The sequence below is a fragment of the Bufo bufo genome, chromosome 5 (genome assembly GCF_905171765.1).
Source record: "Bufo bufo chromosome 5, aBufBuf1.1, whole genome shotgun sequence".
In the NCBI taxonomy this organism is placed as follows: Eukaryota; Metazoa; Chordata; class Amphibia; order Anura; family Bufonidae; genus Bufo; species Bufo bufo.
The window spans coordinates 140142564-140214652 of NC_053393.1; positions in this window are offsets into that span (position 1 = coordinate 140142564).

Genomic DNA, 72089 nt, shown 5'->3' on the forward strand with positions numbered 1-72089 from the left:
GCCATTCTGTTGTTGATTTACTTCTATGCTTTGGGTCGTTGTCCTGTTGCAACACACATCTTCTGTTGAGCTTCAGCTGGTGGACAGATGGCCTTAAGTTCTCCTGCAAAATGTCTTGATAAACTTGGGAATTCATTTTTCCTTTGATGATAGCAATCCGTCCAGGCCCTGACGCAGCAAAGCAGCCCCAAACCATGATGCCCCCACCACCATACTTCACAGTTGGGATGAGGTTTTGATGTTGGTGTGCTGTGCCTCTTTTTCTCCACACATAGTGTTGTGTGTTTCTTCCAAACAACTCAACTTTGGTTTCATCTGTCCACAGAATATTTTGCCAGTACCACTGTGGACCATCCAGGTGCTCTTGTGCAAACTGTAAACGTCCAGCAATTTTGCTGGACTGTAAACGTCCAGCAAACTGTAAACGTCCAGCAAACGTCCAGCAATTTTTTTTGGACAGCAGTGGCTTCCTCTGTGGTATCCTCCCATGAAATCCATTCCTGTTTAGTGTTTTACGTATAGTAGATTCGCTAACAGGGATGTTAGCATATGCCAGAGACTTTTGTAAGTCTTTAGCTGACACTCTAGGATTCTTCTTCACCTCATTGAGCAGTCTGCGCTGTGCTCTTGCAGTCATCTTTACAGGATGGCCACTCCTAGGGAGAGTAGCAGCAGTGCTGAACTTTCTCCATTTATAGACAATTTGTCTTACCGTGGACTGATGAACAGCAAGGCTTTTGGAGATACTTTTATAACCCTTTCCAGCTTTATGCAAGTCAACAATTTTTAATCGTAGGTCTTCTGAGAGCTCTTTTGTGCGATGCATCATTCACATCAGGAAATGCTTCTTGTGAAAAGCAAACCCAGAACTGAATGTTTACATGGTGTGTTCAATAAAAACATGGTAACATTTAATTCTTTGTTTGTATTAGTTTAAGCAGACTGTGATTGTCTATTGTTGTGACTTAGATAAGGATCAGATCACATTTTATGACCAATTTGTGCAGAAATCCATATAATTCCAAAGGGTTCACATACTTTTTCTTGCAACTGTATATACAGTAATGTGCAAAACATTTAGGCAGGTGTTTTATATTTTTGAAAACATTCTTACTTTGAAACATTTTATGTGTTAATAGTTTATTTTTAGCAATTAACTCCTTGAGGACACTGCCATTTTCACCTTTATTACCAAGCCATTTTTTGCAAATGCATCACTTTATGTGGTAATAACGCTTTTACTTATCCAAGACATTCTGATATTGTTTTCTCGCGACACATTATACTTCATGACACTGGTACATTTGTGTATTTCACCTTTATGTATAAAAAGATCCAAAATTTCCAGAAAATTGGGAACAATTTGCAATTTTCAATATTTGAATTCCTCTGCTTTTAAAGCAAATAGTGATACCTCACAAAATAGTTATTGCTTTATATTTCCCATATGTATAAGGGGTTAAAAGTACAAAATGAATAAACAAAAGAGAAATCTAAATATCTCAATATTTTGCATGACCACATTTTGCTTTCAAAACAGCATACATTTTTCTAAGTACACTTGTACATGGTTTTTGAAGGAACTCAGTAGGAAGGTTGTTCCAAATACCTTGAAGAGCTAACCACAGATCTCATGTTGATGTAAGCTTGCTCAAATCCTCCTGTCTCTTCATTTTATCCCAGACAGATTCAATGATGTTGAGATCTGGGCTCTTTGGGGCTATATAATCCCTTCTAGGGCTCCTTGTCCTTCTATACGCTGATGATGTTTCTTAATGACATGTATGTTTGGAGTCATTGTCCTGCTGCAGAATAAATTTGGAGCCAATTAGTTGCCTCTCTGATGTAATTGCATGATGGATAAGTATCTGCTTGTATGTATCAGTATAGAGTACACTATTAATCCTCCTGATGTTGAGGACAGTAGGCACAAGGGAACTGTGCAACAGAAGAATGCACATCAGTCTTACATCCCTTCAGAAGATGTCCTGCAGTGTCATCAGCCCAGAACTGGCAGAAACCAATGGGACCAATGTACCCCCATCTACTGTTCAGTTAAGTCTGTCCAGAAGTCTTCATGGAAGAATTGTGTCTGAAATGCCATACCTTCTGAATGGAAACAAGGCCAAGAGACTCAAGAATGCACAAAAACATAAGAACTGGGATGCATGGTAGCTCAGTGGTTAGCACTAGTGCCTTGCAGTGGAGTTTGTATGTTCTCCTCGTGTTTGAGTGGGTTTCCTCCAGGTACTCCGGTTTCCTCCCATTCTCCAAAGACATACTGATAGGGAACTTAGAATGTGAGCCCCATTGGGGACAGCTTGATGGTAATGTCTGTAAAGCGCTGCAGAATATAGTAATGCTATATAAGTGCATAAAATAAATAAATAAAATGAAAAATATTTGGCTGGGAGCAGTACAATAGTGTCTGCAGACAACAGGGAAGCATGGTGGAGGTTCCTTGCAAGTTTGCGAGTTGCATTTTAGCAAATTGAGTTGAAGATTAGGTCATAATTAGTGATGATCGAGCACCAAAGTATTCAGGTGTTCGGCCAGAACACATTGCTATATTCGTGTGCTCGGCCGAGCACACGAGTATAATGGAAGTCATCGGGAGACAACCAGGCACCCCCTGCTCTGAAGAGGGGAGGGTGCCTGGTCCATTGGAAAAGGTCAGAAAGTGACAGAAACACCACTGAAATGGATCGGGAACACCATGGGGATGATGTCTGGATGCATCTTGGACTCCAAGGTCACTGCTGGGAACCATGTTGTCCGAGTTGTACGCCACTTTTACAGACTGACCAAAATACGCACAAAACCCCCCAAAAAATCTATTTTACATGAAAAATTGTTAGGAAACATTCTTTCCTGTATATTCAATTGTACAGTATATAAAGTGCAAGTGCTGCAAAAAATTACAAGTAAGAGGCACTCCGAAACAGCCTGTATATAAATAAAGGAGGGCCTCATTCACATTGTGGTACAATTGTTCAGGTAGTGGGACTCCTACACTCATAAAGCCTATGCACTAAGTGAAAGGGCTGCCAAAAATTACAAGGAACCGGCACTCCAAAACACCCTTTGTTACACCCTTTCATACACACTCTTGAAAATTATGATTGATGGCCTGCTGGTGACCATCTTAAACCTTAGGCATGCTGCCGCATTGGTGACTCTAGATAACCTCTGGGTGATTGCACGTCCCCGTGATGGCGACGATCCATTTGGATGTCTGCCCTATCAACTTTCGATGTTCTTTTCTGCGCCTACCATGGTGATCACGGGTAACGGGGAATCAGGGTTCGAAACCGGAGAGGGAGCTTGAGAAAGGGATACAACATCCAAGGGAGGTCAATGGCTGAAATCTGATTGGCTGTTGTTGTCTTGCCCCTTTTTTTCCTAATTGTGAACCACCCAGAAAGGGTGGGTCAAGTTATTAAAGCAGAAGCATCCAAGGAAGGCAGCAGGCGCACAGCAATTACCCACTCCCGACTCGGGGAGGTAGTGACGATAAATAACAATACAGCACTCCTAAGCGGCCTTGTTATTGGAATGAGTACACTTTCTATTGGAGGGCAAGTCTGGTGCCAGCAGCCAACTTTCTCCTGGCCTCCAGAACGTTCACCCAGTGTGCCATCATGGTGAGGATTGTGTCGACCAGACTCTTGGCTACTGAGACTGGACTTGTAGGTGAGGGCCTGCTGCCGCTTTGTTGACTCTAGATACCTTCTAGGTCAGGGGTGGGGAACCTCTGGCCCGAGGGCCGTATGCGGCCCACGGTATCATTTCATGTGGCCCCCGGCCCCCTGCCAGAACATAATGTGAAAATGCTTATGACCCCTTCCATTATGGAAGCGGTCATTAGCATACGGGAGGCACAGGAAGGTGAGAACAGCACTGCACTGGCTGTCCTCACCTTCCCTGGTCTTCTTTCAGCCCCATACTGTGTCCTGACACATCCAGCGTCAGGACGCAGTGCACGTAGACGTGCACTATGACCTGACGCTGTGCGGTGTGAGGTGACAATATAGTGCGGCAGGAAGAAGAACAGGGAGGGTAAGTGAATCTGCCAAGAGGCAGCGCCGTACGGAGCTGGAGAGGTAAGTTTATTTGTTTATCTTAAATACAGTATCTGATCTGATGTCTGATTGGGGCTGATCTGAGGCTAAAGGAGGGTGGGGAGGGTCTGATGGGGGTCTGATCTGAGGCTTGGGAGGGTCTGATCTGAGGCTGGGGGTGTCTTATCTGAGGCTGGGGTTTGATAGGGGTCTGATCTGAGACTAGGGGGGCTGATGGGGGCTGATCTGAGGCTGGGGAGGGTCTGATGGGGGCTGATCTGAGGCTAGGGAGGGTATTATGAAGGTCTGATCTGAGGCTGGGGGGTCTTATAGGGGCTGATCTGACCCTGGGGGGTCTGATGGGGGCTGATCTGAGGCTGGGCGTCTGATCCGGGTCTGGTCTGAGGCTGGGGGTCTGATGGGAGTCTGATCTGAAGCTAGGAAGGGTCTGATTGGGGTCTAATCTGAGGCTTAGAGGTCTGATGGGAGTCTGATCTGAGGCTGATGTAGGCCTGGGGGGTCTGATAGGAGGCTGATTTCAGGCTGATGGAGGTGGGGGCAGATATTTTGCTGAGAAAGGGACAAAGGCAGGGACAGTTGCGAAGAAAGAGGCAGGGAGAGTGAAAGCTGGGTGAACCCCTCTCTGGACCCCCTGGGTTTAGCTTCCTGCCATTAATGTCAAATAAGTAACATTCTGAACTTAAAAATTAGACTGCTATGTGTGGTCAATATGGCGCCTGTATTGTATGTAATATACTGTATATATATAGTGCAGGCGCTATTTTGTGCTGCAAAAATACAGCCCTCTAGATTATTTTAATTGAAGTGCAATTTCTGTAACTTATCCCTAAGTCAATTATATGTTTGACCAAATACAGCAGTAAAAATTTTTTATTGAGAATTTTGTATGGCCCCCGAATGATGTTACAAATATCCAAATGGCCCTTGGCAGCAAAATGGTTCCCCACCGCTGTTCTAGGTGATCGCACGTTCCCGTGACAGCAACGATCCATTTGGATGTCTGCCCTATCAACTTTGGAGAAAACTTTTCCCATCTTCAAAAACTTTTCCCTCCTTGTACCACTAGGCCGTGCTTCAGGGTGAGGTTGCTTGCGGAGTGTCATGAAAGTGTCCCATGCCTTGGAGAGTGTTGGAACTGCTGTGTGTTCCCCTTGTCTCCCATGAATATATTGCGATCACAATCTCCCTACATTATCTGTCCTTTCTTAAGCACAGCTCTCCCTGACTCGCAATGAGCCGAACCCTATTCATCAGGTGCTATATAGCACACAATGACGCGCTTCCGGCCAGCCAATCACTGTAATGCCAGTACTGGCATTACAGTTGTCAGGAATAAGGACCGCCTTATTCCTAGTTATAATGTTTGCTGTGATATTATATGTTTTATGGGTATATGTCGTAGTGTAACATAGTCCAGTGTGATTCACATTCATATACAGTATGTATTTGTATTGCCAGGCCAGCAGCCATTGATGAATTGGTTGAAGGCTGCATATAGTGCCGAGATATCTGCCTCATACCTGTGAAAACAGCAAACTGCTCCCCGAGGGGTTAGTTAGCACAGAGATGCTAACTAGGAGGGGACAGCAGACTCTCCGGCGCCATGTGTCAGCATGGGGGCTTCATACCAGAGAATGAACAATAAGTTGTAATCCTTCATAACTTGTTCAGGATGGGGCTGACATCTCCAAAACCCAGCTCATCATATCTGGTATGATGGGGGCATCGTATGGACACCAGACATGGCGTATCAACCCGCCTTCATCTTCTTAAAATAAGGATCTCATCTTCCGAGCGTCCTGGACGTGTCTCGTTTGATATGCTTGGACTCGGAACGATGAGATATAAATTATGAAGAAGGGCTGGGGTCTGTATCTTTACCAGGGCAACTGAGAAACTATCTTTTTAATATTCTCTTACTTGTTCCCTGGGCCGACTGCATGGGTAATGAAGCTCAGGCCAGAGGGGCTGAGTCAGAGGTGGGAGTGAGAATCCCTTCAGGCCTGCCCCGGGAGGAAAAGCATAAATATGCAATCCCTGGATATTCGGGTGTCACAAATTGGGAGATCCAATGGAAATGGTTTGTGCACCATTACTCTGCCCAAATCTCCTGGGAGGAAAGGACTTTTACCACACAAATGTTAAGTATTAGAACTTTCTTTGTTTTCTCCTTTTTATTTTACAGTTGTTTGCCATTTATGTATGACTCTTGTTAATCATTTCTTTTTTAACCAAGTACTGTCTATTTTTTATACATTAAACCTAAAAGTTTGATGGTTTGTCTTGTAATCTTAAGAACCTGTTATCTCCATGAAGAGTGTGTGTGCAGTCTGAGGCTGTATGTTGTTTTTTCATGAGGCTTCCTACCGTGTGTGTGTGTGTGTGTCTGCTTGCGAGTGGAACACTCAGGGGTGTCCTGTCGACCCTTATAACTGACGGGTGGTGTCAGTGAAAGTTTTGTGATATGCTCAAGTTACGGCCTGGCGTAGGGCGTAACAGCGTGTGAGGGCATGAGGTGAATCGGCCTGAAGGGCTTGGGCAACCCTTGTCACGTGACGCGATGGGCCGGGCCGGTCACCGGTACGTGACAACAGTGATGGCAGTACTTACCTGCACGTTTATTGGCTGCTAAGCAGCCGCGAAACATGCGGGAAGGAGACTCGAGCATGGCGCTCGAGCACATGGGGTACTCTGCTGAGCATGCTCGCTCATCACTAGTCATGATTAATAGTGTCCTTAATGCAGAGAACTACAGACACATACTTATCCATCATATACTATCAGGGAGGCATCTAATTGGATCCTAATTTATTCTGCATCAGGACATCAACCCCTAACATACAGCCAATGTCCTTAACAATGATCTTCAATGTAAAGAGGAAGAAGAAGTCCTGGAAATGATGATATCGTCCCCATAGAGCACTGATGTCAACATTATCGAGCCTGTCTGGGATTACATGAAGAGACAGAAGGATCTGAGCAAGCCTACATTCACAGAAGATCTGTGGTTAGTTCTCCATAATGTTTGGAACCTCACTGGCAATTTCCAAAACCGGTGTACAAGTGTACCTAGAAGAATTGCTGCTGTTTTAAAGGCAAAAAGGTGGTGACACCAAATACCGATTTGATTTAGATTTCTCTATTGTTTATGCTCTTTGATTTTGTAAACTGCTAAAACTAATTAACACTTCAGTTTTTTAAAGAATTCTTAGGGCTCATGCACATGACCGTATGCCCTCCGAGACATACGGTCCGTGAGCGGGCCATATGTCCCGGAGCGGCATACATCGTGCGCACAGGAGAGCACAGCATCATAGGTTTTATGATACTGTGCACATCATATGATCATATGAGTGCAGGACAGTGGTCCCGCAGGCGGCCCGATGCGCACAGTATCATAGTAACCTATGATGCTGTGTGCTCCCATGCGCACAATGTATGCCGCTCCAGGACATATGGCCCGCTCACGGACCGTATGTCTCGGAGGGCATACGGTCGTGTGCATGAGCCCTTATTTTGCAGCATTTTTCCACACCAGCCTAAAACATTTTGCACAGTGCTGTATATACACTCACCTAAAGAATTATTAGGAACACCTGTTGTATTTCTCATTAATGCAATTATCTAGTCAACCAATCACATGGCAGTTGCTTCAATGCATTTAGGGGGGTGGTCCTGGTCAAGACAATCTCCTGAACTCCAAACTGAATGTCAGAATGGGAAAGAAAGGTGATTTAAGCAATTTTGAGTGTGGCATGGTTGTTGGTGCCAGACGGGCCGGTCTGAGTATTTCACAATCTGCTCAGTTACTGGGATTTTCACGCACAACCATTTCTAGGGTTTACAAAGAATGGTGTGAAAAGGGAAAAACATCCAGTATGCGGCAGTCCTGTGGGCAAAAATGCCTTGTGGATGCTAGAGGTCAGAGGAGAATGGGTCGACTGATTCAAGCTGATAGAAGAGCAACGTTGACTGAAATAAACACTCGTTACAACCGAGGTATGCAGCAAAGCATCTGTGAAGCCACAACACGCACAACCTTGAGGCGGATGGGCTACAACAGCAGAAGATCCCACCGGGTACCACTCATCTCCACTACAAATAGGAAAAAGAGGCTACAATTTGCACAAGCTCACCAAAATTGGACTGTTGAAGACTGGAAAAATGTTGCCTCGTCTGATGAGTCTCGATTTCTGTTGAGACATTCAAATGGTAGAGTCCGAATTTGGCGTAAACAGAATGAGAACATGTATCCATCCTCTGATGGCTACTTCCAGCAGGAAAATGCACCATGTCACAAAGCTTGAATCATTTCAAATTGGTTTCTTGAACATGACAATGAGTTCACTGTACTAAAATGGCCCCCACAGTCACCAGATCTCAACCCAATAGAGCATCTTTGGGATGTGGTGGAACGGGAGCTTCGTGCCCTGGATGTGCATCCCTCAAATCTCCATCAACTGCAAGATGCTATCCTATCAATATGGACCAACATTTCTAAAGAATGCTATCAGCACCTTGTTGAATCAATGCCACGTAGAATTAAGGCAGTTCTGAAGGCAAAAGGGGGTCTAACACCGTATTAGTATGGTGTTCCTAATAATTCTTTAGGTGAGTGTATATATATATATATATATATATATATATATATATACACAGTACATATATACAATGAAACACGATGGCGGCACCGGACGAATGAAGATGGAGGGTGCTAGGTCCAAGGGTATAGCTGCTTACCCAATATTATAGACAGGAAACCGGACAGCACTCCAGATAAAAATAGTAGCTTATTCACACATGGGTGAATAAACTACTATTTTTATCTGGAGTTCTGTCCGGTTTCCTGTCTGTATATATATATATATATATATATATATATATATATATATATAATACATATACATATATATATACAGAGAGAGAGAGAGAGAGATCCTTCCATTTCAAAATCCACCAGTTACTTTGTTTCAGAAGAAGTATAACTTCCTCAGAGTCTTACCAAATGTAAACTGTGGGGTACAGGGGCTGTAACTATTTGTCTACATGGGGGCCAATTCATGTTGAAAGACATGAATCAATTCATATATAATTACATGCTGTTCTGTAGACGTGTGGGCAAAGAATCCTCAACATCAATGGAAAACATTTATTTCAAATTCTGAAACACATTAAGTTCTATTTCTTCTGGCAAAAGGTGATGAAACCAATCATTCCATATAAAATATGTGGGGTTCTGTCACACGAATGATTTAAATGGCATACACACTTACTCAGCGGATGCCAGGCACGACAGCTGTGGCACCCACCTATTGGTGGGTGGAAAGAACCCTAGTTTAGTTTGTTGCTATGAATCACCACTAGGAAGGACCTATTAGTTAGACTTTTTAGTTTAGTTACAAGTTCTTCTCTCCTCTTTGTATACCAGCAGTATAGCTGTTGTTTCAGGTAATTTTTCAGAGTAAGCTGCCATGTGTTTATCCATGAGTAACAACACTATTTCTAGCCATTATATGGCTTGAATCTGGTATTTTTAGCAGCTTTCCTTGTGCAGTCTGTATCTGTAATTCAGATTTTTATTTTTATGAGCTAGTTGGCCGAGACCAGCTGGTAATATGCCTTTCTATACACTACACATGGAAAACAGGGGGTGCCACTTCCTACCTCTCTGTAACACACTCTAAGAAGCCTCATCAGTAATGGAGGACATTACACTTGAGAACTAAGCAGTTTAGATGTGTATCCAGCAGTTAAATAAGACAGTAAATCACTTACAAACTGGCAGCAGTCTCTATGTCAGTCTCTCTGCTTGTGCCTGTCTATGTCAGGCCCTCCCTGCTCCATCCCTCTCCATAGACTGTTATGTAATCTGATACTTCAGTGAGCAGACAGCCCGTCTTCACTCAAGACAGACATGAGCAGAGAATTTATAGTTAGTGGAGGAGGAAACAAGAGAGGAGTCTGATAAAAGGAGGAGTTTCTATTTGTACTGTATTGAGCCTGACAAAGGGGCCTGTTAAGATCTAAAATGCATTGTTCTGCAATTAAAGAACATCATCATTATCAATCTATCTATCAGTGTTTTGGATTGCAGCAGTGCTGCTTCTTTCTGCATGTCATCCAGTCTCCTATTATTTCCAGCAGCCACCAGTTTCACAAACAACACAGTGGAAGGAGCTGGAAGCAGAAATCTCTATCTACTGTAAAGTGGTGGCCTGGCTTCATTTGAATGGGAGCTGAGCTTGGCATTTTTACTTCAGATTAACCCCTTTTACAGGGTTAATTTATTAAATGGAATGACAGGGATAGCCGGGACCTCATAGAAGAGAATTCTCTGGAAACCTCTGTACATTGAACAGCTCCTGCTCTGGACCTGTTCAACACCGTTTTTTAGTAAAACAACTGGGTCAATTCAAGTAAGTGACCTAGCACTTTCTAAGGATATTAGTCACCAGACAGGACAGCAGAAAACTGGTAAAACATTCTCTATAATTTTCCGGTTAGTCAATGCCGTGTTCCTGTCTGCTTTATGTACTTTCAATCAGCAAGACTTACAGTATATAGTTTGTGCTGTAAATGTCCTCCATAACTTTCATTGTGTAGAGCTGACCATCACACACTGCTATGGTGATTTAATGTGATCTGTGGTCTATTTTGTGACGTTTTGATGGGGATTATAATATATATGTGTGTCTGTGTGTGTGCATGTGATGTTATGAAATGGTTGTGTCAGTTCTCCTTCGGATAATGTGTATTATATGATATATAGACGGTATTATATATATAGATATATATATATATAGATATATATATATATATAGGTATATATAGATATAATATAGGTATTATCTATATAAATAGGTGTGTGACTGTTAATATTGTGCATTACCTATCTCCATCTTAAATAGGCTTTAGTTACATTCACAGTTCTACCGATACAGTCAAAAAGGTTGACAACAGATACAGTCAGGTCCATAAATATTGGACATCAACACAATTCTAACATTTTTGGCTCTATACACCACCCCAATGGATTTGAAATGAAACGAACAAGATGTTCTTTAACTGCAGACTGTCAGCTTTAATTTGAGGTATTTACATCCAAATCAGGTGAACGGTGTAGGAATTACAACAGTTTGCATATGTGACTCCCACTTGTTAAGGGACCAGAAGTAATGGGACAATTGGTTTCTTAGCTGTTCCATGGCCAGGTCTGTGTTATTCCTTCATTATCCCAATTACAATGAGCAGATAAAAGTTCCAGAGTTCATTTCAAGTGTGCTATTTGCATTTGGAATCTGTTGCTGTCAAATCTCAAGATGAGATCCAAAGAGCTGTCACTATCAGTGAAGCAAGGCATCATTAGGCTGAAAAAACAAAACAAACCCATCAGAGAGATAGCAAAAACATTAGGCGTGGCCAACTGTTTAGAACATTCTTAAAAAGAAGGAACGCATCGGTGAGCTCAGCAACAGACCCGGAAGACCACAGAAAACAACTGTGGTGGATCACAAAATAATTATTTTCCTGGTGAAGAAAACACCCTTCACAACAGTTGGCCAGATGAAGAACACTCTCCAGGAGGTAGGTGTATGTGTGTCAAAGTCAACAATCAAGAGAAGACTTCACCAGAGTGAATACAGAGGGTTCACCACAAGATGTAAACCATTGATGAGCCTCAAAAACAGGAAGGCCAGATTAGAGTTTGCCAAACGACATCTAAAAAAGCCTTCACAGTTCTGGAACAACATCTATAGACAGATGAGACCAAGATCAACTTGCACCAGAGTGATGGGAAGAGAAGAGTATAGAGAAGGAAAGTAACTGTTTATGATCCTAAGCATACCACCTCATCAGTGAAGCATGGTGGTGGTAGTGTCATGGAGTGGGCATGTATGGCTGCCAATGGAACTGGTTCTCTTGTATTTATTGATGATGTGACTGCTGACAAAAGCAGCAGGATGAATTCTGAAGTGTTTCAGGCAATATTATCTGCTCATATTCAGCCAAATGCTTCAGAACTCATTGGACGGTGCTTCAAAGTGCAGATGGACAATGACCCAAAGCATACTGCAAAAGCAACCAAAGAGTTTTTTAAGGGAAAGAAGTGGAATGTTATGCAATGGCCAAGTCAATCACCTGACTTGAATTGAGCATGAATTTCACTTGCTGAAGACAAAACTGAAGGGAAAATGCCCCAAGAACAAGCAGGAACTGAAGACAGCTGCAGTAGAGGCCTGGCAGAGCATCACCAGGGATGAAACTTAGCGTCTGGTGATGTCTATGCGTTCCAGACTTCAGGCTGTAATTGACTGCAAAGGATTTGCAACTAAGTATTAAGAAGCGAAAGTTTGATTTATGATTATTATTCTGTCCCATTACTTTTGGTCCCTTAACAAGTGGAAGGCACATATGCAAACTGTTGTAATTCCTACACCGTTCACCTGATTTGGATGTAAATACCCTCAAATTAAAGCTGCAGTTAAAGCACATCTTGTTCGTTTAATTTCAAATCCATTGTGGTGGTGTATAGAGCCAAAAATGTTAGAATTGTGTTGATGTCCCAATATTTATGGACCTGACTGTACATCAGATAGATACATTCAGCTAAAATGTGGAGCTAATGTTTTTTCATGAACAAAAACACACTGAAAAGGGATGGGAAAAAAAATATCTGCAAAAAAGGAATTGCTTCAACATTCTGCATTTTAAATAACACACTAAAAACTTACCTAATTGGAAAAAAAAAAACACCAGTAGGGAAAAACCACTTGTATGTCGTGCCTTTCATATTTCTCATAGATTTTTAGCTAATATCTGGAGCTGGCACTTTTTCACAAACAGCATGTGCAAAAAATGCCATCAAAACACAGACGTGCTGAAAAATGCTTAAAATTAAAAAAAACAACAAAAAACTATGTGTGAATCCATCCTCAAGCTATACTCTGCAGTGGAAAAATGGTGTTTTCCACTACATAATCATCATTCAAAATGTCATCAATTACTTCTAATTGACTTCATTATTTAAAAAAATTAAATATCAAAACTGCTTCAGAGAAGTCGCATATTATATTAGCTGCTGAAAAAACTCAACCTTGTGTATAAGGTCAAGATTCTTACGTTGACATATGCCCATTTTCTTCTGCTAAATCAGTGGCAGATTTTACTGATCTAAATATAACGAAGCAGATTTGATGGTGGTTTTCCATAGAAGTCAATGGGAAAGCAGAAAAACCTCCCACAAAAAAATCTTAAGTGCTTATAAAACCCCTCTAAAAATGCCACCAAATTACAAAATCACAAGCAAAAATGACCTATTTTCAGTTATTGATTCTACTACCGATCTTTCACTGATTTAATTGTTACAGAACCTAACCATAGGGTGGTTTCATACATGGCATAATTTTATGCCATTGACAAATCCACCCCTAAATCTTGCAGTCTCTGTATGCGGATTTGGATGTCTTGGATGTGACTAAGGGCTCATGCACAAACAGTGGGTCCGCAATATTCGGACACCTCACTTGAATGGGTCTACAATCCGCAAGATACGGAGCTGTGTGGAGTGTAAGCATGGAGCAGAAGCCCACGGAAGCACTATGAAGCTCTTCTGTGGGATCTCGGTCCATGCCTCCACACCGCAAAAAAATAGAACATGTTCTACTTTTTTGCGGTGTGGACTGAATCTTACGGATCGCGAACCCATTCAAGTGAATGGGTCCGCATCCGCAAACGGCAGGCACACAGCCGGTGCCTGTGCATTGTGAACTGCAATTTGCGGTCAGGTAGTACGGGCATGGGACACACAGATTCGTGTGCATGAGCCCTTCCTGTGGATTTTACCATTTGCATTGCAAATCTGCAACTCAGGGCTTATGCACATGACCGTATGTATTTTGCGGTCCGCAAAACACGGATCTGCAAAAAAAAGAACAAGGTCCGTGTCTGTGTTACATTGGCTTTTTTGGTGGATCCATTGTAACAATGCCTGTCCTTGTTACGGAATGCACGGAGCCATTTCCGTTTTTTCGCGGCCCCCATTGAAATGAACGGTTCCGCATACAGGCCGGACACGGACAAAAAAAAATGTTGATGTGCATGAGTCCGAAAGCACATCAAATTCCAAATATAGGGCAAACAAATTTTGCTGTGGATTTGCCAGTGGTGTGCAATTTCACCATGTGTGATGCATGCTAGCAGTGGTGGCGAACCTTTGGCATGGGTGCCAGAGGCGGCACTCAGAGCCCTTTCTGTGGGCATCTGTACCCTAGAAAAAAGTCTATGGTGTACCAATATGCTTTAGACTTTTCCTGCCGTTCATCAGCACAGGGCACACTATGAACAGCACAGGCAGCGCACTGAATGCAGGCAGACTATTATAGCTAAATGATAAAGTACATGGAATATATACTATAGTGGACTGTAGTATTCCGGTTAAATTGCAGTGTGGGCACTTTGTGATAAATAAGTGGGTTTTGGGTTGCAGTTTGGGCACTTGGTCTCTAACAGGTTCGCCATCACTGCACTATAGTTTTCATTTTGATGGGGGAATGGGGGTTTTCTCAATCCCTTCTGTTATTACTTTGGTTCCCAGCCTAACTACTCCAACTGTTGCTAATTTATGTGCTAAGAATTAATTTGCAGGTCATAAGCTTTTCTTTGGTTTGTTGGCACTTCTTGGAAAAGTGTGATTGATGAATAAGATTAAAATTTCACATCTTAATTATCAATCTGGAAATGAATTAAAAGGGATGAAGATGAAGGAGGTTGTTTGCAGTAACATAACAGTTGGATATTTATATGTCTATTGACATTGAAATATGTTCTTTTCTGTCAGTCACGTCTTCCATTTGAAACAGTTATGTGTTTTCTTTAGTCATTGGCGTTAATATTCACTACGCTGCAGTTCTGTGCAGTGCAGACCCATCAATCATTATCTTCATGTAAAATAAATGGAAGATTCCTTAGAACATTACTTTAAAGGTCTCCTTTCCCGAGTGACTGTACAGTGTGTTATCAATCTCCTCTCTTCTGATGGTAATATATTGTATTTTCCTTCCGCCATAATGTTACTAGGATTGCACATTATGCAATAGATAATAGAGTTAGGCGAAGAGTGCACTTAAAATGAATTAAATAGAATGGTATAAAACAATTACATATCCTGATATGTCACAACATGACTTTTATTAGCAATACTAACGGTGCTGGTTAAGATCATTTTATTGCCATCATTTTTAATTAGGTTTATACTAGAATCACTTAGGATCCCTAAACCACTTAGGTTTATACTACAATCCATACGTGCCAGTTCCTTGGTTAAAGGAGTTTTCCAGAAGTACAATATTGATGACCTATCCTCAGGATAGGTCATCAATATCTGATCAGTGGAGGTCCACCTCCGCTAATCAGCTGTTTGAAAAGGCCGCTACGCTCCGCCGAGTGCGGCAACCTCTTCCCATGGCCAGTGAAGTCCTGTTCATTGCTCACATGATAGAGATGGTCCATGACTAGAGAAAAGGGGTATGTCTTTTTTTCCAGAAACAGAGCTTTTCTTATTTATGGATTGTGTCCTATATTGCAGCTCATCCTTATTAATGTACAGTAAATATGGGCAGAGCTACAATACCAGGCAAACAGTCTGACCTTTTTTAATCCCAATCTCTTTTACCTTTGATTGCAGGTACTGTATATGAACAAACATCTTGGAGAACTCCCTTATACTATATCTGTATATTCCCACTAGAAATCCTTCTGCATCACGTTCAATAGCCATGTCCGTAGAGCACATGCTAAAACCAGTTTAGAACCTGCAGTACAGCCACCAGAAACACACCATTATTTCTCCGGAGCCCCCCTACTTGCCGCAGGAACTATTCTGTTAGTGAGCATGACATTTTCAGTAGAATTAGATCCACATTTGAATAGGTCCACATCCGCAAACGGCGGTCACACAGCCGGTGCCTGTGCATTGTGGACTGCAACTTGCATTGCAAATCTGCAACTAAGGGCTCATGCACATGGCCGTATGTATTTTGCTGTATGCAAAACACTGATCTGCAAAAAAAAGGACGACGTCCGTGTTACATCCGTTTTTTGGGTGGATCCATTGTAACAATGCCTGTCCTTGTTATGGAATGCACATGGAGTCATTTCCATTTTTTTTTCGGCCCCCATGGAAATAAATGGTTCTGCATACGGCCCGGACACAGACAAAAAATATGTTCCGCGTGCATGAGCCCTAAACCACATCAAAATCCAAGTATAAGGCAAAACGATTTTGCAGTGGATTTGCCATATTGGAATATCTGCATCCATCACCATCTTATAATTAGAGATGAGTTTCTTTGTAGAAAATTATTAGACATGAAAAACATAAAACTCTAGGATGCAAAAAAAAGCTCTACAGCTCAATGCCAGGGGAGCTATAATGTTGGTGGGAATTCAGCCATAAACGGGGATAACATTTGACAGCATTATAGGTGGTGAAGAACGTGACAGTGATTTCACAATGTCATATTATTTTATTGTTTTAGCTGTTTTGCATCCATTTTAGTCTATTTTTTTCTTCACTAGCAGCCTTTATCTATAAAAATATCTAAGAATAAAAGAGTAGAGCAACAGAATTGTATACAACGTGCGGGCTAGATGCATGAATGTGTATTACATCTGATCACTGTGGGATTTGCCCTGTTGCTAACATTTCTCTTTAACTGAATGAAATACAAAAATAAGCAATGTTTTGTCATTCTTTGGTCAATGTAATCATTTTCTGTGGTTTGGAAAGTGATGTTTGTTTTTATTGGAACATATGAGAGTACTATGCCTAACATTTTAGTTTCAGGTACAAACAAATTTTGTTTGACTAGTGTGATCAATGGACTTCAGGAAACATACGTAGACTATAGATGTCATTTATTTATTATACAGCATCATTTATTTAGCGCTCTTTAAAAATCTTTGTAAGAAACACATGGAAGTGGTCATGTTTCATACAAGTGACTCTTACTAAGGTCACCCATCATGGAATTAGATACTAACTGATTTTATATACTTCTATGTCACATAGATACAATATTTTTATTGCTTACATTTGGGAGGTATTTTGGCCAGATTTTTCTAAACATACTGAGTTACAAGATACATCCATTGTTATAGCTTTGCCTCTATAAATTCAATAGTTACTTGATATAATGAAAACGAAATGGTATACTTCATTCCTCCATCTCTAAGTTCCTGTGAGTCAGTCATCAGAACTTTATTCCCATAATACTGGACTGTAAATTTAATGTATATGCCAGGCAACGTAAGAGGAACATGGGTCCACCACCTTTAACTTTGTAAATGCTTTTATTCTGAAACAATACATATAGATTACAACAATAAAAAACTTTAAAAAAAATAACGTGTGACTCGAGTGGCCTTGTTAAAATCACACACGCTTACACACATATTGATCTTGAGGTTTACAAGGTTGAAAGGAAAGGTATCTACATCTTGCTTGAAAAGATGGTAAAAACGTGACACTGCATTGCAGCAGCACCAGGGGGAAATGTATTAAGTTTGTACAGCAGTTTTTTCGTATATGCAAAAATCACAAATTTTAGTGCAAGTGCATTATGCATGAAAATTTACCCCTTTTTGCCACTTTTGAAAAGTGGTTTAAAAATGGGAATGGTTAGGTAATTACTGTCCAGCCAGATTTATCATCGCAACTTAAAAGAAAAAGTCACAAAATCACTCCAGGTGGAGGGTGGTGTAGGAAAACTGGAGTATCGTTTCTAGACAGAAGTATAAGGTTTTAAGATGTGGCAAATTTAACAAACATTATGCAGTTTTTGATAAATTTGCCACAACTTTCGTCAGCTCAAAGGCAAAACAAAAGTGTTGTCAAAAAGTCCCGTAACAATATTTCAAGATATGAAAAGTAGATTGGAAATAGTTTTGATTCTCTACTTTAAGCTACATGCACACGACCGTTCTGTTTTTTGCGGACCCCAAACCGATGATCCGCAAAAAACGGAAGCCTTCCGTGTGCCTTCCGCAATTTGTAGAAATGCCTATTCTTGTCCGCAAAACAGAGAAGAATAGGACATGTTATATTTTTTTTGCGGGGCTACGGAACGGAGCAACGGATGCGGACAGCACAAGGAGTGCTGTCCGGATCTTTTACGGCCCCATTGAAAAGAATGGGTCTGCATCCGAGCCGCAAAAACTGCATCTCGAATGCGGACCAAAACAACGGTCGTGTGCATGAGGCCTTAATCTTATGTTGTCAGTGTGACTCTTACAATTGATTACTTGGTTCTATCAAAACCGGTGTCAAATTTTTATAAAGCATTGCTGAGAATACCCATTTTTTTAATTTATAAAATGGTTAGTGGAAAGAGGACTGGATTGATGAGAAAATAGAGTCAATTCTTTTCACCACCCAAATAAAAAACCTTTAATCTGTACTTTCTTCCTCCATGTCCCCGCGCCTCCCGAGACGCCTGCTATTTCCCCAGTGGCGTCGCCAAGGGGGGGCCAGAGGGGGCCATGTCTGTGCCCCCCCATGTGCCCCCCCAACTGAAATGTGCCCCCATTCATTTTGACCGTTCACAGGAGTGTACATTTCTTCTAAACTGTAATCGGTATCCTCTGACCTGGTCCTGCAGTAACTTTGACTTTAAATCAGCGCTCGCTCGGTAACAACTAACAGGCAGTGCGGGCAACGCACCTGCTCCTCCCACTAGGTGGCACAGGCACGTGACATCACTGCCCACACACTGCCTGTAAGCTGTAGCCTGGCCCTGTTACCGAAGCTAGCTGAGGAGTAGTGTAAGGTAATAGTAGAGATGAGCAGCCCCTTATTTAAAGTTAAAGTTACTGCAGGATATGGATTACAGTTTAGAAATATGACTGTCAAATGTACACTCCTGTGAGCGGGGGGGAGGGGGATCTGTGGATGACACTGTTATGGGGTGGGATCTGTGGATGACACTGTTATAAGGAGGGGGATCTGTGGATGACACTGTTATGGTGTGTGTGAGGGGATCTGTGGTTGACACTGTCATGGGGTGGATCTGTGGATGACACATATAGCATAAGATGCTATATACGGTATGTGTCATCCACAGATCCCCCTCCATAACAGTGTCATCCACAGATCCCCCCATAGCAGTGTCATCCACAGATCCCCCTCCATAACAGTGTCATCCACAGATTCCCCCCATAAGTGTCATCCACAGATCCTCCTCATAACAGTGTCATCCACAGATCCCCCTCCATAACAGTGTCATCTACAGATCCCCCTCCATAACAGTGTCATCCACAGATCCCCCCATAAGTGTCATCCACAGATCCCCCCCATAAGTGTCATCCACAGATCCCCCTCCATAACAGTGTCATCCACAGATCCCCCCATAAGTGTCATCCACAGATCCCCCTCCATAACAGTGTCATCCACAGATCCCCAGAATTCTTATGTACAGGATTCGTAGGATTCGAGATTCGAAAGATTCAATATATTCGAGAACCTTTTCGTGTTCGGATTCGGAAAAAATTGGATTCGTCACACCTCTAATTTTCAATAATGGCAGGAGTAGAATTGACTGGATTTAGCAGTAAATTGTATAATATGTTTGACTCATAATGTATCAGAATTGATGAATTCATTATGTCGTGCAAAACTGTTAAAAAGCAGCATACTCATACCACATGTTATACCTATTTTAGAAAACTATTATAATCAGATGATGGACCAAAACTGTAGTTTTTCACATTACATGGAAAGTTTTCAGAAAAAAATAATGAAAATGCATTTTTATCATTCGCTCTTTCTGTTAAGAAACACAAGTTCAATTCAGGTTTACATTCATATTATTGAGTGTTTTATATTCTACTATTGCCATGTACTTTAGATATCCATTGTATACTGTATATATTAATTTTATTCAGGTTTTTATTCCTTTGTTGTCTATAATATATTTTAATGTGCAGCACGTTGGCTCAGTGGTTGCCTGCAGTACTAGGTTCCTGGGTTCAAACCTCACCAAGGGCAACATCCGCCTGGAATATGTACAGTCTGCAATTATAGGAAGCGTTTGATTGCTGTAATAGCCAATAAAGGCTTTTCTATTGATTATTGAGAAGGATGTGAATAATTTTGGACTGGACACTTTTTGCTCAAATGTAAATAAAAGCTGAGAAATGTTTTTTTTCCACAATAATGCCTCTTGTACATCGTCTTATTATCTTTTGGGAGACACCTATGTCATTTCCCGTCAAAAAATTACTTGCTGGTTGAATAAAAGTAACTTTAAGTCAAAATTTGCCAGGGGTATGAATAATTATGGGCAGCACTGTATGTTCTCTCTATGTTTGCCTGAGTTTCCTCTGGGTACTTCAGTTTCCTCTCAGATGCCAAAAATATACAAAAAATGGTTTTCTATGAAATTAACCCTAGTGAGTGTTGTTGTCTGTTGGGGATGAGCACCTATGTGGTAGCCACCGACTCCCCAGGGAGTTACCCTAGCTACACATCTTAGAACTTTCAGTCCACTATGTGAGAAAAGTGCATTACAAATATTTGTCATTTAAGGGGTTATCCAACCCCTATAATGCCCCCCAAAATGCCCATGCCCCCCTTCCTGGTTATACTTACCCCGGGATCCACGTCGCTTCTGATGTCTGCATGGCCGCCGCTGCATCTCCCTGTCGCACGGATCAAAACATCTGGCGACAGGGGGGATGCAGCCAACAGCAGGCTGTGACGGGGACAAGCCTACCTAGCATCGAGGGTGACACTAGAAAGGCTCGTCCCTATCGTGGCCTGTTATTGGCTGCTCCCCCGGTCGTCGGATGTTTTGATCCGGTCCATTGTACAATGATCAGCAAGTACATACCGTACTTTTTTTGTGAATAATATCTAAATTGGCCTATTTAGTTCAGTAATATGTGAGCTCAACCATATTATTAGTAATATTAAGCTGAGTTGAGTTTTATCAATTATTTATGGGTGTGATATACATACAAACTAATCAAAAAGTAGGATCTTTTCCCAGTGGTGGGAATATGTTTGATGTACTCTCCATGTGTGTTGTCCATTTCAAAAAACGATTGACATTTCCTACACAAACTGGTGGGAAATAATCTGAAAGACTTTATATGAGGCAGATGTTAGTGGCCTGGATGTATTTAGTATGCTAATGAACAAACAAGTCTCATGGGAAGTATCCTATTTTACTCTCCTGGGACATTCCACAGTGGTTCACTGATTGTTTCACTGAAAAAGCATGTACTACTTAAGATGATTTTACCTTCACGGAAATATGAAGCTGCAATACTGTTCTTTCTCAAAAATATATTGCACATTGCCAAAGGTCATGTCTGTTCCTTATTCTCCGTACGAATGGAGCTATGGTTAATTAAGCGACAACAAGCAATGCTCCATCAGAAAATACATCTCTCACTGTAGTAGATGCACTTAGGTTATAGAGGCCAAATCTACAGTGCAAAGAGGTGACTGAAGAGGATTTGTTTATTACTCTCCAACGCCAATAAACCACTTTAGGAGAAGGCAAGCAATCAAAGAGGACATGTTCTACACTGGCAGCAAATGAAAAGTGTCATAGTATTCATTGTATTTTATCTAATTGAAGGTATTTTGTCAAATGTGGTATTCTGTGTACATTGGGGCAGAAATATATATATATATTAATATGGGTTTATATATATAATTAATATTATAATATATAAATATAGGTTTATTTTGCCCCAGAATATTTTACCTGTGATATTTTTATTTAGTGTCACCAGTATCTATTTGGATTGTTAATTAAGGCATAAAATGTAGTAAGAAGCAGTAAAAAAATTCCAAATGGGGTGGAATTGGAAAAAAAAACAATTCCTCCACCGTTTTACGGGTTTTGTTCCCACGGTGTTTTGTTTGCCGCAAAACTGACTCATGCGCTTCATTCTCTGTTTCAGTGCAATTACAACGATACCCCATATATAGAGATTTTTTTATGTCTAAATAGTGTAAAAATAAATTTTAACTTTGATTAAAAAAAATGTTTCCAGCACCATATTCTGACCCCCATAACTTTTTTATACTTATGTCTACTGAGCTGTTTAGGGGCTAATTTTTTGCGGGAAAATCCATAGATTTTATTGATACCAATTCGGAGTGTGCGTGATTTTTTTATCACATTTTATTACATTTTTTGGGGTAAGAGAAGCAATGAAAAAATTGGCAAATCAGCCATTTTGAACCTTTTTTCTGTTACGCCATTCGCCATATTGTAATTTTTTAAAAAATATTTTAATAGTATGGGTGTTTTTGGTCGCGGTGATACCCATGATGTTTATATTTACTGTTATTTAGGTATTTTTTTTATTATACAGAATTTTTTTATTTTGTTTTTAATATATTTTTTTACTTTTTTTTATTATTGTGAGGTTTTTGAAGCTCATATATGAGCCTATAAATTGTTTTTTCATTTTTCATTTTGTACTATCAGGGATTTGTAAAATGGTCTCGAACTTCCGGGTTTTTGCGTATTTACATGCCATGATCTCACTTGATCACGGCATCTAAAGCCTTTAATGAAACAGCACAGACTTGCCAGCCATGACTCCCACTGCACGTGCGAGCGGGCGCCATGTTCGCACATCTCTCCATCGTCGTACATGTACGGTGCTGGTAGTGAAGGGGTTCATTTTTTTTAGCATTGCTTATGTCAGAGTGACAGTGACATGAATTACTTTGTGGTTAACCGTGTTAACAAACAGCCTCTTTTAAAACACATTGCGCTGTCCAAAATATACCCTGCTGGTGACACAGTTAAATATGCTTATTTGTAGACATAGTAACTGTACAAAATTTTCGGAAGGTTTTTGGGGAAAAAAGGCATAATTGAACAACCAAAATATACACTGCTGTTGTAGTGGGCGGTCCCCCAGGGCGATCGAGTCCCAGTGTTTAGGAATGCCGATTGATACGTTGTGGCCCTAATAGTCTGTATCACAGTGCTCATACCTGGATATTGCCCATCCCTGGGTTTAGACTCCTTAGCAACAAGGCTGTAGTTGGTGGAAATAAGTAGATTCCAGACTTGGCGAAGCTTAAAGGGAAGCTGTCACCAGGATTTTTTGCATAGAGCTGAGGACATGGGTTGCTAGATGGCCGCTAGCACATCCGCAATACCCAGTCCCCATAGCTCTGTGTGCTTTTATTGTGTAAAAATAACGATTTGATACATATGCAAATTAACCTGAGATGAGTCCTGTCCCTGAGATGAGTCAGGGACAGGACTCATCTCAGGTTCCATTTAATGGTTTTACTTGAATAAACTTGCGATAAACTTGTGTCATCCAAACAATATTTGATCTTTCTCTTGGTTCCAGCAGGCTAAGGGTAAACTTGAATAATTTGCTTTCTCTCTCTCTCTCTCTCTGCTGTGCTAATATCTGAATGCAGTCTGGTTACTGGACTTTTTAGAGGTTCCTTTGGCCATTGACCCCCTCGTAATTCGGGGTGCTTTCCGAGCTGCTTCCCCTGCAAGTCTCCTGCTGCAGGAGGAGAGGACGCCCTCTCACTGCTCCATGTTGTCTGGTCTCCTTCCAACTCTCAACTAACTACAGCTTTCTGCAACCCCTCCTTTGGTAGAACTAGTCCACTTCTGCCCAAAAGGGGGAGAATAGAAAGGTAAGTTGCATTCTGACTTAAAGGGAATTTTTCACTGGGATTTTGTGTATAGAGCTGAGGACATGGGTTGCTAGATGGCCGCTAGCACATCTGCAATATTAAGTCCCCATAGCTCTGTGTGCTTTTATTGTGTAAAAAACCCGATTTGACACATATGCAAATTAACCTGAGGTGAGTCCTGTACGTGAGATGAGTCAGGGACAGGACTCATCTCAGGTAATTTGCATATGTATCAAATAGTTTTTTTTACACAATAAAAGCACACATTGCTATGGGGACTGGGTATTACGGATGTGCTAGCGGCCATCTAGCAACCCATGTCCTCAGCTCTATACACAAAATACTGGTGACAGGTTTCCTTTAAGATCTTCGCCAGGTACACTGTCACCTGCTGGACAACCAGACACATTACATGTAATAACAGACTTTGCATATAACAAAATGACACTTTGCTGGTGGTGGTACAGTTGATGGTGCAAACCAAAACAATGGTAGCAAACAGGCTAGAAATAGGGATGTAAGAGTGGTAGTGACCCTCTTGGCCACTACACTGTTGATGTACTAAAATATGCTTATTGCGCAGTTATTAACTGTAGAGAATTAGCAACAGGTTTTTGGAAAATAGGCTGGTTCCTGCATCTAAAAAAGAGTAGCTTATATCATGTGCCGTGCAGCACAGTCTGCATATAAACAGCTCCAGCCCTGGCTGTAACAGACACACTCTCTATTTGAGAGCTAACATTGCCTGATAGACCAGCCGATATTCTTCCTCTTCATTCGCTCAGGCTGACTGCAAGTCCTTGTGGGCAAGCACACCTGTCAGGGCCTCACCCAGGGTCATGTAATCCTCCATCTTCATCTTCCTTGCCCTGTTTTGCTCACTAGTTGTAATACCTGTAGGTAGGGACAGACACAGACACTAAGCCCTGACCTAGAACCCAGTCTGCTTACCCTCCCTACTTGCAGTACAAGCCCTAGGTAGCAAAACCGCCACTGGTCGACAGTTTCCAAACTACTAAGGTGCAGAGAAAGACAAACACCAAGAGACAAAACAACACACAAACAGGGTCGTACGTAAATGGGTCAGAACCAGACAGGCTATGTGGTACCAAACAAGAGATAGAGAGTGGTCAGAAGAGAAGCCAAGGTCCAAACCAGAGGGACAACGCAGTACCAATTGAGTGGCAGAGAGTGGTCAGAAGACAAGCCAGGGTCAGAGGAACGAGCAATCCAATAAGCACATCAGGAACACAGCTAGTGAGTCAGAGACTATCAATGCCACTGGTGTATGGCCAGAAAGGGGTTTAAATAGCGCACAGAGTTCTAGGATCAGATTCTGATAGCTCATGACTAGGGATGAGCGAACCCAAACTGCAAAGTTTGGGTTCATACTGGACTTTTTCACTGAAGTCCGGGTTCGTTGTTCGGGTCATTTTATTGTTTTCCGTTATAACATGGTTATAGCCGAAAATAATAGCAATCTTAAGACAGAATGCAAAAGAGTATGGCAATTTAAGGGTACAAAAAAAAATATAAAAAACTCACCTCATCCACTTGATCGCGCTGCCACAGTGTCTTCTATTTTCTTTCAGCAGGACCTGCAAAAAGACCTGCAGTGATGTCACCAAGTTCACCACGTGGTGAGCGCGTTGACGTAATCGCAGGTCCTTTTGCAGGTCCTGCTGAAAGAAGATAGAAGACACTGCGGCAGCGCGATCAAATGGATGAGGTGAGTTGTTTTTTTTAACCCCCTAAATTGCCTAAATAGAAATAGAGCAGCTGAGCAATGAGCCCACTGTTAATCTACTCCAGCACACGCCCGCTGTGGGGAGAAACAGAACATTGCATCTTGTTACTAAGAATGCTGGTTTTTACCAGGGGGCGTGGCTTAGTAGCTCGTCTCTCGCAGACACGCCAAAGCCAGAGATCGCGCCACTGGAGCCTGGACAGGTGAGTCTGTGACACTAGTTAACTGAATTTGAAATTGCATTTCATCCAAATCGAGTTGCCAAAACTTTGGATTAATTGGAAAGTAGAATTTTTGCGAAATTTGCAATGAATCTGATTCATTACAAATACTTTCAGTTAATACTTTCACTTCCACCTGGAGCTGATAAAGTTTTGACCACAAGATGTGACAAAACCTGTCTAAGACTGTGACAAAAGAAGACACAAAGTAGGACTAGACAGGGGGCACTATCATGGCTGCATCTGCGACCATTTAATCTCATAGGCTTCAGGTCACTAGGGCTGAAATAATGTCACCACGACATCCTGCATCGGGTCTCGCATGATCACGTCACTGCGCGAGACCTGACGCAGGAGCGTTGATGTCATGTGGATACAGGCAACCGATCTGAAGAAGTCTGGAGTGCAGATGACAGCGGTGGAATGGGAGTGAGGTGTTTTTTTTTTTTAAACACTTAGCGTGGCCCACTCGGGGCACCAATGCACTGGCACTGGGGGGAGCATTATATACTGTCACTGGGAGGAGCATTGAATACTGACACTGGGGGAGCATTAAATATTTGCATTGGGGAGTATTATATATTTGCATTGGGGAGCATTATATACTGGCACTGGGAGAGCATTATATACTGGCACTGGGGAAAACATTATATACTGGCACTGAGGGAAGCATTATATACTGGCACTGGGGAGCATTATATACTGGCATTGGGGGACTATTATATACTGGCACTGGGGGAGCATTATATACTGGCATTGGGGGAAGCATTATATACTGGTACTGGAGGGAGCATTCTATACTGGCTGTACAAGGGGCCATTATATACTGGCTGTACAGGGGGCCATTATATACTGGCTGTACAGCGAGGGGGCATTATATACTGGTTGTATGGGGGGAGCATTATATTCTGGAACTGCAGAAGGGATGGAGGAGCGTTATATACTTGTACCTAAAGGGGGACATTATATATACTGACACTATGGGGGACAGAGGAGCATTATATACTGGCACTAACTACAGGGGATGGGACATTGAAACATTATTTACTGAAACTATCAGGGGGAGCAATATACTCTAAATAAATGCCAATACTTATAAAAAGACCTTCCTATTACAAGCTTTATTTAATCCTTTTGGGTTCAGACTGTCCAAAGAAGGTACTGTATCTAAAACACTTCTCTTTGAAGTAACCTTGCTTTACACAGCTATCTGCACTCTTGGATTTTGGTTATTACTAGTGTTGATCGAGCATGCTCGGCACATGGCGGTATTCGGCCGAATACCGCATGTGCTCGAGCGCAATGCTCGAGTCTCCTCCCTGCACGTTTGTTGGCTGCTATGCAGCCAATAAACATGCAGGTAAGTACTGCCCTTCACTGTAATTCTGTAGCCATGTTGGTTATTGGCATTACAGTGATTGGTTGGCCGGAACGCGTCATCAGGTGCTGACACGTGTTCGGCTCAGTGTTAGTCAGGAAGAGCTGTGCTGAAGAAGGGAAAGATAGTGTAGGGAGTGAAATAGTTTTTTTGTAAGTTTAAAAACTTGTCAGAGACCCTAAAGTCCTTTTAAGGACTATTGTTGTGTGTTGCAGCAGCAATATATATTTTTAGCGCAACCTGCGCTAAATTGCTAAAACTTTATAGACCCAAAAGTCCTTTTAAGGACTGTTGTGTGTGGCAGCAGCAATATATATTTTTAGCGCATCCTGCTCTAAATAGCGTGCAATAGTTAGGCCGCTGCAGACAGAGACATTATCTGCGCTACAGCTCCTGCGTAACGTGTACGAATCCCAAAAATTTCTGTGACATCCAGTATACTTTTTCCATAGACGGTGTCCGCTGCGGACAGTGACATTAGCTGCGCTGCATCTCCTGTGTAACGTGTGCACATCCCAAAAATATCAGTGACATCCAGTGTACTTTTTCCGTAGACGGTGTCCGACAGTAACATTACCTGGGGTACTTCGCCTGTGTAATGTTTCCACATCCCAAAATACCTGTGACATTCCCTGTCATTTTTTATTAGCCACTGCTGACATCAGCGACATTATCTGCGGTGTTTCTACTGTGTAATGTTTACACATCCCAAATACCTGTGACATTCCCTGTAATTTTTTATTAGCCGCTGGTGACAGCATTGACATTATCTACGGTATATCTCCTGTGTGACATTTCCACATCCCAATTACCTGTGACATTCACTGTAATTTTTTATTAGCCACTGGTGACATCAGCGATATTATCTGTGGTATTTTTCCTGTGTGATGTTTCCACATCCCAAATACCTTTTTTACATTTTTTTGCGCATACACTTACAAATCCTACGCTACTGTACGTGTGACATACTTTCAAACATATATAACATCTAATATGAAGAAGACGAGCAGTAAGGGACAGGGAAGTGGCCGTGATGCTGATGGTGCACGCAGAGGCCGTGGCCCTGGGCGCGTTGAAACTGTGCCTGCTGCCACAGCACAAGAAAAACAATCATCCTTGATACCTAGTTTCATGTCACAGTTTGAAGGGCAGCGCAGGACAATGCTCTCAAAGTCAGACCAGTGCGACCAGGTGGTCGGTTGGATTGCAGCAGATAATGCTTCCAGTCAGTTAAGCACCACCCTGTCTTCCACCAAGTACAGACTCAGTAGCCAAGAGTCTGGTCAACACAATCCTCACCCTGATCCTCCCTCCTCCCACCATGGAGAGTCTTGCCAAACAAGTGATCCCACACTCGGATATTCAGAGGAGCTCTTTTCAGCGCCATTCCTTCATTTGGGCCTCTCGACAAGCCCTCTTGAAGAGGGACATGAGATCTTGTGCCCTGATTCCCAAACTCTTGAGCATCCACAGTCACAAGAAGATGACGGTGGGGAACGGCAATTAGTGTTTCACGAGGTGGATGATGATGATGACACACAGTTGCCAATAAGTCAATGGCAATTAGTGTCTCAAGAGGTTGATGATGAGGATGAGACACAATTGTCAATAACTGATGTTTTTGTTAGGTCAACAAGTCAGGAGGATGAGCAAAGTAAGGAAGTGGAAGAGGAGGTGGTGGACGATAAGTCACTGAGCCAACTGAGAAGGTGGCAAGCCGAGCGAGGACAGCAGAACAGAGGGGGAGGGATCCGCAGCACCGCAACCGGCTGGAGAAGGTGGGGCACACCAAATAGGCCCGCAACTGTTCCCTGGAGCACACCCTTGCCGAAATCTCCCTTGCCAAGGGGTAGGTGTTCCGCAGTCTGGCACTTTTTTGAGGAAAGTGCGGATGACAAAGGAATTGTAATTTGCAACCTGTGCCATACAAAAATGAGCAGAGGCGTGAACACTAGCAACCTCACCACCACTAGCATGATCCGCCACATGGCATCAAAGCACCGCAATAGGTGGGCCGAACGCCTGGGTCCACAATCTGTGTCTGCGGGTCAAACCACTGCCTACTCTTCCCCTGTGTTACTTGCCGACAATCCCCTGTCGAAGGCGCAGGCCCGGATGCCTCCCGCCCTGCACCTGGACCTTCGCAAGCACCATCAGCGACCACATCCACTTCCGTGTCCCAGCACAATGTAGAAATGCCCTTACCCCAGGCATTTGAACGCAAGCGCAAATACCCAGCCACCCACCCACAGGCCATAGCACTAAATGCACAACTTTCCAAATTACTGGCCCTGGAAATGTTGCCATTTAGGCTTGTGGATACTGAAGCCTTCCGCAGTCTGATGTCGGCGGCCGCCCCTCGTTTCGCAGTCCCCAGCCGCCACTATTTTTAACGGGTTGCCGTGCCCACCTTACGCCAGCATGTGTCCCGTAACATCACCAGTGCCCTGACCAATGCAGTTACTAGGAAGATCCACTTAACTACTGACACGTAGACAAGTGCTTTTGGCCAGGGACGCTACATTTCGTACCCTAGGGTGGCACAGGTGCTACCAACGCCAAGGATTGCGAGCCCTAATTCCATCAGGGTTTTTGCCACCACCTACGTTAGTGGCTGCAACCCCCCCTTCTCCTCCTCCACTTCCACCTCAGAATAATCCCCTTGCAGCACCAGTCAGCCATCAGTCGGTAGCTGGAAGCAGTGTAGCACTGCAGTGGGGAAGCGTCAAAAAGCCATACTTAAGCTGATCTGCTTAGGTGACAAACAGTACACCGCCGCAGAGCTGTGGCAGGGGATAAGAGACCAGACTGAGCTGTGGCTCTCGCCACTCAACCTAGAACCAGGCATGGTTGTGTCTGATAATGGCCGTAACTTGGTGGCGGCTTTGGAGCTCGGCAAGCTCATACACATCCCATCCCTAGCCCACGTCTTCAACTTAGTGGTTCAAAACCTACCCCAATTTGCCTAAGCTACTGGTGAAGGTGCGCCGCGTGTGTGCCCATTTCTGCAAGTCATCGACAGCTTCCGCCGGTGTGTCAACGCTGCAGCAGCGCTTACAATCGCCAGCTCACCGACTGTTGTGCGACGTGAGCACGCACTGGAACTCCACGTTCCACATGTTGGCCAGGCTTTGTGAGCTGCAGAGGGCAATAGTGGAATACCAGCTGCAACATGGTCATCGCCTTTCCAGTCAGCTTCCTTAAGCGAGGAGTGGGCATGGATGTCTGACCTCTGTGAGGTTTTAAGAAACTTTGAGGAATCAACACAGATGGTGAGCGGCGATAACGCTATTATCAGCGTCGCCATTCCACTTCTGTGTCTACTTAAAGAGGACCTTTCACCGATCCTGACATTGTGAACTAAGTATCATGACATATACAGCGGCGCCCAGGGATCTCACTGCACTTACTATTATCCCTGGGCACCGCTCCGTTCTCCCGTTATGTCCTCCGGTATGTTCGGGGACTTAGTTATAGTGGGCAGAGTCTGCCCTTGTTCTGCGGGCGTCTCCTTCTCCTAGGCTGTAGCGCTGGCCAGTATTTCATCTGTTCAGCATGGATGGGCAGAAGAGGAGGAAGAGGATGAGGAGATTGAGAGTCATCCTTCTGATGACAACAGCGAAGTCTTGCCTGTTGGGACTCTGGCACACATGGCGAACTTTATGTTAGGCTGCCTTTCCCGTGACCCATGCGTTTTACGCATTTTGGACAACACTGATTACTGGTTGTTCACCCTTCTCGACCTCGCTACAAAGAGTCCTCCTCCTTCTCCATCATATCAGCATGCTTATTAGTCTTCCCTCGCTCCTAATGTTGTAGAGGGTCAGCTAACCAGCAGGCCCTCACCTACAATCTTTTAGGGGGTCAGCTCACCAGCAGGCCCTCACCTACAATCTTTTAGAGGGTCAGCTCACCTGCACGCCATCACATATAATGTTTTAGAGGGTCAGCTCACCTGCAGGCCCTCACCTACAATGTTTTAGAGAGTCAGCTCACCTACAGGCCCTCGCATATGATGTTTTAGAGGGTCAGCTCACCAGCAGGCCCTCACCTACAATCTTTTAGAGGGTCAGCTCACCTGCAGGCCCTCGCGTATAATGTTTTTGAGGGTCAGTTCACCAGCAGGCCCTCAACCATAATGTTTTATAGGGTCAGCTCACCTACAGGCCCTCACCTACAATCTTTTAGAGGGTCAGCTCACCAGCAGGCCCTCGCATATAATGTTTTTGATGGTCAGCTCACCAGCAGGCCCTCAACCATAATGTTTTACAGGGTCAGCTCACCCGCAGGCCCTCACCTACAATCTTTTAGAGGGTTAGCTCACCAGTAGGCCCTCAACCATAGTGTTTTACATGGTCAGCTCACCAGCAGGCCCTCACCTACAATCTTTTAGAGGGTCAGCTCACCAGCAGGCCCTCACCTACAATCTTTTAGGGGGTCAGCTCACCAGCAGGCCCTCACCTACAATCTTTTAGAGGGTCAGCTCACCTGCACGCCATCACATATAATGTTTTAGAGGGTCAGCTCACCTGCAGGCCCTCACCTACAATGTTTTAGAGAGTCAGCTCACCTACAGGCCCTCGCATATGATGTTTTAGAGGGTCAGCTCACCAGCAGGCCCTCACCTACAATCTTTTAGAGGGTCAGCTCACCTGCAGGCCCTCGCGTATAATGTTTTTGAGGGTCAGCTCACCAGCAGGCCCTCAACCATAATGTTTTATAGGGTTAGCTCACCTACAGGCCCTCACCTACAATCTTTTAGAGGGTCAGCTCACCAGCAGGCCCTCGCATATAATGTTTTTGAGGGTCAGCTCACCAGCAGGCCCTCGCATATAATGTTTTTGAGGGTCAGCTCACCAGCAGGCTCTCACCTACAATCTTTTAGAGAGTCAGCTGACCAGCAGGCCCTCACATATAATGTTTTTGAGGGTCAGCTCACCAGCAGGCCCTCACCTACAATCTTTTAGAGGGTCAGCTCACCTGCAGGCCCTCGCGTATAATGTTTTTGAGGGTCAGCTCACCAGCAGGCCCTCAACCATAATGTTTTATAGGGTTAGCTCACCTACAGGCCCTCACCTACAATCTTTTAGAGGGTCAGCTCACCAGCAGGCCCTCGCATATAATGTTTTTGAGGGTCAGCTCACCAGCAGGCCCTCGCATATAATGTTTTTGAGGGTCAGCTCACCAGCAGGCTCTCACCTACAATCTTTTAGAGAGTCAGCTGACCAGCAGGCTCTCGCATATAATGTTTTTGAGGGTCAGCTCACAAGTAGGCCCTCAACCATAATGTTTTACAGGGTCAGCTCACCCGCAGGCCCTCACCTACAATCTTTTAGAGGGTTAGCTCACCAGTAGGCCCTCAACCATAGTGTTTTACATGGTCAGCTCACCAGCAGGCCCTCACCTACAATCTTTTAGAGGGTCAGCTCACCAGCAGGCCCTCGCCCATCATTTTTTCAATGGTTAGCTAAGCAGCAGGCACTCGCCCATCATTTTTTCAATGGTCAGCTCAGCAGCAGGCACTCGCTCATAATTTTGGAGTGCCGGTTCCTTGTAATTTTTGAAAGCCCTTTCTCTTAGTGCATAGGCTTTATGAGTGTAGGAGTCCCACTACCTGAACAATTGTACCACAATGTGAATGAGGCCCTCCATTATGTGATATACAGGTTGTATCGGAGTGCCTCTTCCTTGTAATTTTTGGCAGCACTTGCACTTTATATACAACTAAATATACAGGAAAGAATGTTTCCTAACAATTTTTACTCTAAAATCGATTTTATCTTCGGTTTGGGGAGTATTATTGTCAGTCTGTAAAAGTGGTGTAATACTCGGACAACATCGTTCCCAGCAGCGACCTGGGAGTCCAAGATGCATCCAGACATCCTCTCCATGCTGTTCCCGAACCATTTTGGTGGTGTTTCCATCCATTTCTGACCTTTTCCTATGAACCAGACAACCTCCCCTCTTCAGAGCAGGGGGTGCCTGGTTTAATGCTCAGGTCTTCCCATTCCCATTGACTTCGATTGTGCTCAGATGCTCGGTAGAGCACCCGAATATCCCGAGGTGTTTGACCCGAACACCCGAGCACTTTGGTGCTCGATCAACACTAGTTATTACCTTATAACAGTTTGTGCCAGACACAAATGTCTACATAACTGAGTGTCAGCCACAGATAACCCCGAAACAGTGTCTTCCAGCTGCACATGCCTATATAATAGTATGTATCAGATAACTGTGTTCCAGTGACAGATGCCCCCATATTAATGTGTGCCAGCCATAAATGGCCTAAAAGAGTTGCTGCTGGCCTGTAGATTTTTTTTATAAAAAATTATCAGGTGAATTAATTACAAAATCATTCATTGCCATAAAAAAATCCACTGCCACGAAATGACCTGCTAACATTTCAGTGATCTTCTCGATAGCTCAGGAGAAAGTATTAATGAGGGCAAGGCAGCTGATATCACTCTGTCATGCTGATTGACTGAGAAGAGCAGACTGGTTGCTTTAAAAGGGATAGTGGTGCTTGAAATCATTGTTGTCTTCTGTGAACCATGGTTACCTCCATGGAAACATGTGCAGTCATCATTGCTTTGCATAAAAAGGGCTTCAGAGACCTTGCTTTTATCGGATGGTCTAGAGCAGGCATGCTCAACCTGCGGCCCTCCAGCTGTTGCAAAACTACAACTCCCATCATTCCCTGACAGCCTACAGCTATCATCCTACAGAAGGGCATCGTGGGAGTTGTAGTTTTATAACAGATGGAGGGCCGCAGGTTGAGCGTCCCTGGTCTAGAGCTTCAAGGAGAGAAATTCAGGACACCCAAGAAAATCAAGCAAGTGCCAGAACTATCTCTTAAAGAGGAATCAACTACAGGATTGGGCCATCAGCAGTACAGAAGTGCTCAGAAGTGGCAGCAGGCAGGTTTGAGTGCATCTGCATAAATAGTGAGGCAAAGGCGTTTGGAGAATGACCTGGTCTACAGGAGGGCAACAAAGAAGCCACATCTCTCCAAGAAAAACATCAATGACGGACTGACATACCCCACGAAGTACAGGGATGGAATGCAGACTGGACTGGGGTAAAGTTATTTTTTATTTTCTATCAGACTGTTTGGGACATCTGAAAAAATGATGAGCGCTACCATGTGTCATTCCAGCAGCGAAGTCCTGTGGAGTTACTTCTTATCCAAGGGAGTGTGCTCACTCAAAATTTTTCTAACAACACTACCATGAATAAAGAATGGGACCAAAACATCTTCCAAGGACAACTTCTCTCAATGATCCAGGAGAAATTTTGTGATGAACAATGCTTTTTCCAGCATGATGGAGCAACATGTCAAAGGGCTACAGTGTTTGTTTTAGAACATTGTCAGATATCATAGTCAAGTATAAGAATAATACCAGTTTGAGGCAAATACTATCCCTGACAACTGACTCTGAAACCTGACTCTGACACCTGACATCTGAATCTAACACCTGACCCTGACTCTGACACCTGACTATGACATATGACTTTGACATCTGACTCCAACACATGAGTATGACATCTGACTGTGATGTCTAACTTTCTTCACAGGTCAGAGTCAAAGTGTGATTTCTTTAGCTATATGATTTAGTCAGGGGCATACATAGAAATGATGGGGCCCCATAGCAAAACTAATTTGCCACCCAAATAAGTGCATTAACCTAATAAGAACAGCATTGTTTTATGTGCATTATGTTTGTAATGTTTACACGCAGCATCTTAAGGGTTAAAATGGCAGAACTGGAGCTAGTTCCAGTCCTATCAGTTTCAGCAATGTATCAGCTATCGTATATACCTGACACCAAAAGGTGATCACTGTGCTAAACATCTACATAGCAGAGCAGGAAGCAGTTTAAAAAAGAAAACTGCTATAAAGTAAAACTGGCTTAGTTGCCCATAGCAACCAATCAGATTCCACCTTTCATTTTCCAAAGGAGCTGTGAAAAATAAAAGGTGGAATCTGATTGGTTTAGGCGACTAAGCCAGTTCTCCTTTACACCAGTTTGATAAATCTATATATATAGAGAGAAAGATCTCATTCTCTTTCTCTCTATATATATGTATAGATAGAGAGAGAGAGAGGGTTCAGTCCCTGTGTCTTATTGCCCTATTAGAAATACGCTATTCGTAATAGGGCAATGAGGGCTAAAGACTGAATTCCCTGAATTTCAAGCATGCGTCTGTGAGTGGCAGGAAGCATATGGAGGCTGCTGTGTAGTCAGTATATATATTATAATAAACACACGCCAGCGCTCCTACTAACCGCACCTTGTCCTTGCTCCTCATATATTACACACCTACACCTAGCCTCAGCCAGCAGACACATACTGTACAGCAGCCATGAACATTGTAGTGTAGATAGCTGGAAGAGTTAATTCCTAGCTCTGCAGGTCACTTGTGGTGAGGTCAGGAGGAGATCAGAGCAGTAAAGTTCTGCTGAACTTGCTGGCCCCCTCTCTCTAATGGAGCTCTGTTGCTGTAATGATGCTAGAGGCATCAGACAGTGAAGCAGCAGAGTGAAGACAGGTTACGTCATGGTGCCGAAAAGTCAGCTGGTCAATAAGCAGAGCAGGGAACACAGCATCTCCCTGCTTATTGACCAGCTCTGTGCCTAATAGAGGAATTAGGCAGATGGCAGCGGCTGCAGGGGCAAGGAGGAAGGGAGCTGTGCGTTTAGGTCTTAAAAGGGGGCGGGGCCATTCAGCTTGGCCAGGACCTTCACACTCATGGGCCCCATAGCAACTGCCTAGTCTGCCTATATGAGCAGTACGCCAGTGGAATTAGCATACAAATATACAGTGAACCTAAAACAAATTTTGACAAAAGTCAGATATCAAAGTCAAACATCATTTGCATATGTCTCCTAGGTAGGTTTAAAAAAATAATAATTTTAAGATTTCTTTTGGGTCTTGAACCCAAAAACCTACTGTTTGCAAGACAGAAGCCTTACCATTGAGCTATAGGCTCTGTAACAGCTCTTCCAAATAAGTAAAATTAACATTTTTCAATGTCAGGTGTCAGAGTAAGATGTCAAAGTCCAATGTCAGAATCAGATGTCAGAGTTAGGAGTCAGATGTCAGAGTCAAGTGTGAGAGTCAGGTGTCAGAGTCAGATGTCACTTGACTATGATATCTGACAATGTCCTAAAATGAACACTGTACAAGGCAAAAGTAATAACTTAATGGCTTAGTGAACAAAACATTGAAATTTTGGGTCCATCCTCAAAAAGCGGGTGGACAAACAAAAACTTGTGATAAACGTCAAGCACTAAATAGGAAAGAATGGGTTGTCATTGGTCAGAATCTGGCCTAGAAGCTGTTATCCAGCATGCTGGGGCGAATTACAGAAGTCTTAAAAAAGAAGAGTCAACACTGTAAAGATTGAGTCTTTGCATAAACTTGATCATCTGTCAATAAAAGTAAAAAAAAAAAAAAATTTAAGTATGAAATGCTCATAATTGTACTTCAGTATACCATAGAAATTTCTGACAAATATATCTAAAAACACTAAATCAGCAACTGTGAAAACTACAATTTGTGTCAGTCTCAAAACTATTGGCCATGACTGTATATGCCGGCTACAGGTGGTCCAGAACTGTGTTTTCCAGTTTCAGATGGCCTCCATTCCTGCTGCTACTAATGCCCTTCAGTTCCCCCTAGTCCCTCTGCTGTATGAAATTTATATAAAAATGAGTCCATTATGTCATTTGTCCAAATATTAGTGTATTGTGTTAGGTAAAAAATAACCTTTCCTATTTTAACAAAAACACTGTCTAAGCAGACAAGGTGTGATTTTTTTTAAAATTGGAAAAGAATTTCCCACATCTAAAAAAGCATACGGTACATATATGGTATTGTAGTAAATCTCCAAATATTATGATTGCAAGTGCATCCTCTTCTTAAGTCTTCTTTTCCTCACAATGCACTGAGGTCACCCTATTGTAATTATATTTTGGCAAGTAGTCAGCAGCTGTCACAGTGATAGTAGGAGTGTGCCTGGTGCCAGTCTCCGTAGTCACGACACGAGCAGTGGTGTAAGGAATAGAACCTGCAGGATGCAGGACAATACTGGGAAGGAAAAGGAGGGAATCCTCGACCTTGGGCTGTGTTCTTGCAGCAGCAGACCACTGAACCTAACGTCTCGACAACCAGGTTAGAGTCAAATTCTTGGAAGTTGGAGAAGCAGCAAGTGAAAACAAAAGATTCTATCATGAAGGAAATAGAAAAAAAACTGCTAGAATAATTGATTTGTTTTCAGAGATAAAATAAGCAAAAGGGAAGAAGAACACTACCTTCTACACAATATCGACATGTGTAAATAATAAACTCATAGCCGGCAAAGCTTTATAAAACCAACAAACTATACATTCTCTTCACAGCTGTTCTGCACAGTATTTTTAGCCACAATACACCTTAGATACAGAACTTCAGATATGAGCCTATAGATAGCCATTGTGTATATTTAACACAGGTTTGTTATTAGGGTGTACTGTACATGTGTTTTTTCTTTCCATCATATGTACTGATCTGTTCGCTACTTATTTTGGAAAACCTATAGATATTACTACAATTTTCTATTGCATAATTATAAAAACTGTTTCGGTTATGGGGTTATAAACTTATCTGAAAAGGTTTCACAGAGTGTGAATATTGGAGGTGGGAGAATCAATTTTCCAGGTTTGAAATTTACAGCAAATGAATTCAATGGAGAAATTATTGGTGTCTGTTAATGGGGCCGTCCAAAATTAGCAAAAACTGGGACATAGGATGGGCAGGAGCGGGTATAAACTAACAAAATAAACATTATTGCACATTGCTCCAGTCCTTTCCGCCAGTGTTTACATTGCTTGCTGCCGGTGACATTACATCGATAACATGCGATGGCTGCATCTAATTACTGGCCACAAAATTTCACTAGGACAGAGATTGGCTGCAGCAGTCGTGTACGTAGGATGTTACTGCAGTGTTATTTATATTTAGAGGTACAGCGTCCTGTACGGTCCACACAGTGTATAGTAAAAATAAAAATGGAACATCTTGATCACATGTACCACCGGAGTTCAGGTAGAAAGCAGTAGATGTTGCCATTTGTACATGTAGTACAAGTATACAGGTAGAGAGCAGTACAGTAGATATAGTACAGGTGTACAGATAGAAGGCAGTACAGTACATGTAGTCAGGGCCAGTAAGACAGGTAGTTGGGGCTAGGCTCCCGCCTAGGGTGCCACTTTGCTACCCATAAGAGGGGGCACTGTCATGGCCGCATCTGAGGCCATTCAATCTCATAGGTTTCAGACCGATAGAACCGCAATGATGTCACCTCAATGACATCACTGCAACTGCACTGGGTCTCACGTGATCTTTATGGCGGTGATGTAGTGCGGACCATCTGCGCCAGATGCATCAACACAGGCCATCAATCGGAAGAGGTCTGTGGCCTGCAGTGCAGACGTCGGCGGGGTGGCCTACAGGGGGCATTAAGGCACTGTCAGGAGCATTATATACTGGCACTGGGGGCACCAATGCACTAGCACTGGGGGTGCATTATATACTGGCATTGGGGGAGCATTATATACTGGCACTGGGGGAGCATTGTATATTGGCTGTACAGGGGGGCATTATATACTGGCTGTACAGGGGGGCATTATATACTGGCTGTACAGGGGGGAGGAAGCATTATATACTGGTACTACATGGGGACATTATGTATATACTGGCACTATGGGGGACAGAGGAGTATTATATCCTGGCTGGAGAGATGAGCGAATTTATGAAAAGTTTGATTCAGCTGATTCGCTGAATTTTACTAAAACATTTGCTTTGTGACGAATAACTATGTCACGAAGCGCATTTTTTTCTAAGTAGAAGGTGTAATGACAGGGAGCAGCGATAGCGCCGCGCCCGTCATTGTACCCCTCAGATGCCACGTTCGTACATGATCGAGTGTAAAAACTGTGTGAAAAATCATACTTACCGCCTCCATTCGCTCGCGACGGGCCAGCCGCCTCCATCTTGCTTGAAGATCTGGAGTGAAATCTTGCGCGGCGCGAGATTACATCATCATGGCGGACGTCATACGTCACCGCGCACGGGATTTCGGCCGAGATCTTCAATCAAGATGGAGGCTGGTGGCCCATCGCAAAAGCAAATGGAGGAGGTAAGTATGATTTTTTTTTGTTTTTTACACTTTTTTAGGTTAAATCAATTCGCTGACACGAAGAACGAGGAAATTCGACTTTGAGGCGAATCAAATTTATCCTGAAATTCGGATTGAATTCCATTTTGTGGGATTCGATTCGCTCATCTCTAACTGACAGTAATTACAGTGGATGGGGGCAGAGGAGCATTATATACTGAAACTATCAGGGGGAGCAATATACTGTAGCATTATACTACAGGGGGCACTGCAGGGGAAGTTATAACTGCAAGGGGGCATTAGAGCTACAGGGGGCACTACAGGAGGCGCATTATAAGTATTGGGGCACTGGTGGCATTATTACTACTGGGGGTTCTGTAGGGCCAATGCCCTGCATAATGTGACCATTATTATTGTTGGTCACATTATGGAGGGCATTGGCAATCGGGGAACTCTTGAGGAGTATTATCACTATTGGGGGCACTATTACTAATCAGGACAATCTAGAAGCACTATTACAATGGGGGAATCGGCATGGCACTATTATTTCCGACAGTATAGTGTTTGTGGGAGCACAGCAGGTGCAGTATTGGGAGTAGCAGCTGGATAACAGTGGCCTGTATAAAATGGTGGGCTTATCTGTGGTCTGCATAAATTTGGGTGCTGATTTGCAAAATCTGTAATAGTCCTCCATCTACCATGTGCCATATAATAATCAAGGGCAGGCATACTGCCGGTTCAGCTGCACAGGGGCCCAGCATGGGAGGGGGCCCATTCCATTATAGAAGCACTCACTAGTCTACAAGAGGCAGGGGAGTAAAGCGATGTGAATGCTGTACTCACCCCTTCTCCATGGTCTCCTCTGGGCCGTGCTGCACTGTCCTAACTGCGTACGCATGACTAGATGCTGCACGCAGTCAGGTGACAGTGCAGCGCTGGTGGAGATGACCAGCAATCGGGGACTGCAGGAGAGGACACCGGACATGGAGAGCAGCAGCAGAGGAAAGGTAAGTTTATTTATTTATATTGAACCTGATCAGAAGTCTGATGGGGGTCTGAGCAACTGATGTTGGGGTCAGAGCAACTGATGTTTGGGTTTGAGCATCTGATATGGGTGTCTGAGCATTGATATGGGGGCCTGAGCATCTGATATGGGAGTCTGATATGGAGTTTGAGCATTGATATGGGGGCCTGAGCATCTGATATGGGGGTCCTATATGGGAGCCTGAGCATCTGATATGGGGGGCTGAGCATCTGATATTAGGATCTGATAAGGGGGTCTAAAGATCTGATATGGGAGTCTGATCTGAAAGGAATGGGGGGTATTTTTGTATTGTTACACATTATAGGGGGTATTTTTTGTATTGTTACACATTATAAGGGGACATTTTTCTACTGGCACACATTGTAAGAAGAATGATTAATACTGGGGGACTACGGGTAACATAATTACTAGTATGGGCACTACGGGGGCATTATTACTATTGGGGGCACTGTTAACACTGAGTGCACTCTGGCAGAAAATTATTTCTATTGGTGGGACTTTGGGGAGCACCATTACTGTGAGGGGGCAGCCTGGCACAGTATCAGCTTAGCGCAATTCTTTTGGAGGACATTATGGATACACTATTAGTGTCAGAAACACTATTTCCTGGATGCAGTTATTTTTATTTTGTTAGTTATTATTATTTTATTTATTTATCATCTTTTTAGTAAAGTCTGCGGAGACAAGAGATGGTTGAAAGAAGTCATCATAGTGGTTTGGTCTGAATGGAGAAGATGAGGAAAGAGAATGTGCACATCAGAGAAGACGTCATTGGATGTAAGAGGTATGTGTGCTGGATTCTGCTGTATGTTTGTAGCGCTGTATGTAGTGGTTTCCAAATATGTCTTTAACAGGAGGGATGGGGTTAGGTTGAGAATTTGGCATGGGGGAGTGCCATTTCAATTTTTGCCTCTGACAGCAGAAAGGCTAGGTGCACTCCTGCCCCTTGCCAAAAAGCACTGAGGGAAGGGGGGTCCAAGGCACATTCTTTGCACAGGGGTCCTCTGGTGTCTGTGTCCGCCGCTGATAGTAATACTGGTGTCTTCTTACTCTTATGTGGCAGAGGGAGCTGTACCCACGTGACCAAAGACTCCTGCCTTTTGGTCTGGACCAAATGGAAAAGAAAAGGAAAGTGAAGAACTCAAATCCATGGCTCTGGCCTCTACATAAGTTCGGCGCATCCAACTCCTGTCTAAATTTAAGTCAGATCCCTGGCAGGCTTAAATTTTGACCATCTTCTACACCTAAAACAGGCATCGTCCCCCCCGTTCCCCCCCCCCCCCCCCCCCCCCCCCCACACACACACCCACCTTTTTTAAGGCCTAGGCTGTGTGAAGATTGTGGAACCAGGCACAGTTTTAAAATTATCTTATTCTGAAGAACCAATCTGACTACATAGATAAAGTTACAGAACAAGTTTACTACATAGATACAGAACCAGAACATAGTTTACTGCACCGAAATACAGAGCAAATGTACGCAGCATTTACTGAAGGAAACGTTATAATATCTTATATATCTTGAATTCTCAACCTGTGGTCAAAAGCAACAGATCCTGCTTTATTTCTCTACATGCAGCACTTCCATGGATAACAAATTACACATTATGTAGATCCCGGATCAATGGATAAATGCCATCTAAACAAACCAAATGAATCAAATTCAAGTACTAATGATATATTGAAAAATTCATAGAGTGTATTCTGTTCGCAGTTCACAAAACCCTATTCGTATAGAGTTGTCCTGGAATTCACCTGTTACATGCTTTGGTATATGGTACAACTCACTGGGAGAAAGTCAAGACCCCTTTGTCTTAAAGGGGTTGTCTGGCCTTATTGACTTGTGCCCCATTAGAAAAAACACTCACCTGCCCTGCTGTGCCCACCCCGCTGCCCCGTTCACACCACTTTCCCAGCATTTTGCTCTCACCACTTAATGCTGTCCTTAGAAAGGGAAGCATAAAACTGTTGACAAATTCCCTTTAAAAGAGGCAGTTAAATGTAATACATCTCATGAGCCCACTACAATAAATGTTTGATTAAATCCAATACCTACTACCATTATTTCCCAACTGTAGGATTAAAAGAAATGTAGAGTAAGAGGAAAACGGTGTGCCTTTATATACACCTCTAAATGCAATGTCTCCATTGTCTGTAGCAGTAATTGATTGTGATTTATAGCCTAAGACAGTTCATTGCAATGCTCCCTATGTTTCTTATTAAACGGTGTCATGTAAATTAAACTGGATGAGAAAAATAATCTGTAGGTCTGTGGGACTGGACTATCAGCAAAGAATGCACAAGATATTTCATCCAGCTTTTTCCACCATTCCTGTGGCCTGTGTAAGAATCATATCACCATGATCTCATCTTTGTGGCTAATATGCTTCCCTAGCAGCATTCTTCCAGCAACCAATATCTGTATTTTAGCTAAAGTCCATTAAACATAAAACAAAAGCTTTTTAAAATAACACAAAGAAGATTTTACTGTACATATGGCACCTTGTACCTTCAAACTGTTGATTCTAGTAGTGGACAACAGTATGTGTAGCAATGTCGTGTCTTCCTGGATAACCAGCCAATAGCCACATGTATTGTACCAGCACCTCCGCTCATAGGAACTCTCGTTAGAGATTATCTGGCTGTGTAACTATGCCGCCGATTACCCGATGAAAGAGTAAAATGTTTGTTTGTCCGGTAATTGGATCATTTGTGCAGGCACCTAAATCGTCATTTGCTGGCAGCAGATCATGCTGTGTAAACAGCCTCTGATGCCAGCAAACAACAAATCTGTATGGGGAAGAGCGATGACATTAGCGATCGCTCCTCCCTATACTGTGGAGGAGATTGCTGCATTTAAATGCAGATGTCTCCTTCATTGACAAGCAGGCGCTTGCTCTGAAGGAACGCTTCCTTCCTGACATCACCTACAAAATTGTCCAATGTAAAGGGGCCATTAGGATACAGCCACATGGTCAGGTTTTTTTAATGCAGTTTTAGACACCAAAATCAGGAGAAGATCACTAAAGGAGAGAAAGTATAAAAGACGGATGCAACTCCTCACTTCTGAATTTACTGCTGGATTTGGATTCCAAAACTACACCATGAAACTTGTCCATGTGGTCACAGCCTTAGGGAGCTATTGCATGCTAAATGTGGGTATGTATCCAATCAATACATGATCCAATATTTAGCCATTTTTACTACATATCATAACTTCTGCAAAAACTCTGAAACACAAATAAGTTATTCTATATGTTAGGCCAGTGTCTCTCAACCTTTCCAAGTAAAGTACCCCTAGTCACAAGAAGTTTCCACCAAATACTGCCATGGAAGTGATGAATTAAAGGTTAACAAAATAAATTAAGAATGGTTGTCATTGTTTTAAAATCAAAAACTGTGTACCCACCAAAAGCCCAACGCTCCAGCATACAGGCTCTCACAGTGCAACTAGCTCCCCAAGCCCTGCTCTCTCATCCTCCACATCTTCAATATTTGGTGTAAGCAGGTATATTGCACCCCTGAATCTGTATTTTGTGGAAGCAGGTATATAGAACCCCTTAATCAATATTTGGTGGAAGCAGGTATATCGCACCCCTCAATCAGTATTTTGTTGAAGCAGGTATATTAATTCCCATTATTCAGTATTTTGTGGAAGCAGGTGTATCGCAGGCCTCAATCAACATTTGGTGGAAGCAGGTATATCAATCCCCTTAATCAGTATTTTGTGAAAGCAGGTATATCGCACCCCTCAATCAGTATTTTGTGGAAGCAGGTATATCACTCCCCTTAATCGGTATTTTGTGGAAGCAGTTATATAGAACCCCTTAATCAGTATTTTGTGGAAGCAGGTATATAGAACCCCTTAATCAATATTTGGTGGAAGCAGGTATATCGCACCCCTCAATCAGTATTTTGTTGAAGCAGGTATATTAATTCCCATTATTCAGTATTTTGTGGAAGCAGGTGTATCGCAGGCTTCAATCAATATTTGGTGGAAGCAGGTATATCAATCCCCTTAATAATATTTTTGTGGAAGCAGGTATATAGAACCCCTTAATCAATATTTGGTGGAAGCAGGTATATCGCACCCTTCAATCTGTATTTTGTGGAAGCAGGTATATCAAACCCCTTAATCAGTATTTTGCGGAAGCAGGTATATAGAAACCCTTAATCAATATTTGGTGGAAACAGGTATATTGTACCCCTGAATCTGTATTTTGTGGAAGCAGGTATATTGCACCCCTCAATCAGTATTTTGTGGAAGCAGGTATATAGAAACCCTTAATCAATATTTGGTGGAAACAGGTATATTGTACCCCTGAATCTGTATTTTGTGAAAGCAGGTATATTGCACCCCTCAATCAGTATTTTGTGGAAGCAGGTATATTGCACCCCTCAATCTGTATTTTGTGGAAGCAGGCATATCAAACCCCTTAATCAGTATTTTGTGGAAGCAGGTGTATCGCAGGCCTCAATCAATATTTGGCGGATGCAGGTATATCAATCCCCTTAATCAGTATTTTGTGGAAGCAGGTATATCACATCCCTCAATCAGTATTTTGTGGAAGCAGGTATATTAATCCCCTTAATCAGTATTTTGTGGAAGCAGTTATATAGAACTCCTTAATCAATATTTTGTGGAAGCAGGTATATAGTAACTCTTAATCAATATTTGGTGGAAGCAGGTATATTGCACCCCTGAATCTGTATTTTGTGGAAGCAGGTATATAGAACCCCTTAATCAATATTTGGTGGAAGCAGGTATGTGGCACCCCTCAATCAGTATTTTGTTGAAGCAGGTATATTAATTCCCATTATTCAGTATTTTGTGGAAGCAGGTGTATCGCAGGCCTCAATCAATATTTGGTGTGGTGAAAATGCGGGAGCTACATGGTCCTGATCCGGTAACAGCTTACCCCAGCTGAGATTAGGGAAACTGTTACCTTGTAGTGATAGGCCGGAGCCTGCTTCAAATTTGACTATAACAAGCAATTAGTAGATTGCCATTTGTATTCTTTAATGGTGTTTTATCTATTACAGAATACACAATTCAGTATATTCCAATGCAGAGCTTCAGGCCTGTATTCAAATATACCAGTCATCAGAGCCTCAAGCAGGCTCCGGCCTATCACTACAAGGTAACAGTTTCCCAAATCTCAGCTGGGGTAAGCTGTTACCAGATCAGGACCATGCAGCTCCCGCATTTTCACCACTCTAATTCTGTGGTCACATTTGACCACGGCATCTGAGGCATTAAATGTTCATGATTGGCGTTATTGTTGATCACAGACATTAGCCCCAGGAGTCTGCTGTGGCAAACAGCAAGCACCCAGCGGCTAAGGCGCTCGGTCTGCAGTGGCATCCATCTTTAAAGACTTGACTGTGCTATTATAGCGGATGTTAGGAAAGGATTAAGCTAGATTCATGCCATGTTTTCAATTGTATACATCAGTGAGTTTAAATAAACAAATCATTTGCAAAATCATTATAATAACTTTTACTTCCATAAATGCAAATGCACTGAAAATACTAGACATTCAATTCCAAATCAAAACAATAACAAAATTTATGTTTATGTTAATCCTTTACAGAAAGTAAAGAAAAAGGAATATTACGAACATGAAATCACCCATAATGCTATGCCACAAGTCAATCCGCAGGTAGTAATGCTCTGTGATGTCACAGCCCTATAAAAGCCTCATCCCGCGCGGTCTCTGCCATTGTCCTGTGAGCTGATCATAGGGAGAGACGTGGCAAGCGCTCATGCGCTAGGGACAGTGTTGCTGCAATAATCCAGCAGCCATGTTTGATCCATCCACCATGTTCTGCCATCTTGTCTTAACTCTAATAATTTTAAAAGCAAAATACCACTAGGTTCATAGTAAGGAGGGATCCTGGACCTTATGGAGGGATCCACATGGGATTATTGTCATCCCTGTTGTGGATTCCCCTCCCAGGAACCATCAGAGTGGATTCCATCTCTGGTACCATCACACAGGAGGACAGGGCTGCTGCATACACCCTCCGGCTCCCCTGATCTTCGGCGGGTGGAGCCAGAACATGCCCAGATGACACGGCATGTGAAGGGTTAAAAGTCTGCGACCAGCATTACCGCTGGTAGTGGACATTAGTGCCGAGTGTCTGCTCTATAAAACACGAAAATTTACTGTCTGCGGTCAGGAAAGGGTTAACTTCCAAGCCTTCACACTGAGATTTGCCACCAAGTGGAAAAAATATATGATTAGGCAAAGTGGCCTGGGTATACCGGATTTATTGCAATCAGTGACAAATTAATTCGTAATGAATCAAATTGCTTGGCGAACTTCATTGAAGCTGCCAAATTGATTCCAATTGAATCTATTTACAGCAGAACCAGTCACCTCCCCATTCACCACAGAAGAGAATATCACAATTCATTAAAATCAGCACTGTGGTGTGGGATGGAATTACAGCGCAGCACCACCAAAGGTCTACTCCAAAACCTCAACATTATTTCACAACCAACATTTAGAGGCTCCATGGGCTGTTCTCAACTGTTGCTGTTGATGGTATGCTGCAACTTTTTTGTGTTGGATCATTATTATTATGTCCTTGAGATCAGATAAGTAGTATTATTTTTGCATATATACAGTAGCAGGTGTGGGCGGTGCGGGCGGCAGAGCGTCGTGTGATGATTGGTCGGTGCGCCGTGCGCGCTGGTGTGGGCGGCCCGGTTTTGTGTGGAGCGGCAGTGATTGGGTGGCGCACTAGTGTGGGCGTCATGTGTTGACTGGACGGCGCTCCGCACGTGCGCAGTTCAATTATCAACACGCAGCTCCGAGCACGCACATAGGGCTTTTATTATAGTAGATATAAATCCTAAATAAAAATCCCTGTGTGCGTGTGCGACCGTGCCTGTGTGCCGATTAGTTAAGTGCGCATGCGCGTCAGTCAATCAACACACGGCGCTCCGCACGCACCGCCCACCCCTGCGCATCGGCCTGCTGCTGTGCCGAGCTCCACCGTGCCTCCTCCTCCACCTCCGGCTTCCTCTGCAGCCGACTGACACCCCGGGATCCGGGCCCTGCAACAGCCGCCTGCCACAACGTATACTTCACCGGACACCCTTACGCACTGCCCACACCTGTGCGCCGGGCAGAGAGTGGCCCTGTACCTGCTGCAGCATCGCATCATGGAGTTCATAGAACTCCCAAAGAGCCTGGGAGGACAAAGCTAGGAGCACTGGGGACCTCTGATTCTGGACCCCGGGTATCTATCAGCACAAGGGGCACATGTTAGTCCCTGCAGCGGCCACATCTGCCTTGCTCCTATTTCACCCTTACCCCGCCCACCAAAGTCAGGAAATGGCCGCACAGTAGCAAGTGAGGGAAGCTATCACAGGCAAAGAGCATTATGTATGTATTACACTCCAACCCCCATCATTGTACACATATTACACTCCAACCCCCATCATTACACAACAGCCCTCATTGGAGTGTAATGATGGGGATTGGAGTGTAATACAGTATGTGTATAATGATGGGAGTTGGAATGTAATATGTGTATAATGATGGGGATCCTGGGGTGTGAGGCGGCTGCAGAGGAAGCTGGAGGGGGAGGAGGAGGCACGGCGGAGCTGGGCACAGCAGCGGGCCGGCGTGCAGGTGCAGGTGGCGTGTGGAGAGCTGTGCACTGATAGGTCGGGCCAGTGCGCAGGCGCGGTGATCGGATGGATGTTCTCAGCTAGACACTGGCCGACACTTCGCATGCGCTAGGAGCCTCACCAGGGAAGGGAGAAAGCACTGGCCTGTAATTTTTCTCTTCCCTAACAGCTGGTGAGGCTCCCAGCGCATGCGCTGTGTCGGCCTGTGTCCAGCTGAGAACATGCATCCGATCACCGTGCCTGCGCACTGGCCTGTAATTTTTCCCTACCCTAACCGCTGGTGAGGCTCCCTGCGCATGCGCAGTGTCGGCCAGTGTCCAGCTAACTCTGCTGTGAAACTTCCCTACCCCGCCGTTGTGCGCCTGAACGGTGTGCCACACCTCCGGCACACCTCCTCACTTCATGACCGGTGCGGCCGCGTCACAGCAGGAAGTGACGAGGGTAGGGAAATCTCACGGGTAGGGAAATATAACGGAACACCGGCCCTGTGCGCTGGGGAGATCTCGCACCGTTCAGTATTTGGCGCAGGCGTAGTGAGGAAGCTGGCAGCTGGCGAGCGCCCTTCACTCACTGCACCTGCGCCGTATACTGAACGGGACGGCGCAGGCGCGAGATTTACACTGCAGACAGGGCCGGAGGTAGGAGACCAACACTTCCTGGCCCTGTCAATCTAGTGTAGCAGGACATGGCCAGAGGTGGGAGAACGGAGCCTCTAGGACCAGGGGCAACGCCCCCCCTACTCCTAGCGGCTAATTAGGATATTATAAAAGTTTGCTTTTCTCAATAACTGCTGCAGTCAGTGAGATGTTATTAATATAGTTATGTTCAGCTGACATTAGCACATCGCTAATGTCAGACAGCTTAATACCCATTTTTCAGGTGACAGAAACCCTTTAATGCTTATGAAAATGTGTAGAAATCTGAGTCTCACTTCCTTCTAGGATTCGCATCCCCACCTAACCCTTGGTTGAACTTGATGGACTTATGTATTTTTTCAACCGTATTAACTATGTAACTATGTAACAACACAGGCCTAACTTCATCTTCATGGATGGCAATGCACAGGCTTAATGAGGTCGCATCATTAGAGAACGGCTGCTGGCGATGGGGTTCCTCAAATGGAGTGGCCAGCACTTTCTCCAGACCTGAATCCCATGGAAAACCTAAGGGATCAGCTGAGTCGCCGTGTAGAGGCTTGTAACTCTGTACCCCAGAATATCAATGACCTGAGGGCCGCCCTTCAAGAAGAGTGGGATGTCATGCCTCAGCAGACAATAAGTAAGCTTGTAAACAGCATGAGATGTCATTGTCAAGCTGTAATTGATGCTCAAGGCTACATGATAAATTTTTGAGGCATTGCCATTAGTGTGGGGGTATACCCACCACTGTTGGCTTTTTTCAATAAATTTTTTGAGATGAGGAAATCACCATTGCATGCTTCTACTTAAGTTCATGATGTCACTGTAGTGTGAATTTTTTTTACGTTTTCTATAAATTTCACCCGAAAGCCAAATATCCCTAACTTTTTTTGAGTAGTGTTTGCTAATATTGAAATTGCAATACCAACAAGGAAAAGTTATGGAATTATGTAAATCACAGGTTCAATAGGCATGTTAATCAGGGTTGTGGAGTCGGAGTCGAGGAGTCGGAGGCAATTTTGGGTACCTAGAGTCGGAGTCGGCAAAAAATGAACTGACTCCGACTCTGACTCCTACTAGATTTAAATTGGAATAAAATAAAAAAAAGCAAGTTTAAATGTCCCAATTCACAAAAAGTTATAATTAATTACTGTATTTTTCGCCCTATAAGACGCACCTGCCCATAAGACGCACCTAGGTTTTTGAGGAGGAAAATAAGAAAAAAAACATTTTTAACCAAAAGGTGTGCTTTTGGTGGGTTTTGAACTAATGGTAGCCTGTGGCTGACACTATTATGGGGGATCTGTGGATGACACTATTATGGGGTATCTGTGGATGACACTATTATGGGGGATCTGTGGATGACACTATTATGGGGGATCTGTGGATGGCACTGTTATGGGGGATCTGTGGATGGCACTGTTATGGGGATCTGTGGATGACACTATTATGGGGGATCTGTGGATGACACTATTATGGGGGCATCTGTGGATGGCACTGTTATGGGGGATCTGTGGATGGCACTGTTATGGGGGCATCTGTGGGTGGCACTGTTACGGGGGCATCTGTGGGTGGCACTGTTATGGGGGCATCTGTGGGTGGCACTGTTACGGGGGCATCTGTGGGTGGCACTGTTATGGGGGCATCTGTGGGTGGCACTGTTATGGGGGCATCTGTGGGTGGCACTGTTATGGGGGCATCTGTGGGTGGCACTGTTATGGGGGATCATTGTGGGGGCATCTGTGGATGACACATATATAGCATCTTATCTTATGTGTCATCCACAGATCCCCCCCATAACAGTGTCCCTGTGTAGTGAATGGGGGTCGGCATCTGTTTCTGTAATGGCAGCGGGGCCCGGTGCCTGCTTCATTCATAAAGTGGGCGGAGCAGGCGCGTGACGTAGTGACCCACGCTACGAGCGCCCACCCGGCCTCCTGACTTCCAAGAAGTTAGTAGTAAGTAGTACAGCGCTAGATTTAAGATGATTGGAATACTTTAACAAAACCCACAAGTTAGATATGATTACAGTATACTACAGTGAGCAGGGCCCGTTGTAGTAGAATACAGTGACTGCACCGGGCCCCGCTGCCATTACAGAAACAGATGCCGGCCCCCAGCCCCTCCTCCCTCTCAGCCTATTCACCTTACGGTCGCAGCATTCGCCCCCCATAAGACGCACTGCTATTTTTCCCCCACTTTTGCAAAAAATACGGTACTTCTCTACTGTAAGAATAAAGGCCAATGCATGCAGTGCGTCACGTTACCGCAAAATGAACACGTTAAGTGACCATGAAGAAGCATGCTTTATGGCACGTGACGCACAGTTAAGGAGCGGCAATACTTATACTTTCCATTGTGTTGTGTTCCGCTGTTACAGGGAACGCAACGCCCATGGTTAACCTAGCCTCTCACTGATAACTGATTAAGTAAATATGTTTTTTGCAGGACTAGACACTTGTATAAGTGAAGGGAATGGATAGTCAATAGTTCAAGACTGAAGCTGTAAACCATTTGAAAAACTGCTGTCATTCAGCTAAGGCTATAAAAACTTGTAAACTCAGATTGTTAGCTTAAACTTTAAACATGACTATGGGATTCTACTAGGGAAATCATGTTTTAAAATAAATGCCCCTTCCCCTGCCCCTTCCTGGATCCTCCCACTGCCCTATCTTCAGCAGAAGATCAGCACACAAAGGAGAAGGCAGCAGCTTCCTAGCCAGTACTTCTGTGGTAATGACATGTATGTTGCCTTTCTTTCCTTCAAGGAATGTATAAAATACATTCGCATATTAAATACAGAGGAGTCGGAGTCGGGGAGTCGGAGTCGGAAGTACCAAAAACTGAGGAGTCGGAGTCGGACCATTCATCTACCGACTCCACAGCCCTGATGTTAATGATATGCAAATGATAAAAAATGGAAACAAAATATTCAAAACATCTCAATTTATTTATCATGAAGTATAAGCTACACACACAGAAATGCAAGAACGTACACACCTTGGCATGGTATCAATGAGGTTGTTCTGCCACACTGAATGCATCTGGGCACGCAAATCATCAAGGTCCACTGCTGGCAGTTCTCTTTGCAATTGCCGACCAATGACTTCCCAGATTTGTTCGATGAGAGACAAGTCCAGAGATGCTGCAGGCCATGGTAACACGTTATGGCCATGCAGGCTGCTCACAGTAGCACAAGCAACATTCGGCCTTGTGTTATCCTGTTGAAAATATGCTCCTGGGAGACTTTGGAGAAATGGCCATACCACTGGTTTCACGCCTAAATCAATGTAATCCTGACTTGTTAGTGTACCTAAAATGAAGACTAAAGAGATCTGGCTACCCTACATTACGTAACCTCACACCATAATGCCCGGGAGTAGGACCGATGTGAGGTTCCCTTGTAAAAGGCCTCTTCATGGCATTGCTCTCATAGTCTTCAGACCAATCTACAGCTATAAATGAAGAAACGGATATGCTGGCTCACCCCACAATAACAAGGAAGGTGCTACAAATTCCTATTGATCCACCACATCAACAATGAAAATTATATCAGTGTTAACAGTTTGCCTCTGTGAACCTCTTGCTATCATTCTATTTTGTTGTTGTCCTCACAACCACTGGGATAAGCAATATTGAACAGTGCTGACATCTTGTTCTAGGCACTGGAGTTCAAGGATTCTGTCCCTCTCAGTTTGCGACAAGTGGTAAAACTGGCACAACGACAAACAGGAGGCATCGCACAATCATCCCACATAACCGTATTTTTGAAGTTTCATGTGACTAAAAAACCTTGCTTTCAATTTAGCTTGTATGCCTTTCCCACAGATTGAAGCTACACTGCCTGTCCAAAAAAAAAAGTCACCACCAAAAAAAAAAAAAGATTCTCAATGGGGTTAAGGTCTGGACTCTGTGGTGGCAAATCCATGTGTGAAAATGATGTCTCATGCTCCCTGAACCACTCTTTCACAATTTGAGCCCGATGAATCCTGGCATTGTCATCTTGGAATAAGCCCATGCCATCAGGGAAGAGAAAATCCATTGATGGAATAACCTGGTCATTCAGTATGTTCAGGTAGTCAGCTGACCTCATTCTTGGAGCACATACTGTTGCTGAACCTAGACTTGACCAACTGACCAACCCCAGATCATAGCACTGCCCCCACAGGCTTGTAAAGTAGGCACTAGGAATGATGGGTACATCACTTCATCTGCCTCTCCTCTTAACCTGATGCGCCCATCACTCTGGAACAGGGTAAATCTTGACTCATCAGACCACATGACCTTCATCCATTGCTCCAGAGTCCAATCTTTATGCTCCCTAGCAAATTGAAGCCTTTTTATCTGGTTTGCTTCCCTGATTAGTGGTTTTCTTATGGCTACACAGCTGTCCAGTCCCAATCCCTTGAGTTCCCTTCACATTGTGCATGTGGAAAGGCTCTTACTTTCACTATTAAACATAGCCCTGAGTTCTACTGTTGTTTTTCTTCGATTTGATTTCACCAAACGTCTACGTCATTGGCGATTATGATCATTCAGTATGTTTTTCCAGACACATTTCTTCCTCGAATATGATGGGTCCCCACTATCCTTCCAGTTTTTAATAAGGTGTTGCACAGTTCTTAACCAAATTTTAGTAGTTTCTGCAATATCCTTAGATCTTTTCTCTGCCTGATGCATGCCAATGATTTGACCCTTTTCAAACAGACTAACATCTTTTCCACAACCACTAGATGTGTGTTTCAACATGGTTGTTTAAGAAATGAGAAGCAAATTATTGCACCAGTTGGGGTTAAATAACTTGTTGCCAGCTGAAAGATAATCGCCCATTGCAGTAATTATCCAATAGGAGGCTCATACCTATTTGCTTAGTTAAATCCAGGTGGTGACTTTTTTTTTGAACAGGCAGTGTAGATGCTTGAAAATGTAATCATCTGTGATTCTGCAGATCTTAGCGACACCTGCTACTTCCTTGATTCGCATAACCTTATGGCTTGTCCTTCTTGGTGTTGTAATTTCAGAGTTCAGGAGTGTATATTTTTGGACTTGTTTACTTTGGAAAAATTGGTCTGTTCATCCCTGCTAGAATTTCATAGCAACGATTAGATCGACTGCATTGCCACCACAGGCAGAAAATGTATACCTGGGGTAAATTACTGTTGCATGTTAATAAATCAAGGGCAAATTTTTTTAATAAAAACAATAGATTTCCCAAATGTATTTCCCACTGGAAAAAAAATCTTATCAGATGTCACAGGTCTATATATAAGTCTTGTGTTCACGGACTGCAGAGTTTCCAACTTAACAGAAAGCTTAACGTAGCTATAAAAACAATTTCAGCTACTTTAAAAGCTTCATAAACCGCTTGTAGATGGGATACATTTTTCCAAGGAATGTAGAGCCTTAAGATACATCATGGGAAGTGTTCCTGGAAAAGCCACACGAGTTGTAATCATATATTAAGCAACTTTATGAGAATCATTTTCAGGTTGGCTGGGAACTTTTTGATTTGAGCCAGCAGTCTTGTGGTCATTTTGTGTAAGTCATTGTACAGTTCTTTTTTTATTTCTGTCCGGTTTCTCCTGGCCATATCTTGGAGGGATAACCTTTGGATTTTTAGACTATGAGAAATAGATATTAGTAACACTGACTATTGTAGATGAAATGAGAATCATATTTTCACATCTTAAGGCTACTTTCACACTAGCGTTAATGTTTTCCGGTATTGAGATCCGTCATAGGGTCTCAATACCGGAAAAAAACACTTCCTTTTTGTCCCTATTGATTGTCAATGGGGACAAAACGTAACTGAACAGAACAGAATTCTCCAAAATGCATTCCGTTCCGTTCTCATACCGGAGAGCAAACTGCGGCATGCTGCGGTTTGCTTTCCGTCCTCAGATGCGGAGCAAGACGGATCCGTCATGACCCACAATGCAAGTCAATGGGAACAGATCGATTTTCTCTGACACAATCTGACAGAATCGAAAACGTGAAAGTAGCCTTAGGTGGTTAATCATGTTATAAGGGAAAATAATAATGATCGGGTCTCCATCCCGATCGTCTCCTAGCAACCGTGCGTGAAAATCGCACCGCATCCGCACTTGATTGCGGATGCTTGCGATTTTCACGCAACCCCATTCATTTCTATGGGGCCTGCGTTGCGTGAAAAATGCAGAATATAGAGCATGCTGCGATTTTCACGCAACGCACAAGTGATGCGTGAAAATCACCGCTCATGTGAACAGCCCCATAGAAATAAATGGGTCGGTATTCAGTGCGGGTGCAATGCGTTCACCTCCTGCATCGCATCTGCGCGGAATACTCGCGTGTGTGAAAGGGGCCTTAGGGCTCATGCACGCGACAGTATTTTGCGTTCAGTATACTAGCCGTTTTTTTAGTTCAGTATGCAGTAGATATACTGAACCATTCATTTCAGTGGTTCAGCAAAAAAAAACTGAAGTGTCTCCACGTGCATTCCGTTTCCGGATTTCCGTACCGTGAAAAGATAGAACAGTATACTGTATATGCCATACGAAAAAACGGAACGGAAAAACGGAACAGAAACGGAAACACAACGGAAACAAAAACAGAACAACGGATCCGTGAAAAACAGACCGCAAGACACTGAAAAAGCCATACGGTCGTGTGCAAGAGGCCTTAGACTAAAGTACCTTGGGGTAACAGATTATGTGTTTCTGAAGACCTGCCCTACAACTGTACAGAACGTGTGTGTATAACCTACAGAGGCTGCTGAAGGAAGGAACCTGAGTAGGTTGATAAGGCCACATGCACACGACCATATTTTTGCTATGTAACCGATCCACATTTATTTATTTATTATTATGGGTCAGCAAAAACAACGGACAGCACATGGATGTCATTTATGTGCTGTCTGCATCCATACGGCCGGGATGCAAATGATAGAACCTGTCCTATTTTTATCTGTTTTATGGACAAGAATAGGCCTTTTTGCAGTGGGTGTCACGAAAATTACTGGATGCACATGGACCGCAAAAGTAAATTGCAGAATCGGACAGCAAAACCGATACAGTCTTGTGCAGGAGGCCTAAAGCAGCTAGATGCTGATGTAGGGAATTTAACCAGCGGAGTATTTTATGTAATTAAGTAGCCTAGATAGCTGAGGGGCAGTGTCTATTTATAAGTGGGCATTGCGCTACTGCAAATCATAGGTTTGTGGCGCCCTCTTATCGTGTACATACACGTAGCACAATATGGTTGCCTAGATTGGCCATCTATACTTCTGCCCACTCTGAGCAGCACTTAGATACATGCCTTTCACTACCTCAAAGCTACAGGTTCATCACTAGCGGTTATCTATATGGTGTGAACAGTGCACCTATAACTGACTGATAACATAATGAAGTGTCTTCGTGTGGTCATTATTATTATTATGAGCGGTGGAAAGGTGTCCGTGAAGGCCAAAAGCAAAGCAACATAAGGCTAAGTCTGCTAGGGGCCTAAGTGTCCTTGAAAGAGACAAATGTATGCAGAGCAGATGGAAAGATAGAATCACAGTCTGCAACACACAGGAATCTCACAGGAATAGTGTGGCACGGGAGGAGACGGCCGCAACCAAAGCAGTGCTGCAGACCACTGGTCAGCCTCACACCTGAGGTCTCTGGAGAGACAACAGTCAATGTGAGTGCAGCGTCTTCTCAGAACCCAAGTGGAGCGTGTGCCAGAAATAGCCAGCACTGTGGACAAGCGAACCTGGTGTACTGAACTGCTAAGTAAAGAGATTTTCTGCAGAAATGTATTGAGAGTCTTTTTTGGAAAACACCCTCTCTCTCCCCCCCCCCCCCCCCTACACACACATACACACACATACACACCTCCGCAACCATTAAAGGAAATTAAATACACTAAATTAGTAGCATCGAATCGAAAACGTAACAATTTTATGGAGAAAATAATGCATAGCTAATGCTTAAAGGGGTAGTCTCAATCTGGGACATTTATGACATATCAATAGGATATGCCATATATGACCGACAGGTGAGAGTCCCACCTCTGAGGGGTCCTCTCCTATCTCAAAGTAAATGGAGAACAAGTCTGACTTCTGAAAATAGCTGAATGCTGGCTATTTTCTGAAGTCACACAACAGTAAATGGAGAGGACACCATGCATGCAAAGTGTGCTATTTACTCTTTGCAGGGCTTTTTTTCTCAGAGAAAAGGTGGTGGAATTCACCCCCCCCCTCCCCTGGCCACGCCCCTACCCACCCCTAGGACCGCCCCTTAAATCGCCCCTTTAGAGAACAGGGATACACTGTGCCACACAATACTGTATATTGTGTGGCACAGTGTAGCGGTATACTGTATATTGTGTGGCACAGTGTAGCGGTATACTGTATATTGTGTGGCACAGTGTAGCGGTATACTGTATATTGTGAGGCACAGTGTAGGCTATATGTCTATAACATAAACATATTTCACATGAAAACTTACAATTACTTGGCTTGGCCCTTGGGGATCTCGGACGCCACTTCAACACTTTGGCCGGGGGCTCGGCGGAGCTGATGTTGTGTTTTATCCTAATGAGAGAGATTTCATAATAAGGATTTGGAGAAGGGGCTGAGGGGTCACAGAGCAGGGAGAGGCTGGTGCTGCTACTAGGGGGGGTTATACCATGTGGGAGTAATAAAGCCCACCATAATGCCCCCCAGTAGAAATAATTCTCCTTATAATGTGACAATGCAAAAAATACCCCCTTATGCCCCCAGTTGAGCTAATGTCCCCCATAATGTGCCAGTATAAAATACCCCTATATAGTGCCCCCAGTAAATGCCCCCATAGTGCTCCTCTCCCCTTCCTCCTAGTGCCCCCCATAATGTACCAGTATAAAATGCCCCATATATCGTGCCCCAGTAGATGCCCTCAGTGTCCCCCATAATTTGCAAGTATAAAATACCCCTTCTTAGTGCCCCCCATAGATGACTCCATAGTACTCCTCTCCCCCCTTCCCCATAGTACCCACCATGTGTCCCAGTATAAAATGCTACTGTACAGAGCCCCCCATATAAAATTCCCCTTCTTTGTGACCTCAGTAGATGCCCCTATAGTGCCCACCAATAATGTGGCAGTAATAAGTGCCCTCAATCACATGCCACTGCCAGTAATAAGTGCCCCCCATCACGTGCCAATAACAAGAGCCCCCCATTACGTGCCAGTAATAAGCCCCCCCATTACGTGCCGGTGCCAGTAATAAGCCCCCCCCATTATGTGCCAGTAATAAGGCACCCCCCATTACGTGCCAGTAATAAGCCCCCCCATCATGTGCCAGTAATAAGCCCCCCCCATCATGTGCCAGTATTAAGCCCCCCATCATGTGACAGTATTAAGCCCCCCCCATCATGTGCCAGTATTAGGCCCCCCCATCATGTGCCATTAAGCCCCCCCACCCCCATCATGTGCCAGTATTGTGATAAGCCCCCAATGTGCCAGTAACACTATTGTAAAAAAAAAACAAAAAAAGTATACTTACCTCAGTGTCAGCGATGCGATGCAGGCCTCTTCCGGCCTGTGTCCCGCGCTGTATGGCTCAGGCGGCGCGATGATGTCATCGCGCCGCCTACGCCGGCCTCTGATAGGCTGCCGGGCTAGTGCCTGCAGCCTATCAGAGGAAGGGGAAGGGACACGCCTCTCCCTCCCCTGAACCGCCGTAGCACAGGCAGATTACTATGGAGATGACTGCAATGGAAGTGCTCATCTCTCTGTGCCCGGCGGCGGCTCACTAACTACGGCCCAGTAACTAAAGGGGGGGCGGGGCGGGGGAAAATAGGTGGCGGAACGCCGTTCCGGGGCGTTTGGCCAGAAAAAAAGCCCTGACTCTTTGTGACCATAGCTTTTTATGTACAGATGGGTCTTTCAAGATAGCGTCATTAAAAAGCAGATACAGGTGGCTAATGTCTGCGATCAGCGAGAACACCAATTGCAGACATTAACATTTTAATTGTAAACAAAGTATCTTAGGCAGCTTTCCCTGTGGCACTGAGTTCCCATGGCCTTAAGGCCTCTTTCACACGGGCGAGTTTTCCACGCGGGTGCAATGCGTAAAGTGAACACATTGCACCCGTACTGAATCCGGACCCATTCATTTCTATAGGGCTGTGCACATGAGCAGTGATTTTCACGCATCACTTGTGTGTTGCGTGAAAATCGCAGCATGCTCTATATTGTTTTTCACGCAATGCAGGCCCCATAGAAGTGAATGGGGCTGTGTGAAAATCGCAAGCATCCGCAAGCAAGTGCGGATGCGGTGCGATTTTCATGCATGGTTGCTAGGTGACGATCGGGATGGGGACCCGATCTTTATTATTTTTCCTTATAACTTGGTTATAAGGGAAAATAATAGCATTCTTATTACAGAATGCTTAGTAAAATAGGGATGGAGGGGGGAGGGGTTAAAAAATAAAATAAAAAATTAAACTCACCTCATCCACTTGTTCGCGCAGCCCGGCTTCTCTTCTTTCTTCTTCTTTGATGACCTGGGAGGAAAAGGACCCATGGTCCAGCACCATTTAAAGGGTTTCTACCACCTCATTTTGACCTAATTAGCTCTCAGACACTAGCGATCTGCTAGTGTCTGATCTACCTAACAATGCTATTCTCAGACCTGTGTGTGGATCCGTTTCACAAAAAAACTAACTTTTATCAATATGCTAATGAGCCTCTAGGTGCTATGGGGGCGTCTTTTCAGCACCTAGAGGCTCGGTCTACTCACATTGTATGCCGCCCCGCTCTCCTTTTGAATGCCATCCTCCATCTGAGCCAGCGGACGAATTCTCGCGCCTGTCTGTATTCGGCGCAGGCGCAGTGAATGTCTGACCACTGCCTGCACAGACATCTCGGTCATCGGCGCAGGCGCAGTGGAGATGTCTGTGCAGGGAGCGATCAGACATTCACTGCGCCTGCGCCGAATACAGATGCGCACGGCGCAGGCGCGAGAATTCGTCCGCTGGCTCAGATGGAGGATGGCATTCAAGAGGAGATGGGCGGGCTTAACGGACGAGCGGGGCGGCATACAATGTGAGTAGACCGAGCCTCTAGGTGCTGAAAAGACGCCCCCATAGCACCTAGAGGCTCGTTAGCATATTAATAAAAGTTCGTTTTTTAGTGAAACGGATCCACACACAGGTCTGAGAATAGCATTGTTAGGTAGAGCAGACACTAGCAGATCGCTAGTGTCTGAGAGTAATTAGGTCAAAATGAGGTGGTAGAAACCCTTTAAGTGGTGCCATTAGAAAGTACAACTTATTACGCAAAAAATAAACCCACTTACAGCTACCGTATGTGAATGGAAAACTAATATAGTTATGGCTCCAGAAGGCAGGGAGTGTAAAACAAAATACCGGAAAATCACCTGGGCTGAAGAGGTTAAGATACAGTAGTAGTGATAGCATACCAGGCTCACTATATAAAAATAGCACCATAACCAAGCTCATTACATGAATACACCACCAGAACCAAGCTCATAATATAAATACAGCACCTGAGCCAAGCTCACTGCATAAATACCGCACCAAAACCAAGCTCCCTACATATATACAGCAACAGAACCAAGCTCAGTACATAAACACAGCACCAGAACCAAGTTCATTACGTAAATGCAGCACTAGAACCAAGCTGTTTGCATAAATACAGCACCAGAACCAAGGGTGATGCAATGTGAAATTACAGCTGCCAGTATATCCTTAACAGATATAAAGGTATGCTTGGAGTTATTTCATGAAAATGAATGTTACCACCCATCATCATCTTGTACACCATACGAGTGACTGCAGCACTGATCAGAGAAGCAGAATAAACACATTTAGTGACTTATAGGTGACATCTCCTCTAGAGCTCTCCTCTTTCCTTGTCTTTCCATTTGGTCCAATCCACCATAGTTGACTTCAGTAGGCAGTATATAGTGTAACACCTCACAGTATGTAGTATATAGTATAACACTCCACAGTATATAGTATAACACCACACAGTATATAGTGTAACACCCCACAGTAGGCAGATCTAGAGAGATAGGTATAAGTAGACTATACGAGTGATTGCAGCACTGATCAGAGCATCAGAATAAACACATTTAGTGACTTACAGATAACATCTCCTCTAGAGTTCTTCTCTTTCCTTTTCTTTCCATTCGGTCCAGACCACTATAGCTGACTTCAGTAGGCAGTATATAGTGTAACACCCCACAGTATGCAGTATATAGTATAACACCCCCAGTATGTAGTATAATACTTCACAGTATATACACTCACCTAAAGAATTATTAGGGACACCTGTTCTATTTCTCAATAATGCAATTATCTAGTCAACCAATCTCATGGCAGTTGCTTCAATGCATTTAGGGGGGTGCTCCTGGTCAAGACAATCTCCTGAACTCCAAACTAAATGTCAGAATGGGAAAGAAAGGTGATTTAAGCAATTTTGAGCGTGGCATGGTTGTTGGTGCCAGAAGGGCCGGTCTGAGTATTTCACAATCTGCTCAGTTACTGGGATTTTCACGCACAACCATTTCTAGGGTTTACAAAGAATGGTGTGAAAAGGGAAAAACATCCAGTATGCGGCAGTCCTGTGGGCAAAAATGCCTTGTGGATGCTAGAGGTCAGAGGAGAATGGGCCGACTGATTCAAGCTGATAGAAGAGCAACGTTGACCTAAATAACCACTCGTTACAACCGAGGTATGCAGCAAAGCATTTGTGAAGCCACAACACGTACAACCTTGAGGCGGATGGGCTACAACAGCAGAAGACCCCACCGGGTACCACTCTTCTCCACTACAAATAGGAAAAAGAGGCTACAATTTGCACGAGCTCACCAAAATTGGACTGTTGAAGACTGAAAAAATGTTGCCTGGTCTGATGAGTCTCGATTTCTGTTGAGACATTCAAATGGTAGAGTCCGAATTTGGCGTAAACAGAATGAGAACATGTATCCATCCTCTGATGGCTACTTCCAGCAGGATAATGCACCATGTCACAAAGCTCGAATCATTTCAAATTGGTTTCTTGAACATGACAATGAGTTCACTGTACTTAAATGGCCCCCACAGTCACCAGATCTCAACCCAATAGAGCATCTTTGGGATGTGGTGGAACGGGAGCTTCGTGCCCTGGATGTGCATCCCTCAAATCTCCATCAACTGCAAGATGCTATCCTATCAATATGGGCCAACATTTCTAAAGAATGCTATCAGCACCTTGTTGAATCAATGCCACGTAGAATTAAGGCAGTTCTGAAGGCAAAAGGGGGTCCAACACCGTATTAGTATGGTGTTCCTAATAATTCTTTAGGTGAGTGTAGTATAATACCTGTAGGAAGAAGCAAGGGACCGTCGTTGACGGAAGGTATGTGTCACCGAGGTTCCTGGCCTCGGTGGAGTAAAAGCCAGTTTTCATGTGTCAGCAGCAGTTGCTGTTTGACACCTTGCTGTTTAGTATAGCTGTAATAGCTGATCCGGGATGGCTTTTACTGGGAGTAGTCAAAGTGCTGGGTGGGTGACTACTCCCCACGATACTGGCTGGGTCTTATATAAAAAAAACAGCCAGCGGTGTCAGGTGGTCGTAATTACCTCTCTCTCTCTCTGACAGAGGAGCTCTGGCAATCGCTTGATTGAGATCTGAGCCGTGTGCTAGGCTGGAGGCCTGAGTTTGGTAGGTCTGCTCTGTCCTGAGCAATGCCGATCGGGTGTGAACTAACACCTAGGATAACAGGTGACTGTTTTGCTGTATCAACTGTCTAGGTGTGAACGAACACCAAAACTGCAAATGGAATATCGTACTGTTTTTTTGCCATAAGTGTGAATAAAACACTGACATTTTTGAGTTACAAACTGGTCGTTGCCTCTATACTGCATCCGCTTGCCCTGTCTACCAGAGTGAATCCCCACAATTGGTGGAGTATGTGTGCAAGAGCAGTGAGCCTGGCGTGAACGCCAAAATATTTTTTGGTTTGCATTTTTGGGCACGGTTGTATGTCATACATCAAACCAGCAGTATTACAGCCCAAAATGGAGGCTGTTGTGAAGGCCCTCATGAAGGCTAATCTGCAGCAGCGAGAGACAAACCTGCAACAACGGGAGGCTAACAAGCATCAGCAAGAGACCAACCAGTTGCTGCTACAACACGTGATGGCTTTGCAGACAGCAGGAGCAACCCTGAGCGTCCACCATACCCTGAAGGCAGTCCGTGCGGTGATTCCTAAGATGACACCCGCAGACGACATCAAAACTTACCTGGCGATGTACGAGAAAGTGGCCACAAGGTAGAAGCTACCCTAAGACCAGTGGGCTGAGGTTGTCGCTCAGTTTCTGGCATCCGATTCCCAGCGGGTGTATTTCGACTTGCCGGATGATCAAGCGGCCGACTACCACAAAGTAAAGAGTGAGATTTTGGCAAGACTGGGGGTGAATGTGTTGGTCCGGGCCCAGCGGGTACATCAGTGGGTATTTAAGCCGGCTGAGCCAGCGAGACCCCAGTATTATGACTTACTCCACCTTTTGCAAAAGTGGCTACAGCCTGATGTGCTGAGTCCCATGGCTATGCTGGACAGAATATTGGCTGATATTGGCTCTCCAGCAATGGATCGGCCAGGTCTCTCCAGGTAATGCCTTTAAGATGGTCAACCTGGTGGAACGTTATGAGGCTACCCGGAATATACAGGGGGGTTCTTTTGGGAGGGGGCAGTCAAATCCCGCAAATCTCCAGCTCAGACCCAGCGACTTGTTCCAACCAAACCCACCCGGGATGTACCCCCTGTGGACCCGAAAGTCTGCTTGCAGTGTCAGGAGCCTGGCCATGTACGAGCTGACTGTACACATCAGGTGGAACCCATGGACAGGAACTATGGCTTCCGTCAGTCGTTATATGCCAGGAAGGTGTGTGCAGCGGGTACCCCAGAAACTCAAAATCACTTTTGCCAAGTGAAAGTGGGAGACACTCCAGAGGAGGCCCTGCTGGACCCAGGGAGTCTGGTGTCCCTAATAAGTGCTCCCTTGGTACGGTCCGCTGAGTATACTGGATGGAGATTCGGGGTCATGTGCATTCATGGGGACTTAAAAGACTATCCCACCGCCCTGGTGTCTCTAACCACGGGGGCCGGCAGGTTGACTCACAAAGTGGCAGTTGCCACAGACTTACACTATGAACTTATAATCGGGAGAGACTTCCCGGGTTTCCCGGCACTGTGGTCTGCTACGAAAGTGACTGATACCCATGAGACAGGGGTAACCCTAGCAGAGTGGCCTTGCTCCGGGGGGAGGCCAGAACCCTGGGTACCTGAGGCCGAAGGGCCAGCAGTAGGGGTCGACCGCCACTTCAGTGATAGATGGGGAGACAACCCCACTGAGTGTAATGGTGGGACACGTGGAGGACTTGCATCCGGAGCCTGAGCTGGCAGACCTCCAGGGATAATTTTGGTACTGCACAACACCGGGACCCAACCCTATCCTGAGCCTAGGAAAATGTATTAATAGTAGATGGTGAACCACAACAAGCTGGGGCAGAGTCAGTGCTCCCCCGTTTTGTGGTTCATCAGGATATGTTGTATTGGGTAAACCAGCTGCTGGGTGAACCCATTGAACAGTTGGTGGTGTCCCAGGCTTATCGCAAATTCGTGTTAGAGTTAGTCCACCAACATGTTCTCGGGGGTCATCCGGGAATGCAGAAAACACAGGACCGGATACTACAATGATTTTACTGGCCCAGTGTGTTTAGGGAGGTGGACGAATTCTTTAAGTCTTGCCCGACCTGCCAGACAACTATCCCCAAGCACCTTTTACGCAGTCCCCTGGTACCTCTCCCGATCATCAAGATACCGTTTGATCGAATCGCTATAGACCTCGTAGGCCCAGTACCGAAGTCCGCTAGAGAAGCCCAACACATCTTGGTAGTGCTAGACTTTGCCACTCGGTAACCGGAGGCAGTGCCACTGCGACATATATCGGCTAAACTTATAGCTAAGGAGCTAATGGAGATGTTCTCCCGAGTGGGGCTACCAAAACAGGTTCTGACTGACCAGGGGACCCCTTTTATGTCCAAGGTCATGAGGGAACTCTGTAAGTTGCTGCATAATACAGTTACGGACATCTGTGCACATCAGCATTCGCCCGGTTGGTTAAAAGGTTTAACAAAACACTAAAAACCATGTTAAAAAGGGTGGTGTCTAAAGATGAGAAGGACTGGGACCTTCTTCTGCCCTATCTCATGTTTGCTGTGCGAGAGGTACCCCAGGCCTCTACTGGGTTCTCGCCCTTCAAATTGCTATATGGCAGACATCCTCGTGGTTTGTTGGACGTAGCCAAAGAGGCGTGGGAACAACAGCCCTCTCCGCATAAAAGTGACCTTGAGTATATTACCAAGATGCAACAGCGGATAGAGACCGCTTTGCCTCTTGTCAGGGAGCATATGGAGGCCGCTCAGCGAGCCCAGAGTCAGATCTATAATCGTCAGGCTCGGTTCTGGATCTTAACCCGGGTGATCAGGTTTTGGTTCTGGTGCCGACCGTGGACAGTAAGTTCCTGGCCAGGTGGCAGGGTCCCTATGAGGTACTTGAAAAAATTGGAGAGCTAAATTGCAAGGTACACCAGCCAGGGAGGCGAAAGCCGGAGCAGGTGTACCATGTAAATCTACTAAACCGTGGAAAGATAGGGAAACCTGTACTAAAGACAGCCCGTGGCCAGGTTTTCTAGGGGAAGCGGTTTCAGACCCTCGGTCTGAAGCAAGGGAAGAAGCTGCCACAGTAAGAATTGCTGACATACTCTCCTCTAAGCAGGCTCAGGAGGCCAGGGAGTTTATTAGCTGGAACACGGATGTGTTTTCGGATCTCCCTGGACGCAATTCCATAATTCGGCATGACATTGTTACTGAGCCTCAGACGAAAGTCCGGCTAAAACCATACCGGGTACCTAAGACTCTGCAACAAGCCGTCTCAGAGGAAGTGCAGATGATGCTGAGGCTAGACGCCATTGAGGAGTCTAAAAGTGAGTGGGCTAGTCCTATAGTGCTAATACCCAAGCCGGACGGGTTTTGTAACGATTTCCGAAAACTAAACGAGATCTCTAAGTTTAATGCATATCCCATGCCTCGGGTGGATGAGCTTATTGAGAGGTTAGACCAAGCCCGATATTTTTCTGTTTTGGACCTCACCAAAGGGTACTGCCTTCATCATACCAGAGGGGCTGTACCAATATAAGATGTTACCCTTTGGTCTGCATGGTGCCCCGGACACTTTTCAATGGCTCATGGACATTGTGCTGCGTCCACATTGTCGGTATGCTTCGGCTTACCTGGACGATATTGTCATCCACAGTGCGCTTTAGGGTTAGAGGAGACTAGGTACATGGGGTACGTCATTGGACATGGAGTCATCAAACCCCAAGTGAATAAAATAGAGGCGATTCGGAATTGGCCCCTGGGATTGGTGGGCTATTATATGAGGTTCGTTCCCCATTTTTTCACTTTAGCGGCTCTGTTGACAGGGCTCTTAAAGAGACAGAAGTCCATGATGGTCCGCTGGAATGACCAGGCAGAAGAGGCTTTTTCTGCGTTGAAGTTGGTCCTGTGCGGGTCACCGGTTTTGGTGACGCCCAACTTCAAGAGGGAGTTTGTGGTACAGACCAATGCCTCTGAAGTAGGCCTTGGAGCTGTACTCTCTCAGGAAATCAATGGTAGGAACATCCCGTTGTTTTCATGAGCTGCAAACTCACCCCAGCCGAGACTAGGTACCGTATAGTGGAGAGAGAGTGCCTGGCCATCAAGTGGGCACTCAAGTCTCTCCGCTGTTATCTGTTGGGGAGAAAGTTCCATCTGGTGACCGACCACTTCCCTCTCAAGTTGTTGAGCCAGGCCAAAGAAAGTAATGCTCGGGTCACCAGATGGTTCTTGTCATCACAGAACTTCAAATTCTTAGTGGAACACAGGGCATGCTGCTTGCAAGGAAACACGAATGCCCTCTCAAGGGGAACACTGTCTGGCAAGTGTTCACCCCCTCAGGGTTGAGCAAAAGGGGGAGGTATGTAGGAAGGTGCAAGGGACCGTCGTTGGCGGAAGGTATGTGTCACTGAGGTTCCGTGCCTCGGTGGAGTAAGAGCCAGTTTTCATGTGTCAGCAGCAGTTGCTGTTTGACATCTTGCTATTTAGTATAGCTGAAATAGCTGATCCGGGATGGCTCTTACTAGGAGTAGTTAAAGTGCTGGGTGGATGACTACTCCCCACGTTCCAGGCATAAATAAAAAAACCCAGCCAGCAGTGTCAGGTGGTGGTAATTACCTCTCTCTCTGACAGAGGAGCTCTGGCAATCGCTGGATTGGGATCTGAGCCGTGTGCTAGGCTGGAGGCCTGAGTTTGTGAGGTCTGCTCTGTCCTGAGCAATGCCGGTCGGGTGTGATCTAACGCCTAGGATAACAGGTGACTGTTTTGCTGTATGAACTGTCTAGGTGTGAACGAACACCAAAACTGCAAATGGCCTGTCGTACTGGTTTGTTGCCATAAGTGTGAGAAAAACAAGTTTTTAAGTGACAAATTGGTCTTTGCTTCTATACTGCATCCGCTTGTCCTGTCTACCAGAGCGATTCCTCACACACCCTACAGTATGCAGTATATAGTATAACACCCCACAGTAGCTAGATCTGGAGAGAGGGGCATGAGTCAGGATCCATAAATGAATGCTGACTGTGCAGAGTTTATGTCGGTACTTTGGATGGCTTTGAGCCCCTCTGAGGCATCATGTTCTAGGCGGCAGCCAGAAAACTGTTTGTCTGGCTACCATCATGTTCCATACTGCACTACTACTATTATTACTCCTACACAGCTACACACACATCTACTGCCTTGTCTCTTCTATGCTGTTCTTCTACTGCTGCCACTACTATTGCTGCCACATGCCACTATTACCTCTACACATCATAAGTGAAACGTTTTCAAGAAATCTACAGTAATTCCAGCTGCCTTGATTTATTCTTTACAGATATCATAGACCTTATCCTGTCCACATCTATACTGTACTGCTGCTGCTCCCAAAAATAAGGGATATTTTTTTTCTTCCTACTATTTGTGGGTATAAATACAGGCAGGCATCTGTCCCTATTAAGGCTTTATTTTTGGATGTCACCGTTTTTTTTCACAGTAACAGCATGTTTAAACACCATCTGCCCCCAATAAAGGACAATTTTTGCAAGGTTTCTAGTATAAAAAAAACCCATAATAAATGTGATGGCACAGTGTGTTTCTAAACAGGCTGTTTTTGTTAATGCTGTCAACCACGCATTTACCCATAGCTATATACAGTTGTGCTCATAAGTTTACATACCCTTGCAGAATGTATGATTTCTTAACCATTGTTCAGAGAATATGCATGATAATACAAAAACTTTTCTTTCACTCATGGTTAGTGGTTGGCTTAAGCCATTTATTGTCAAACAACTGTGTTTACTCTTTTTAAATCATAATCACAATACAAAGTACCCAAATGGTAGTCCTTAAATAGGCAGCTGGGCTCAGAAGCCATGTCTCTGTGTTGGGATCTGGGAGCCTTGTGTCTGGATGAAGGCTTGCTACCCAGGGCCGGGCCGACACAGAGGCTGGGGAGGCTCCAGCCTCAGGGCGCAGGCCAGCTCCCCAGCCTCTGGGCGGCAGGCAGGCCACTGACCACGTGGCCGGGCTGCCGGCCGCGCTGGAGGACGTAGGGAGTAGTGAGCACTTGGCACTGACTTACGTGCTCCCTCCCCGCTCCGCCTCCTGGCTCGGCCGCTCCGCTGCTCTGGTCTCTGCTCAGTCGCTTGCCTGACTGGCTGCGTACAGCGCGCACTTTGACCTGAAGCGCTGTACGCAGTCAGGTCACATGTGCGCCCTCTGGAGACCTGGAGCAGTGCGGGCAGCAGCAGGCAGCAGCACAGCACTGTGTCACAACCCAGCCCAGGCCCTAGCAGGGATAGAGCATGAGAGTCTGCCCTGAAGTGAAGTAAGATAGTTCTTAAATAAAGATAATATTCTTTTCCATCTGATCTGAGGTCTGATGGGGTTCTGGATGAGGTAAAATTACAAGGAACGCCCCGGGCGGGGGGGGATGGGTGGTTTGGGGTGGATGTCTGATTAATAACAAACATACATATCTAAATGGCGGGGGGGGGGGCGCACTTGGGCAGCTCAGCCTCTGTTGGTGGTGGACCTTGTCCCAGCCCTGTTGCTACCTATTTGGCATGAAAACAGGTTGGTGCTGCTATGGTCAAGGACTCTTTGAGGAAGAATTGCCACATGGTGTGAATTACCACCAACACCGCAAGGTGACTTTTTTGCTTGAATATGACTGCTTGCTTTGTCACGTGCCTAAAATGTACTTGCACTTGCATTGGAATCTATGATGATTTTACTACTTTCCTATGGAACCCTATTACAGGCAAGGGCTCCATAGGTAATACTATGCAGCAGCCTCCTGTCATTCATAAAGATAGGGGCTGCTGCATACACACTCCGGCTCCTCCGATCGCCAACCACTAACCATGAGTGAAAGAAAAGTTTTTGTGTTATCATTCATATTCTCTGAACAATGGTTAAGAAATCATACATTCTGCAAGGGTATGTAAACTTATGAGCACAACTGTATCTCAGTGTCCCACTGATATTACTTGCAGAGAGAAAAAGTGCAAAAATTCAAAAAAGAAAAAAGAAAGAGAGAAAAATTATCAGTCCTATAAGACCTCAGACAGGCATACACCAATTTTCAGACCAGTTGGAGCACTTTTGGTTCAGATAGAATCGATTTGGACCGAAACGGAATTTTTGGAAAGGTTCGGCATATTGGACACAAAATGAATTTCAAAAAATTCACTCATCTCTAATCCAGATCCGATGATCTATCCTCTAGTTAAATCATTTCTCCTCCCAAGAATAATATTTTAAGCATTATGTATTACTAAGTTGTTTCATAAGAGGAATTTGCATTCTAAAAGGTGACCTAACAACAACAATGGTAAAGGAGAAATAAATAAATCTCAGTATAATACACAGGACCCAAGAGAAAAATCTCAGCAGGAAAGCGTCTCTGTGCTGCATGACCCTAGATCTATAAATCTTTTTAAAATCAGACTGAGTGGTGTGAGTGTTAGGGGCTGCACTGCCAGAAATAGCTCTCTTCCTGCAAGATGTTGAAAAGATTACAGCTGCAGAAGAGAAGGGGGGCTGGAAGAGACTGGCTGTTAAAGGTAACTAATAAAAGTCCCATTTTGTTAGAAGGCTACAGGAAGTAGAAGCAGCTTTGGCACACGTGTCTATGGTGCTAAATTAACTGTTAACACAAATAATCAAAGTGCAAGGCCCATCAAGGAGCTGGCGCCAGTGAAATGAGGGAGAGGCTAGGTCAGCACTACCTCCAGAGCCGGCATAGCAGGTGGAGACCAACCAGGGACTTGACAGGATGGAAGTGCTTACAAAATACATAGACTAACTGACAGAGGAAAACACCACTGCTCTATGTTTTCCAGCTATTGTATGCTCAACAGTCGACTTGTTTTCTGCCTGGGTTTGCATGTGCGAGTTATTTTTCATGTCTGCTGATGTCATGATTTCAAAACGACAGGATAAGTGGATGATTGTTCCTTTTTTGGCAATATCCTTGTGAAGTCCCAGTGCTGGTCTGCTACCCTCGACCCATAACACTACCCATGTATGAAGCCGTGCAATGTTCTGTGCATGATTAGGTCTTCAATGGATTCAAGTATCTGACTATACTGGTTGTATTTAAAATAGCTGTGATGATGATGAATTTATGTTTTATTGTTAATATTATTATAATTGTTGTATTTCTCATTTTTTAAATACAATTCTAGTGTTGTAACATAATGAGGTAGATTTACTATTGCAAATGATCCAGAATTTTGGCTTAAAGTGAGACAATATTCTGGGGCACAGGCTAGGCCACATTTCTAAATGGTGTTGTCTCACTTCAGCAAATGGCATTTCTCATGTAGACAATGTAGTTAATACAAGGCACTTACTAATGTATTGTGATTGTCCATATTGCTTCCTGGAGTCCCTTTTCCATCACATTATGTCGGGATTCGAACCCGTGACCAGCCACATCCCAGGCAGTATCCCTGCTTACTAGGCTACCGTCCTCTCTGGACATTCCTCCCTGAAACCTATTATGTAACCTCAGTCTTGCCAAGCCTTGCTCATCACCCTTGATTCCCCACACCTGGTACTTAGGCCTCTTTCACACTTGCGTTGTCCGGATCCGGCGTGTACTCCACTTGCCGGAATTACACGCCGGATCCGGAAAAACGCAAGTGTACTGAAAGCATTTGAAGACGTCTTCCAAATGCGTTCAGTGTTACTATGGCACCCAGGACGCTATTAAAGTCCTGGTTGCCATAGTAGGAGCGGGGAGCGGTATACTTACCGTCCGTGCGGCTCCCGGGGCGCTCCAGAATGACGTCAGAGCGCCCCATGCGCATGGATGACGTGATCCATGTGATCACATGATCCATGCGCTTGGGGCGCCCTGACGTCACTCTGGAGCGCCCGGGGAGCCGCACGGACGGTAAGTACACTGCTCCCCGCTACACTTTACCATGGCTGCCAGGACTTTAGCGTCCCGGCAGCCATGGTAACCATTCTGAAAAAGCTAAATGTCGGCTCCGGCAATGCGCCGAAACGACGTTTAGCTTAAGGCCGGATCCGGATCAATGCCTTTCAATGGATATTAATTCCGGATCCGGCCTTGCGGCAAGTGTTCCGGATTTTTGGCCGGAGCAAAAAGCGCAGCATGCTGCGGTATTTTCTCCGGCCAAAAAACGTTCCGTTCCGGAACTGAAGACATCCTGATGCATCCTGAACGGATTTCTCTCCATTCAGAATGCATTAGGATAATCCTGATCAGGATTCTTCCGGCATAGAGCCCCGACGACGGAACTCTATGCCGGAAGAAAAGAACGCAAGTGTGAAAGAGCCCTTACCTATATAAGTCCAGCCACTTGCACTCTAGCTTTCTGATTATTGAGCTCCTGAGCCTTGATCAAGCTTCTCCTCATCTGCTGCTGTTGCTACTACTGGAAGTCCACTGCTGACCAGGATTGCCTACCGACTACTCTTCTGCTTTGTCCCTACCTACTGAACTGCTACCACCGTTGCCATCCGGATTGTCTGACCACGCTTACTGCCGCCTGCCCTGACCCACCGCCTGCCTACCGACTACTCTTCTGCTTTGTCCCTACCTACTGAACTGCTACCACCGTTGCCATCCGGATTGTCTGACCACGCTTACTGACGCCTGCCCTGACCCACCGCCTGCCTACCGACTACGCCTCTGCCAGACTTCCTGCAGGTACTACCTGCCTGCGGTCCTTGCCACTGGGCTCCACTCCTACATCCAGCCAGCGGTCCTCCGACTCAGGTGAGCCTGTAGGACTGTTACACATTGCTAGTTTCCATGGTTATGGCCATTGCTGTAGTCCAGAAACAGTGGCTCA